This window comes from Coffea arabica, chromosome 6e (genome assembly GCF_036785885.1).
Source record: "Coffea arabica cultivar ET-39 chromosome 6e, Coffea Arabica ET-39 HiFi, whole genome shotgun sequence".
Classification (NCBI taxonomy): Eukaryota; Viridiplantae; Streptophyta; class Magnoliopsida; order Gentianales; family Rubiaceae; genus Coffea; species Coffea arabica.
In genome coordinates, this window is record NC_092321.1 from 47,620,696 (window position 1) to 47,692,784 (window position 72,089).

At 38.8% G+C, this 72,089-nt stretch overlaps 3 protein-coding genes across 3 annotated transcripts; 1 reads left to right on the plus strand and 2 right to left on the minus strand.

The window, feature by feature from the left end:
- Nucleotides 1–29,063: 29,063 nt before the first annotated feature.
- On the minus strand, nt 29,064–29,897 carry LOC140009900 (uncharacterized). Its single transcript, XM_072056236.1, has 2 exons — nt 29,765–29,897; nt 29,064–29,566 (listed from the first exon to the last, which is right to left on the minus strand). Exons 1-2 carry the CDS (start codon nt 29,895–29,897, stop codon nt 29,064–29,066), a joined length of 636 nt encoding a protein of 211 aa, XP_071912337.1.
- A 1,432-nt stretch (nt 29,898–31,329) lies between these two features.
- LOC140009901 (uncharacterized) lies at nt 31,330–45,344 on the minus strand. Its single transcript, XM_072056237.1, has 3 exons — nt 44,725–45,344; nt 31,635–31,758; nt 31,330–31,476 (listed from the first exon to the last, which is right to left on the minus strand). The coding sequence occupies exons 1-3, from the start codon at nt 45,342–45,344 to the stop codon at nt 31,330–31,332; spliced, it is 891 nt and encodes a 296-aa protein (XP_071912338.1).
- A 13,726-nt stretch (nt 45,345–59,070) lies between these two features.
- On the plus strand, nt 59,071–61,009 carry LOC113697447 (expansin-A1-like). Its single transcript, XM_027217061.2, has 3 exons — nt 59,071–59,346; nt 59,459–59,771; nt 60,124–61,009. The coding sequence occupies exons 1-3, from the start codon at nt 59,217–59,219 to the stop codon at nt 60,425–60,427; spliced, it is 747 nt and encodes a 248-aa protein (XP_027072862.1). The 5' UTR covers nt 59,071–59,216; the 3' UTR covers nt 60,428–61,009.
- The last annotated feature ends 11,080 nt before the right edge of the window (nt 61,010–72,089 follow it).

The following is a 72,089-nucleotide window of genomic DNA, read 5'->3' on the forward strand; positions in this document are numbered from 1 at the left end:
TATACTCGAGTATTACCTTGTAGTCCGGCCACGTCCGGATGGGTGGAGTCTGGCCAACGTCCGGATGGGTGGAGTCCGGTCAACGTCCGGAAGGGGATGAATGAACGAACGAAGGCACGAGGGTTTTTCTTCTCAAAAAGGAAATTTTCAAATAATTGGAGGAATAAGGGAAAATGTCAGGGGAACGAACGAACGAACGAATAGCTCCATGTGAGCTCGTATCCTTTTAATGAATGTGTTACTATCACTTTCCATTGTAAATGTTTCTTGAATTATTGATACTCTATGTTTAATGTCTTGAATTGATTGTTTGATTATGTGTTTGGAACCTCACTGAGCTTTTAGCTCACCCCTTTAGTTTTGTTTTCCTTAACAGGGGACGGCGAGCAGGATGAGAGCATAGACTTGCCAGTCTAGTTCTTTTGTTTCTTTTGTAGTGGTTCTCGTCTAGTGCTTGGCACGGGCTGGACGTATGAAGGATGGAGAACCTTTGTATATTCGATCTTTATACTTCCTTTTGGAGATGGCAATGTATATAAGTTCCGCTTTAAGTTTTGGATCGTTGCCCTATTTATTCTTGTGATTTATTCCAATTTTAAGTGAGGACTGTGGTGAACGACTGAGTCTCGGCGAGAGCTGGGCAGGTGACCCGCTGGGCAGGTGACCCGCCGAACCCTTTGGTTCGCCTTAGGGGGAGGTGGGGCCGTCACAGGTGGTATCAGAGCTTAGGTTTCAGATCTCTGTAGTGTATCCTAGGCTTGAAGTTTAGGATGCCGGACTGTGGGATTCGATTTGACCTAAAAGTTAAGCGATTGAGGGATAAAACCTATAGCTGCTTCGCGTGGTCTCTGCGCGGAGTGACCCTGGACTAAGTGATGAATAAGTATGAGGGACTAAGTGAAGCTATGAATTGCGAATTGATGTGATACTCACTTGACGCGATCTAGACAACGAATCACCAACGGTTTAGCAACAGAAATTTGACCCAAATCTAATCCCCGAGATAACGAACACTATTGATAATATCTCAACCCGTTACCTAATGAATTAGCGAACCAAACTATAGGTAGAGGAACGCCACAACCAAGGAGTTACTTGATTGATAAGTTCACTTGAATAACTTGAGAAAGATTCTCAAATATTCAAAGAGGCTCTCTTGGAAAGAGAAAAGTGAAAACTCACAATTTTATTGATCTTCAAAACTGTCCATGAAGGTCTCTTGCCTTGGCTATATATAGCCATACAACTTGAAAACCTAAAGTGACTTGAAAACCCTAACACGGCTAGGCTAGGCCTTTGGCCCGATTCCACTACTCAAATCCACTATCTAATGGTCAGCTTATAATCGATCCAATGAAGGCTTTAAGCTGGCCCAACATAACCCAATAAAAGCTAATTAATCAACTTAAGTTATAGTGAGCCTAGACTCTATAAATCGGATCCAACTCAACATGAGGTCTTCGACCGAATTTATTCCTAGCAAATAAAATAGAAATCTAGAAAATAAACTACTAACTATTACTAAAAGATTCAATCTCTTGCAGCCCAAAACATGGCCCATAAGCGGCCCATATTTCGTATCATTCCCCTCCTCTTAAAAAAAGATTTGTCCTCAAATCGTGTTTGGAAATGAATGGTAGTACAAGAGTTGGCAGTATGAAACTTCAAATCTCCACATATTGGCTCTCTTAGAATGGATGATACTTGCATACGTCGTGATTATTGTAATTCGCTGCACATGTCTCTTGGTTAGCTTGAAAATGCTCACAATCCGCCATGGGAAACTCAAGGCTTTACTCCAACCACTCCAAAGCTCTCTAATCAGCATTGTGTCATGAATGGTCGAATTTGGACCTACACAATAAATCACACGATTAGGATTTGTAGGTATAAAATCACTTGACAGCTTACCATTCACATTCACAAGATAAGGATCTTCATAGTGATGCTCAATCAGGTTAGAAAAGTCTCGGACATGATTGTGCAAAGTTATAAAATTCATTGCAAGTTGTTGTGGGTATGGCCTATCTTGCACAAAAGGAACAAGATCGAGATAGGTAGCTTTTGAACGCTCAAATTGAAGAATAAAACCAGGTTGTAAGGAATCAGAATTTGGACCAATGAGGAAAGGATTGTCACCAACAAAATAAGAAGGAAATTTATAACAAGTTTCAAGTGTAGAAACTCCCTTTGAAACTTCATTATTCCTCCCAACAAGCAAATCAGGCTCATGGTTGACGTTGAACATCAGTGGATGACAAAGAGAGACAACACTTAAGGTGCAAACTCCATGAAAAGTTTGATATTCACCAATGGATTTAGGCATAGAACATGCCAAGATCAACTCAATTTTTCCTTGCTTAACCTGCATAAAAGTAGAAACACTAAACAAAGTAGAGTCAAGATCGTTAGAAAAAACATATGATCTCACATCCTTTCTCACAATCAGCTTACTCTTAGAATTTTTAATCTTTTTTTCATGCTCAGTAGCTGACTTTTTCCCCTCATTATTCTCAACCTCTTTCTCATTTTCAACTCCCTCGAATTTTACCTCTTCAGTCACAATTCTCTCCTCCAGCTCTTTCTTCATACTATAACGCTCATGCTCACTCTTCATGTATGCTAGATCAATACAAAGTTGCTTAGAGTTAAGCGACACAAGCTTGGTACGACGGCCATTAAATGTGAAGGAATACTTATTAGTATATCCATCATATTTGACTTCTCGATTAAACATCCACCATTGTCCCAACAGCACATGCGTCACTTGAATGGGAACCACATCACACAACACCTCATCCACGTATTAACCAATGTGAAAAGGAACAAGTGTGTGCTTAGTAATCCAAATATCACCACTATCACTTTGCCACTTGTAAGGTCGAAGATGATCAATGGTTGGAAGATTCAATTTCTCAACCATGACAGTACTTGCGAGATTAACTTCACAGCCCTTATCAGTGGCTAAGCTGCAAACTTTATCCTTGATATGGCAACGTGTATAAAACCAATCATTTTTCTGAGCTTTGATGATTTCCAATTGCTCAGTTATCTCACGCAATGCCACAGTATTTACTCCTTTAGGCACAAGATGGTGAAGCTCCAGTTGAGCATTCGTTTGTCTCATACTTTTATTACCTGCAAAACTCAACAAAAATTAGTAGAACAGTCCTCACTCGCTCCCTTACGTGTTTCGCTCACTCTCGTGTTTTGCTCAAGTGTTTAAAAACACTCTAATGATCTCACCATTCACTTTCAAATCCCTTGATTGCCCCCTTGAAGAAATCAGAAATTTCCCTCAAGTAGTTCAACCAAACGTCAACCAAGTTTGTCCCCAAAAGTGGTGTATGAAAATCTGGAAATTTGAAGACTAAATGATGACTCAAAACAGCAATTATACAAGCAAGAATTTTTTCTGGAATTTTTTTCTGATTTAGTCCGCAAAAGGGTGACTCAAATGTTTCGACAAGGACTCTAAGACTAGATCAGGACGGACTCCTTTTGGACACTTTTAGCAATCTGCAAAAATGACTCAAGATACCAATTTGTGGTGTGGACAGAACGCAAGGTTCGATTGACACAAGAACAAGATGGCGGAAATTTAGAATCCTAGAAGGACTTTACCCACTTTTTGCATGCGGCCGAATTTTCTTTGGAAGTTGGGATCAATGTTTCTTGGGTGATTTTGGGTTATGGGTGTCTTGGTGTTAGCGGCTGGTTTCCCCAATTCAAGCAAGGGAAGTCTGAAGTGGACAGCTTTGGTGGTGGCTAGGGTTTGCCCTAGCAAATCCAAGGCAGTTTGGGTTTCCTTTGTCAAGAAGGTTGCCTATTTCAAGAAGGTTTCTTATTTCTTGTGATCCAACTCTGGTTCCTCTTTCTTTCTTTCTCTTTTTTTTTTGTGCAACCAGAATGCTTTTCTTTCTTTTGAATTTCGAATCCCACCTTCAAAACACAAGATTTTTGTGTGGTGTTTGTACAAAGGTCAGCCGCAACTCAAGATCAAGAATGGAGGTTTGTTTAGTTTCAAGATTTCAAGTATCAATCCCCCTTATCAAGATATGTATCAAGGGTTCCAAGAAGCAAGGTAAGGTTATCAAGAATTCAAGAACTATTGTAATCAGCCTTTTTATAGAAAACAAAACAATATTCCCAGCCCTCTTGTTCAAAACACTTCGGTATTAAGAAACAACTAGCGACCAGAATTTTGTTTTCGCCTCTTGAATGAGTTTCTTTTCTTTTTTTTTTTTCTTTTGGAGGTTGCTTTACACAACCAGAATGACTCAACAACACAATGAAAAGACTAAGATCTGGTCAAAACAGTAGCAAGAGATGACAAGACAGATTGCATGCAACAAACAAGATACAAGAACACAACGACGGCACAAAACCCTAGCGGTTGGATTTTTTTTTTGACTCTAAACCAACACAAAACTTCAAGAACAATATAACACGACACCAAAATAAGAAAGAAACACAAGTTATAATTTTTTTGGGATGAACAGTGCCGCTACCGTAGCGGTGAACAGTATCGCTACAGTAGCGATGAACAGTACGATGCTACAGTACTTTTTTTTTTTTTTTGAATTGACACACAAACTGATTTGAAACAAGAGTATGTGACTCGAAACACAAAAGAAAAGAAGGATATAACCTGGTGGTTGTCGACTAGCTCTGATTACCAACTGATGTGATACTCACTTGACGCGATCTAGACAACGAATCACCAACGGTTTAGCAGTGGAAATTTGACCCAAATCTAATCCCCGAGATAACGAACACTATTGATAATATCTCAACCCATTACCTAATGAATTAGCGAACCAAACTATAGGTAGAGGAACGCCACAACCAAGGAGTTACTTGATTGATAAGTTCACTTGAATAACTTGAGAAAGATTCTCAAATATTCAAAGAGGCTCTCTTGGAAAGAGAAAAGTGAAAACTCACAATTTTATTGATCTTCAAAACTGCCCATGAAGGTCTCTTGCCTTGGCTATATATAGCCATACAACTTGAAAACCTAAAGTGACTTGAAAACCCTAACACGGCTAGGCTAGGCCTTTGGCCCGATTCCACTACTCAAATCCACTATCTAATGGTCAGCTTATAATCGATCCAATGAAGGATTTAAGCTGGCCCAACATAACCCAATAAAAGCTAATTAACCAACTTAAGTTATAGTGAGCCTAGACTCTATAAATCGGATCCAACTCAACATGAGGTCTTGGACCGAATTTATTCCTAGCAAATAAAATAGAAATCTAGAAAATAAACTACTAACTATTACTAAAAGATTCAATCTCTTGCATCCCAAAACATGGCCCATAAGCGGCCCATATTTCGTATCACGAATGTTATAGGCCTTAAATCTTTCTCATGGTATCTGAGGACCATAGATAGGTATGTCAGGTAGGAATTTCGATTGTAGATAGTTTACTCTTGGGACTGTTGCTCGAGATGTGAATTATCTTATTTCGGATTCTCGTGCCTGAGTACTCTAGAGTTGCGGCGCTGCTAAGGACTTGAGACTTGCATTTTGGGAACATGAACAGGCTTTGTCTGACTAGAATGAGCACAAGAGGTCAGGGACATCTAGTTTGGATCATAAGTGACGTGAGAGACCGGACGGGCTGATACTGGGACGACTTCACCTTTTCATTTTGATTTACCTGTATATTGTTACTACATGACGTTAGTATACCTATATACCTGTGTGTACATGATTATCTGTCCGACTTGATATGTATTTGTGTATCTGCTTATCCGTCTTCCTGATATGGCGTGTTATGTGCGTATATATTTATTTGTGTATTTGGAATGCTAGAATTTGTTACTGTAGTCAATTTACTGTGTTTATTTACTAAATTACCTTTTGGAGAAAAAGAAAAGAAAAGAGAGAGGGAAAACATATATATGGACGGGAGACGTAGTCGTGGACGTGGAGCTAGTCGTGGCCGTGGAGCTAGGCAAGCTCAAGAACCGAGAGAAGAAAGAGAAACAGTGGCCAAGCAAGAACGGGGACCGAGGGTTGAGGCTGGAGATCAAATGGCGACGGCGATGCAACAAATGACAAATATCCTGGCACGACTGGTAGATCAACAGGATCAAATGCCAGTGAATCAACCCCGGAATCCTGAGATCGGAGAGGATAAGGCTCTTGAGAGGTTCCAAAAGTTTCTACCTCTGAAATTTCAAGGAGGGCCTGATCCGGATATAGCTGAGCAGTGGTTGGAGGCAATGATTAATATCTTCGCGGCTTTGAATTACACGGAGCAAAGACAAGTAAATTTTGCTGTATTTCAATTCGAAGGACCAGCCCGCTCGTGGTGGAATGTAATTAAGGCCAAGTGGGAAAGAGAATAGACGGTATGGACATGGGCGAACTTTATAAGGGAATTTAACGAAAATTTTCTCCCACCTTTAGCCCAAGAAAGGAGAGAGGACGAATTTATTGGGTTGCGTCAGGGAACCCTAATTGTGGCCGAATATGAGACCAAATTTACTAGACTGTCTAAATTCACTTCCGAATTGGTGGTTATGGAGCGACGGAGAATAAGACGATTTATACAAGGACTAAATTTGGAAATCTAGGAGGCATTAGCGGCAGTTCAAGTTAATACGTTTACAGAGGATCTTGAGAAGGCCCAAAGAATTGAGGATGTGAAAGCCCAAGAATGCAGAAAAGAGATACATCCAGCAGTATACCTGAGGAATCCGGAGAAAAGATAACGCTCTCCAAAGTGCAAAAAGTGAACCATTCACTCCGCCCACCTTGGACCTTAAGAGCATTAGATGAAAGGTCCATGAAAGGAAGTCAGATCGGATCAAAGGACATTTCTCGAGAAGATCCAACAGTAGCTCCTCGATTGGGCTGTGGATACTGTGGAAAGGCAAATCACACTGAGAATGATTGCTGGCGGAAAGGGGGAAAATGTTTGATTTGTGGGAGTAGCAATCATCAACTTAGCAATTGCCCGAAGGAACAGCCACGAGAGGGTAGTACTCAACAAGTGGAAGGAACCAAACTGAAACAAATTCATGAAAGAGGAAATCGAACAAAAGTATCAACACAAGTTTATGCCGTAGATCAGCACCAAGTTCTGGGGTCCTCCGAGGCTACGAAAGGTATGAATTTCGAGGTCGAAATTCTTTTAAGGGGGAGAGAGTGTGAGGACTTGCAAATTTTTTATATTTTTCTCAAAAATGCCTTTTTATTTAGAAATTATTCATTTATTATAGCCCTACTACCCAATCATTCCCCAATAAGTGCAAATGAACCTAGAAAGTAGGGTTTCACTTTTGGTTTTAAGATTGGGGCAAAATTAGGGTTTTCGCGATTTTCACCGGATGAATTTTCGGTATGGAACAAGGATCAAATTTGGTGATTAAAAGTGACTTTTAAGTGAGAAATAATATGTGATTAGGGGCAATGATATAAGGTTAGTGAATAGGAAGAAAAAACCCTAGTACATGTGTTTTTAAGAAAAACGGTGCGAACCGACGTGTACCGCGCACTACCGATTGAACGCACCACTGGACCACCACTTTCTTACCACATGAGCGTATTGATACTTGAGCAAAATATCTTCTCATTTGCCAGCTAGCTTGACCGAAACTTAGGGTTGGAAATAGCAAGGAAAAGAAAGAGAAAAATGAGAGGAGGTGGTGGCGCCAAGTGTCGCCACCTAAGGGTTTCTTGACCAAGAGATGGTCTTCCTTCTTATCCCCAATTTTTACTCCTTTTCCTTCATTATTTCTGCTGCTTGGCCGAACAAGAGAGGAGAGAAAGAGAGAGCAAGAAACAACTTCCTTCTTCTTGATTTTAGCCATCCAAGTGAGAAATTAAACTTCTAAACCGGTTAAAGTGTTAGTTGTGGGCTTGAGAAGCTAGGGGAAACAAGAATTCCAAGAGGAGGTGGAGTATTACTCTTGCAAGCTTCATTTGTTGAGGTATAAGGCTAAACCATGGCTTTGGTTCTTTTATTGTGGTTTAAGTTGTTGCATCATGCATGATTGTGGTTGGATTAGTAGTGAAACAAGTTGATATGACGATTTAAAGGTGATTTATGTGAGTTAGGGTTTGAGGTACTTGCTGCCTATGCTTGCTATATGGATGAGATATGTGGTATCTAAGCTTATATAAGTGGTTTTAGTGATGATTAGAGCAAGAAATCAAGAAAGGTTGCATTGAAAACAAAAATTTCAGATTTCAGGAAAAATTTCCCCTCTTTCTGTCCGGTTTTATTTCACCATGTTAGAGGCCGAATTAGGCTTGTCATAAAACATGAAAGTTGTATAGAATGGTATTTTATAGGTACCTACAAAATTTCATCTCAATCGGAGTAACGTATCCCGAGAAAAGACCAAATTACCCCTGCTACCATGTTTCTACCCGAATTTGAGAATTGCTTCTGTAATGGGTTATTTTGGTTGGGAATACTTCTGAATTGGTTGTTGAGGTCTTCTGAAGAAATGTATCCTGATGTCTTAGCTTCCGAATGGCTTTGGAATCACTTTATTTGGACTTAGGTAGCCTGACTTACAGTTTATTAACCAGAATGCGGTTTGTTCACCTGTTTTTGCGGTTCTGGTTTAGTCTCCTGCATTTTTGGCCTAGTTTCACTAGAAACTGGACTGAGTGGCCTTCTTCAACATTGTAGCTCTATCTCTTAGCTTCGAAACGGTGTATATTGCACCTCCATCCAATAATCGTAGTGCCTATGGTGCCAAAACCGTAAAATGATGTCAAAACTATCTTTTGTAAACTTCATTTCCACACTCGATATCAGCTTAATTTTTGTTCTTGTCTTGTTTTGAGCCTACGGAATGGCTATTGAAATGACATTGTGTTATGGATAACCTTGGGTTTGATTGAGTAAGGATGAAGCCATAAATGGCTGGAAAATAGGAAAATACAAAGGGCATGCTGCCCAAATTTTCGCTCGAGGACTAAGTTTCTATTTGAACTAGTATCTTTACGTTTGGTCTATGAAACCCTAATTATTTTGTCTACGGGTCTAAATGTCCTCGTTTCACTTTAAAATCTTTTATTACGATCTACTCATCAATTGGCGAGTTTCTTTGATTGCACCTAATTGTTGTGCTAGATGATCTGTAATATTCTTTCTCGTTAATTTTAGGTTTTATCGGTGACTGAGGATAATATCCGGAAGGATATTTTACCCGTTGTTTTGCGTACATAGGTGAGTGTTTCTTGTTTGTTATATTGTCCATGACTTCAAGACTTGTTGTTGTTGTTTGATGATGTGTTAAGTGTTTTCAATGATTTCCAAAACGAATTTTCTAGGCGAGTGTGTACTTTATCGCGCTCGACCTAAATGAAATGTGAAATTTTCAATGATTTAACGATTGAAACATTAGTTGCTCATGATGTAAGCTTTTTGGCTGAATTCAGGTTGGCTACAAAGCCAAGTCGTTTGCCATGCATGACCTCCTGCCGACACTCCGTCGACCATAAACAAGGTCCGTAGAACTCCACTTGTACACCCACCGAACACCTTATCACCCTCACTGGCCAGTCACCTCACAAACTTGCCCGGGCGAACGAAATCACAAACTTGAGCTTGAGTCACAAGCTCGGGTCACAAACTTGGTCCACATAATCGGTGAACCGGATTCACAAACTTGGTGACCTCAAACCAGGTTGGACTGACTTCGACCAAGCCCTAACCGGCTCGAATAGTCCATCCAAGTCATGAGATCGGGCCCCAAACTCACAAACTTCACAAAATTTTCTCAAAAGTCACCCCGAGCCACAAGCTCAAGGGGTTTAGTTCCAAAATGATTCATATACATATGCCATGTACAAATATGTGCGTAAAGTAGGGTTTAGGTCGAGTACGATAAAGTACACTCTCGCCTAGGTACCCTTTTCATACATATCGAAACACATAAGCAACTAACACACAAGAGCAGCCTGAATACTTACTCAAAATATAAAAGTGGTACAAGAGCAAAATCACTTCGTGCGTGTTCGCTAGTAGTGGGCCCCACCGGCTCCGCCAACCTCACCACTGTCTGAAATAGAAGATTGTATCTCATTATATCAAAAACGGCCACTAACATACCCAAAACAAGCAAAACGGCAAAATCGGCACATGCAAGTGCGGAAACGGCAAAATGGGCACACGCGCCCGCGCGGAACGGCAAACGAAAATGGCCAAGTCTGCCTTCTCAAACCGTTTTGATCAAAAGTTAGGCTAGAAATGTCGGATCAAGGTACATGAGATACCATTGAGAAGCTAAGAGGAAGGGCTACAATTTTCATGAAGACACCTAAATCCGGATCTGAACATAAATAGGTCGAAAGTATGGAAAATCGTTCCGGAAATTTGCACTCTAGAGTAACGAACAGGATATGTTTGCTGGACCATAACTCCCAGCTCACAAATCTAAATCAGGAAATTCCAAAGGCATTAGAAAGCTGAGACATAAGGGTAAAACTTTGATGTTTTGGCCAAGACCTGAATCCATTCAGAACAGAACGAAAATTGAGTGCCAAAGTACCCATCAGAACTGTCCAGATTCAAGGCAGTTCTGACGATCGATTTTGTTTTGGTCATAACAGGAGCTACGGAACTCGGATTTTGACGTACTTCATATCGTTTCGAACCCAAAACCAAGATCTACATTTATTATGAAGGAGTTGACACCCAGATCGTACGGGATTAAAACGGAAAAATGCACGGACAGAGGCTGAAATTCAAAACGTACACAATTTCAGGGTACAAAACAGGTGCGAGTGTTTTGGTTATAACTCGAACTACACAGATCCGTTTAACCGGAAATGTTGCAGATATATTCAGGACATAAGAAGCTACAATATTACAGAAGGTCACTCAACCCAGTTTCGAGTGTAACTAGGTCAAACATGCAAGAAACTACACCAGAACCGGAAAAACAGATTCACAAAACGCATTCTAGCGGAAACATCATAAATCAGGCTATCCAACTCCAAATCCAGAAATTCCAAAACCAACTTAAATCTAAGAAACAGGGATACATATCATCAGAAGGCCTCAACAACTAATTCAGAAGCAATTCCAGCCAAAACAACCAATTACAGGCGCAATTCTTACATTCGGGTAAAACCAGAACAGCAATAGTAATTTCGACTTTTCTCACTCTAAGCTACTCTGATTGACCTGAAATTTTGCAGGCACCTCTAAAATGTCATTCCCTACAACCTTTATGTTTTAAGTCAAGGCCAATTCGGCCTCTAACATGGAGCACTAAAACCGGACAGAACAGGGTAGCTTGGTTTCCAAATTCTGAAATTGGCACCTTTACTCTATAAATTCATATCTAACAAGTGCTCTATCATCAAACCCACCAATTACTAGCTCAATAACATCAATTAAGAGGTAGATAACCATAATCAAGGCTGAAAATATAAACCCTAGTTAAACGTCCCAACATACCATTTAACCCATGAAATTTTCCCCATAAATCCATCAAAACTATAACTTTAACCTTCTAGTTCACACATATAAGAGGTAACGGGAAGTTTCTTACCAAATTCACATTAATCCTTATATCAAGAAGCTGCCAAGACCTTCCTCTTCCCAAATCACTCCACCAAAACTCTTAAGCTTCCTTGGAGATCAACTTTTGTGGAGGAATTTGCGAGATTATCGGTTGAAACTCAAGATTGAGGCTTGAAATTGAGGTGCAAGGTGAAGTTTTTTCCTCTCTTGTTTTTCCTCTCAAGAATTTCGACCAAGACTAAGAAAAGGGGAAGAAATGAAGAAATTTTGGTCAAATTTCTGTTTTATGAAGGTTAAGACAAGTTGGTCAAAGTCCAACTTCCATAGATGCCTTGACACTTGTTTTCTTTCTAGCATTTTCTCTCATTTCTCTTGGTCAAATATTGTGGCTGATGTATGAGATATTTTGAGGGTCAATTATCTAAAATAAAATGAGAAGATTAAGGTAATAAAGTATGGGTCAAATGGTGTGTTTACCCGGTAACAAACGGTACCCGTCGGTTCGAGCCGATTTTCCTTAAATCACCCGTACTAGAGTTTTTTCTTCTTATTCACTAACTTTTTATTATTGCATCTAATCACATATTATTTCTCACCCAAAAGTCACTCTTAAACACCAAATTTGATCCTTGCTCCGTACCGAAAAATCATCCGGCGAAAAATCGCAAAAACCCTAATTTGCACCAATCTTGAAAACGAAGAGTGAAACCCTACTTTCTAGGTTCATTTGCACTTATTGAGGAATGATTGAGTAGTAGGGCCATAGTAAAATAATAATTTTCAAATAAAATGGTCTTTTAAGAAAAGTGGGATGAATTTTACAATTCCATAGAATAAAATTAGGGTTTTGAGTTAAATATGAGGGATTTAAACATAACCTGCTAGTCACAAGTAAACTAGGGTTTTAAAGTACAAGTAAGGTTTCTAGTCTTTTTTTAAAATAAAACAATGTTTTAAGACAAAATAAAATAAAGAAACTGTCATCCTTTCTTTGAGATTAAAAAAAAATAGTATCCTAAAATTTGGGGTATCACAAAATTGGGCCCTGCCCTTCGTTACCGATCGACTCGAGCCAGAAGCGGACTCGGTCGGGCGATATGGTGACCCTGGGTGAATTTGGTATACTCGAGTATTACCTTGTAGTCTGGTCACGTCCGAATGGGTGGAGTCCGGCCAACGTCCAGATGGGTGGAGTCCAGTCAACGTCCGGAAGGGGATGAATGAACGAACGAAGGCACGAGGGTTTTACTTCTCAAAAAGAAAATTTTCAAATAATTGGAGGAATAAGGGAAAATGTCAGGGGAACGAACGAACGAATAGCTCCATGTGAGCTCGTATCCTTTTAATGAATGTGTTACTATCACTTTCCATTGTAAATGTTTCTTGAAATATTGATACTCCATGTTTAATGTCTTGAATTGATTGTTTGATTATGTTTTCGGAACCTCACTGAACTTTTAGCTCACCCCTTTAGTTTTGTTTTCCTTAACAGGGGATGGCGAGCAGGATGAGAGCATAGACTAGCCAGTCTAGTTCTTTTGTTTCTTTTGTAGTGGTTCTCGTCTAGTGCTTGGCACGGGCTGGACGTATGAAGGATGGAGAACCTTTGTATATTCGATCTTTATACTTCCTTTTGGAGATGGCAATGTATATAAGTTCCGCTTTAAGTTTTGGATCGTTGCCCTATTTATTCTCATGATTTTTTCCAATTTTAAGTGAGGACTGTGGTGAACGACTGAGTCCCGGCGAGAGTTGGGCAGGCGACCCGCCGAACCCTTTGGTTCGCCTTAGGTGGAGGTGGGGCCGTCACATGTGGACTTATGTTTTTATTTCTAAAATAGTTATTTTCATGATTATTTACCCTAGTATTAGTTAGTTATATCATCGTTACAAGAATTTCTTTGAAATTGCATTTTATTGCACACGAGTGGGAAGTCCGCATTTTCACGCGCGCGACTAATTGATGGACTTTAGAAATTTATTTTAGACTACTAAAAGTAAATAATTATAGTGTTAAAGGAATTACATTTGGAGGTTTAGTGCACAAGTGGAACAAACCCGAGAGAAAACGAACACGAAACGCGTGCGCGTGACATTTTTGGTAGTTGACTTTTTCCCAAACTTTGCCCCCAAGTTTCCAAGCTTCAAAGGGAAGCTTTAGTCATCAGATTTCTGTCTCTCTCCTCACTCATAGCCTGGCCGAAACTCTTCAAGGAGAAGAGGAAGAAAAGCTTCTCCATTTTTGCTTCAATCCTTGCTCCATTTCATCTCAAATCTTGCAACCAACTTCCACTTCACTTGGAGATTCACTTGGACTAGGAAAGAAGCATCAACTCATGGCTTGTCTTGAGGTTTTAGAAGTGCAAAATTTCTGGTTTATCTCAAAGAAATAGAAGGTAATCATCCGATCACTTAAACTTAGCTTTAATGGGTTAATCTTTGCTAAGAAGCTTGTAGCTTCATGGTTATTGTTGTGGTTTTAGTTTAAAGGTTGGAGTGGGCTCTATGAAATCCCACAATGGATATATTGGACTGATATGGTGATTATAAGTGTGGTTTGTGTTAATTAAGTGGTAAACAAGGTGAGATTAGTTGGAAAATTGAAAGGAAACTTGAGGAAAATTTCGGTTGGTTGATGACTAATTCTGCCCAGTAGTTTGATTTGAAATGTTAGTAATCAAATGACCTTGAATCTGATGTAGATATTTTTTATAGGATGTGTGGAAAGTTTTCACCAAAAATCACTTGATTTGGTTGAGGAAAAACCGAGTTTTGGTAGGAGCAAAACTGGAAAATCTATGACAGGGGCTCTCTGGCAGTAAACTTTGAACGATCATAACTCTCTGTTCAAATGTCAAAATCAAGTGCCGTTAGCGGCATTTGAAACTAGACATCCATATTTTTCTAACGGTATAAAATGAATCCCCTGATTTGAAGTGAGTGAGCCATACTAGTTCACCAAAATTACCTGTTCTGGTTTATTGCTTTGCTCGAGGGTCAGTGATGAACTGAGGCATGTTGCTTGAATTTGGGCTAGTTATGAACTGAATTTTAAAACGATTGCTTCTGATGAAATGTAGCTGTTGAATGTAGTTTCAAATGCCACTGACCATTCTCAATTTGATGTTGCAGTGAGTGAGAAATGGTCTAAGTTTCAAACTGCACCAAAGCCGTAAATTTGGAAAACCCTTCTGTTTTGCTAGCCGACTGGTCTAGTTTGATTTCAGACATGTTGTTTTGAAAATTTTGATGTCAATCACCTACCAAATGTATATTAGATGTTTCTTAGACCTTTGTTTCACAAATGAGCTAGATTTGAGTTGATTTCATTGGGCAAAATGTTTGAAAAAGAAAAAGAAAGCAAGAAGACAGATTTGCTTTGAAACATTTTATGAACTTCATTCATTTTGTTAACTGCCTTCCCACGTAAGTTTTTAAATGAAATTTGATAGAGGAGTAGTCCTTAGATAGAAGTTGAAGTGTACCAATTTTGGTGTCATTCTAAAACTGTTTTGATATACAAATAAGATCCCAAAGTTACCTTTCAAATCTAGAAAAATGTACCGAGCCATCCTTGTTTTTAACCAATTTTGAACTGCTATATCTTGGTGCTCAAAACTTCAATTATAGTTCTGTTTTTGTGTCTCAAACCTTGATTAGAACTCTAATAGTGTTGCGAATTTCAGAGGCTAGTTCACTTTCTGTGAATTTTACCGAATTTCCAAAATTTACTGAAAACTAAGGCTGAAACTGTCTTGGGAGTCCAAGTCAACCCATTTAAGCCGAAATTTGAGTGTCTTCCGTTTAGAATCTTAAAAAAGTGTCTTCTAGGAACTTTTTGTACTTCGACCAAAGATTCCAACGGTGTAAAGTTTTCCATTTTTCAACATGCCAAACTCCAGATTCGATTTTCCAAAGATTGTCGTGCAAAGCTGAAATTTGCCGATTACTTAGAAAATGTAATTTCGGGAACTTGACTTCTTTTCTCGATATTGATTGAACATTTTGAACTCGATTTCATAGAAGATGCTAGTCTCTCTTCGGGCTTTAAAACTTCACTCTTGAACCTCGAGTTGAGAGAATTAAAGCTCTCTTTTAAGACTTTGATTTAGTCTAAATGAGTGTGCATCCGTTCTTGGTAAATGCATGATTGTGAGTGAAGTTAATTATTATTTGCTTAGGCGCTCAAGGGGACCTTCAAGAGGAACTCGAAGCAGACGCCTAAACACTTGTTTGAGCACTTACTCACTTGTTTTGAATTGGTGAGTGTTCCATATAGGAGTACGTGACTTGAATAGTTTTATGACATGTTTACTACATGGTCATTATGTGTTTAACTATTAAGTGCTACCGATAATTGCTCCTATGAACCTTTCCACCATTTTAAGGCGAGTGTGTACTTTATCTCACTCGACCTACAAAAATGATAAATTTCAACCGTTAACCGTGAACTACATACCGTTTACCGATTTATTTGATTACATACCGTTTACCGATTTACTTGATTACCTGCTTACTTGTGCATGTTGTAAGTTCTAAGCTGAACTGGGTCCTGCCCTTGGTTACTAACCTGCTCGAGCCAGGACTGGGCTCGGTCGGGTAGGTTGGAACCCTGGGCCTGTGACGGCCCCACCTCCCCCTAAGGCGAACCAAAGGGTTCGACGGACCGCCTGCCCAACTCTTGGCAGGACTACGGAGACGAAAGATACAAAACTTATCTAACTTGCATGAGAATTTTCAAGAAACCAACCATCGAAGCTTATCAAGTCATTCACACACAAGAAATGTTATCACGAATGACACTACAGTGTTTGAACGCTTAATCGGTCAAAGAAAACAAAGAAACGAAAATTTGCCGCGGATGAACAGTGATTGCCACGTCACTATCCCGCCGCAATCCGACCGGATTCCTGGCCGGATTCTAGGCCGGATAGGGGGCAGTGGCCAAAACAAGAGGGATCAAAACCCCCAATCAATCCGGCCGAAAACTGACCGGATTGCCCTGGCGGGATTCAGGCCAGAGGCTAAACCCAAAATTTTTTTCTTCCTCCCCTGCATATCCGGCCAGATATCCAGCCAGAACTTGGCCGGATTTGATGAACAGTGCCCACGCCTAGATTTTTCCTATTTCGCGCAAACTCCAAATTTGTTCGAAATTCCGACCAAAACACAAGGAACCTATAATCACCAATATTGTGGGAACATACCATGTAGTATATACATCATGTAACATAAAATAACACCTTCTCAAAGGTATAGTGTTACAAGTACAATTCAAAAGAGAATGTTTGATCGGTTACAGTTAGGGTTTTCCCAACAATCGAGGAGCTATACAAAAAAACAAAATGCCTAACTAGCTCAACTCATTTTCTCAAAACACGGTTCCAAAATAATCCCTGTAAGGAAAACAAAATAACGAGGGTGAGCTTACGCTCGTGAGGTACCAACAAGACACACAAGTAAACACATACTCTCACATAGTTATCCAAAGCTTATAAGGAAACAAGTCAATATAAAAGGATACAATTGGCTCTCAAGAGCCACTTTCCACTTGCCGTACTTGATCTCAAACCCGTTGACACTCCGTCAACCTTTGAAGAGAAGAACAAACCGTAGATTTCCACTTTACACCACATTCCTTCCACCGGTCACCCCCTTACCGGGTCCGAACACCTCACAGTAACAAAGAGGGTAATATTCGAGTATACCACAATGTCGAGGAGTTAACACTCCACTCGACCAACAGTGAACCCAAGGTCCGTTATCGATTCGCCCAAACCCTTGCCGGCTCGACTCGAATAACGACCAAGGGTGTATGAGCTCAAATATCACAGTTAAGTTGGCGGGCATAGACCAAACAATATCAAAACATACACAGATATGATTGCACAGTTAAACAGTAACAGTAGTACCGATAAGAGATCGAGAGCGATAAAGTACACTCTCGTCTCATTCAAGCCATTCAAGTTCACATAGCAAGTATAAACAGTCATTTAAGCACTGGACCATATAATGGTACACTCACCGAATCAAATAAGCAAGTTTACACGTTCGCTTCAGACGTAGACCCCGGATCACCGGTACGACCTATAACAAGTAAGAAAACCACAATTGAGACTCGAACACAAGTCAAACTACTATAATGAGCTACTAGTATAATATAACTAAACGTAAAATGGAGTGACAGTGGGTCTTAGGTATGAACAACCTCAAAACCTCTTCAATTCTACCCAAAATCACTCCCAACTCAAGATTCCTAAATCTCCTTAACATTGGACAGCATTTCCCCTTTAATTTTCACATTTCCAACCTATCATTCATCACCAATGTCGCGCCCCACTTTTCGATTCGAGTTGTGAACTGTGTGTTGGTGATGTGTGGTGTGTGGTGTGAACGTGTGCAAAATGAAAAGTAAAAAGGCCATGGGACTTTGGAAAGCGACGATTTGGCCAAATGAAATTTTAAAAAGGGTTTTTAAATATGAAAAACGGAGTCGCCACTTGGTATAGATTTGGGGTGTACCAAGTCACCCAAAAAAGTGTTTTTTAAAGACAAAGTAGTAAAACCCTTTTTAAAACGACTCCTAGTCCACGTAAGCCAAAGAAAAAGGTTCGGGGGTCACGTTTGACAAAGGGGAAGGCAAGGATAAAAATCCAAGGCACCCCTTCGACCTAGCCAAGGCTAGTTGCGTGACTTAAACCAATTTTCCTAATTTTTCTACCCATGGTATGTATCGCATATTGGATATGTCTATATGAATGCAAAACCCTAGACCTAGGGGGATTGGGGGAAATTTCTCTTCAAAGGTTGAGTGGTGCCAATCACATTAATTGTGAAGCCCAATAATGATCCTTTTGGAGAGGTCACACCTAAACCTAAATGACGTGAAAAATGAGTGGAATGCATGCCATGTGAAAGTGTGAGTTTATGTGAAGTGAAAAAATGATAAAAGTAATAAGATAAGAGTGAAGGTGTGCAAATGTAGATGAAAGTACTCGTGTGCGAGCGAAGATAAAATGCTCGTGTGCAAGTGAAGATAAAAGGGTTCATGTGCAAGTGGAGACAAAAAAGTGTTCGTGTGCAAGCGAAGGTGATAAAAAGGTGCATGTGTGCAAATGAGACAAAAGTGAAAGTGTAATGATAGAGTGGATTGAGAATGCATGAGCCTAGGGAATTCATGCATATTGGGTACGGGGAGACCTAAATCGTGACTTGATTTTCCCTTTGATTAGAAGGCGAAACTAGCGTGCTAAGGCTATCGAGTAGCCACACTCGCTCGTTTCCCTTATCGGAAGGGGACACTCAAGCAAAATGAACCCTATAACTATCATGATATGCAAAAATCCTAAAATGAAGGGAAAGGGGGTTCGAGGAGCATGCCAAGTGATAAAACTAAGAGAAATGCATGATATGTGGTGAACAAGCAAATAATGCATTAATGACAAAACAAAGGAAAAATCCTATTGGGTCTAGCGTTGGACTAGCCCTTTCTATGAATTCCTAATAATAAAAAAAAAGCCACAACTAGCATTAGGCTAGTGTGGTGACGTACATTCATCCATTCCATTCATTCATGGTTATGAAAGCAAGTAGACATGCCAAAACGCTCGTAAACACGTAGCACGTAGCACTTAGCATGCTCGACTAGATGCAAGAGCCTACTAAAGCAATTTAACATGTAACAACAAAAACAAGCAACCAAGGGGAAGGGGAAATGGACTAGATGCTCTACGAGCACTATCTATTACAAGCCAAGAGGTGTACACATACCCCATAAAACTTAAATAAAGCAACCAAGGGGAAGGGGAAATGGACCAAAGGCTCTCCGAGCCCTATCTATTACAAGCCAAGAGGTGTACACATACCCCATAAAACTTAAATAAAAAGCAAAAGTAAATAAAGAAAATGAAAGGAATTAAAGAAAGGCAAAGAAAGCAAAGTAGACATGCATATTCACATAACACGTAGAAGCACGTAGGAAAAATAAACTCAAGAATATAGAAGTTACCTCCCTTGCAATGGAAATCGAGTAAATGAGATATTAGCTTCAAAACAATAAAAGGTCAAGGTACCAATTTATTTGACAAATAATCACAAAGGAAAAAAAAAATAAGCATGAATTTGAATCAATTAAATCATGTTAACAACCCACATTTAAGAAAGTCAAGAGAAGAGAGGACCTGATTGCAAAGATTGTCAAAATTTTGGGGTCAAAATTAAAGAAAAATAAAGTTCAGGGACCTATTTGCAATTAAAGTAAGGACCCAATTGAATGAAATTGAAAATGTCTAGGGCCACAGTATAGTTAAAAAGAAATCCAGGGACTGGTTTGCAAACCCAGTTATCAGATTGCTTAAAACAGGCCATTGGGCCATTAATTTATTTGTTTGGGCCAACACTTCCCCGCAGCCCAATCGAAATCCAGAACAAAAAGGGAATGGGCTATTTATTGGTTCGTTTGGGCCAGACCCTTCCAAGCCCAACCGAAGCCCAAGCAAAACCAGATGGGCTAGTTTAACTATTTTGGCCCAAAATTAGCCAACCAAACAGATGGGTCATGACTCTCTGGCCCAAACCAAAAACCCAAAAGTAAATTGAACCCTCTTACACAAATCCAACCAAATATCGTTAGCCAAGCATAAGTTTAGGCCCAACAAGATAAACAAATCAATTAAAATTATTAAGCCACAATCATGACCCACAATCAAGAATTAATCTATCCACAAAGTCACATAAAACATGCAAACAGAGGATTAAACTTAAAAGGACAAAATTAGGGACCTGATTGAAGGACTTATGATAGTTTTAGGGGCAAATTATGAAGTCTTAAAACTTTGGGGTTAAACCACAGAACAAAGAGAATAAGCATCAGTTTCCTTTTCCGTCAAAACTCATACAAGCAATCATCATTCGGTCATTTTAACGAACGGGTTGAGGGCATTAGAATTTCATCAGATTTTTGGCTTGAATTAAAGTTGATCAAACTCAAACATTGTTCAAATATCAAAGGATTTCAGTCCTACTCAAACATATAAGGCACGAGCTATCCAAAACTATGAACAGCAAACTAAACATTACTTCAAACAAACACAGAGTTTCAGCAACCCAAAGCGGCAAATTCTTATGCCGATCTCAACCTGAACATCAAACATCAAGTTTTTCACCCAAACACAAACATTAGGTAATGAATCGTACCAAACTTTAAGCAATTGGGCTGTTCCACAAAGTGCAGCAAAAATAATTTTTCCAGCAAGAGTTTCAGTTAGGCACTTCATCAAACATCAACCGAGTACCGAAAAATTCCACCGATTTCTACTTTATCGATATTGTAATTAGTCCCAAAATTTGTCACAAACACAAAAGAATTTCAGCCCAATCCATATGCGAAACTGTGTATGTATCAAAATCGCGTATAATCAACAGTTGCAATGAAACAAATCAATCAATGAAAGACATGCTTTGAACGATGCAAGAACCCGAGCTTGGAAAGAAACTGAAATTTGAAAGGGAAGGGTAGCTTACGAAAGTTACCGTTGCCAGCAGCAGACTTTTCCTCAGGCACCCCCAGTCGTCCATTTCGTCGGCACAGGAAAACGCTAAACCCCTGCTGGAATTGCTCGGACAACGAAGCCGCTCGCCAGAGGAGTCTCTTTACGATCATAGTCACTGCCGTAGGATTTGAAGCCTTCGTGGTGGTTGAGCTCTTCAGCGGAGCACTGGCGGGATCATTTGGGAGAGCCGAGAGCTCCTCGTGGATAAGACCCCTGGAGGGTGGAGACAGGGACGAAGGAGACGACTTAAGGGTGGTGCCGAAAGTGGAGAAACTCCTGAAAGGAAAAAGGTTTAACCCTTGTTCCTCTTGAGCTTGGTGTCGGCGGCGGTGGCGATGGGCGAGAAGTTGATATTGGGAACGAAATTGGCGGCGGCGCTGTTGGAGAGATGGACGCCGGCGAGGGAGTCTTGATTGAAAATTTCCTAGTCTTCCTTCGTTTGGCTTACTCTCTGGCTCCATCTCTCATTTAATTCCCAGAAATCCTCTCCAAATTCCCAGATTTTCTGCTCTTACTCTCTTTTCTTTTTGCCGAAACCCCTTCCCCTGTTTTTCTCTTTGGTTGCTGCTTGCCGAAGCTCCTTCCTCTGTTTTTCTTTTGCTCTGTTTAGCTCCTATCCCCAAACCCAGATGCTGCTCTCTTTTTCTTTTTTTCCTGTTTTTCTTTTTCTCATCCTTAAAACCTCAGCCGCCTGCTCTGCCCTTTTTCCATTTTGTTTTCATTCTCTCCCCAAACCTCAGCCGGGACTCCTTCTATCCCTGTTTCTTTTTTTTTAGATCTTTTTCGCCCGCCGCCAGCTCTTCTGTTTTTTTCTCTAATTTTCGTTGCTTCCTTTCTTCATCCGCCCCTGATTTTCTTTTTATGTTTCTCCTGTTTTTACTTTGTTGCTCTGTTCTTTTTTTCTTTTTTCCCTGTCCGAAGCCTTTACTCTTTTTTCCTTTTTTCAGATTTTGCGGCCATCAACTCCCCAGCCCTCTATCCCTCTTGCTCTCTCTCAAAACCTAGCTATCCTTCTAGATTCCTCCCCCCTCCTCAGCTAAACAAGTGTCCTCCTAAATGTTGTGTGGTCAAAATAAGCAAAGGGACACTTGTCCCCAAATTCCTTAACCACTTGTCCAATGATTGTTTTGTACACTTGTTCAACATACACATTTCCACCTATTTTGCCACTTTCATTTTCCTTCAAGAATCAATTAAAAATAAATTAACAATTTTCAAACCAAATTTAAGAGAATTAAGGCCACTTTTAACATCTTACAAAAATGAAAATGATGAATCTAACCCAATTAAAAAATTAAAAATAAATAATAAATAATAAATAACAAATAATAAATAGATAGATAAATAAAATAAAAAAAATAATCAAAATTTGGTGTCTACAACCAATGTTCACACAAAACGACCATGAGAGCAAACACAGTCGGTAGGCCAGTCAATACACCTTACTAGGGTCATAATACCCTTAAATTTCAACCAATTACAAACTTATAAGTAAACCATAGAAAAGCCCCAAATATATAAAACCCTAAAACTGAAATTTTCGGCTAAAAGCTGAAATTTCCGCAACAAACCACCATTGACATATAGAGGTCCTATATTACTTAATATAAGGCTATCATTCCATGGCTAACTATAAGATACTATATAAAACAGAAAAATCCTCAATAAATAAGAAAATAGGACAACTCAACCTTAATTCATGAAATAATCCACAAGATGACAAGCTTCACCACTAGAATCCCATAATTGATCATTACTATCATCAAAGAGGAGATATTTTGACAACTCACCTTGTCACCTCCAAGAAGCAAGGTAGTTAGTGGTTCTTCTTCACAAATGGCTCCACCAAAGCCCTCAAACTAGCTTACCAACTTACTTATGCGGAGAAATTTGGAATTTTAATGGTTGGTTTACAAGATTAAGCAAGAAAAGGAAGGAAAATTGAAGAAGCTTTCTCTCTTCTTTGCACAAAAGGACAAAATAAATACCTAGAAAATGAGAAAAATTTCGGGATCTCACACTCTCTCCCCCTTAAAGAATTTCATCCTCGAAATTTCTCACCTGAATCATTAAACAGCTCAGGGTATTTCCTTTTCATCTCACCCTCCATTTCCCAAGTCGCCTCCTCGACTCTGTGGTTCTTCCACAGAATTTTCTCCAGGGGAATTTGTTTATTCCTCAGCTCCTTAACTTTTCTATCTAGTACACGCACATGTCTCTCCTCGTAGGTAAGGGCTTCATCCACTTCAATCTCCTCTGATTGCACAACATGAGTCGGGTCAGGGTAGTACTTTTTGAGCATTGACACGTGAAAAACATCGTGAATCCGGGACAAGCTTGGCGGCAACTCGAGTTGGTATGCTACTTTCCCAACCCATTGGAGAATCGTGAAAGGTCCTACAAATCTGGGTTGGAGTTTCTTCCCTCTACCAGCAGTAACACTTCGCAATGGTGTAATCTTAAGGAAAACACGATCCCCAACTTCAAATTCCAAATCTTTTCTTCGGTTGTCCGCATAGCTCTTTTGGCGACTTTGAGCTGTTTGGAGTCTCTGACGGATTAACTTGACCTTGTCTTGGGCATCCTCCATCCAAGGAATGGTTGTAGGGTCCAAGACCTTCTTTTCTCCTATTTCATCCCAGTATATCGGTAATCGGCACTTCCATCCATAAAGAGCCTCATACGGTGCCATTTGAATCGACAAATGGTAACTGTTATTGTAGGCGAACTCCACTAAAGTCATATATTGACCCCAATTGCCTCCAAAGTCCAAAATACAAGTTCGTAACATATTTTCAAGGGTCTGAATTGTTCGTTCTGACTGTCCATCCGTCTGAGGGTGATAGGTGGTGTTTAGGTTCAGTTTCGTTCCCAAGGTCTCCTGAAATTTTTGCCAAAACCTCGATACAAATCGAGGGTCTCGGTCTGAAACTATACTCACGGGAACTCCATGTAACCTCACAATCTCCTCCATATATACCCGAGACAACTTATCCATGGAATACTTCATATTCACAGGCAAGAAATGAGCCGATTTGGTTAGCCGGTCGACGATCACCCAAACGGCATCATATCCCTTTTGTGTCCTAGGTAATCCAGAGACGAAATCCATCGTAATATTCTCCCATTTCCATTCAGGTATCTCAAGAGGTTGCAGTAATCCAGAAGGCTTTTGGTGTTCAGCCTTAACCTGCTGGCAGACTAGACAGGTTTGTACGTATTGAGCAATATCCCTCTTCATCTTGTCCCACCAGTACAACTGTCGTAGGTCCTGATACATTTTGTTACTACCCGGATGAATTGTATATTTTGAGCGATGGGCTTCCTCCAGAATCTCTACTTTCAACTTTTCATTATTAGGCACCACTATTCGGTTCCTAAACCCCAAAATCCTCTCAGGGCTCAGATTAAAATCAGGAATTTCCCTTTTCTTCACATTTTCCACCCATTTCTGAACCATTAGGTCCTCAGTTTGAGCCTCTTTGATCCGACCCAATAGTGTGGATGTCACACGGATATTTTCAAAGGTTATCTTCTCACGTTCCAACCTAGGATTCCACTCACCAACGGCTCCCAACATTTTCCACTCTTTGACCATTAATCCAGATATTTGAGCCTTCCGACTTAGGGCATCAGCTACTACATTAGCCATACCCGGATGATAATTGATAGTACAGTCGTAGTCCTCCAAGAATTCCATCCACCGGCATTGCCTCATATTCAATTCCTTTTGAGAAAAGAGGTACTTAAGACTCTTATGATCAGAATAGACCTCAAAGATCACCTCGTATAGGTAGTGTCTTCACCTTTTCAGAGCAAAGACAACTGCGGCCAGCTTTAAGTCATGGGTGGGATAATTTTGCTCGTGGGTTTTCAGTTTTCTAGAAGCATAGTGTGAGAACCCGCAACTTTTCCATTTTCTAGGTTTTATTATCTTTCTAGGGTTTCTTATCTTTAATGGCTTGTTTTCTGCATTTTTGTGATTAGGAAAAATTCTAGATCCTTTTAAGGAGCAGATATAGTTTTTAGATGATTTTCCTAGTATCGAATAGGTTTTGAGAAATTAAGAGCCTATACCGGACGTGGGACCCACTAGTGCGAAAAATTCAGAAAAATTCGGCCAACTAGGTTAAGTTTCGGATACTGGAATTAATTTACCGGGTGTTAAGAGATAATTAGAGGGTGCTATTTGGATTGGTGTGAGAGGAAACAAAGTGATAGACTTGCATTAAATAAGTGACAAGTGTCACCGTTTGATTGGAGGGACTTGTAAGACTACTATTCATTTTCTTACCATTGACCAAATAAATCAAAAAAATACCAAAAATTCACCATTTTCTCCTTCATCTTGGCCGAGCTCTTCAAGCAACAAAAGAAAGAAAACTCTTCAAGTTTTTGGCTTCAATCTTGCTCCAATCTACCAAAAATGCACCATTGAATCTTGTTTTGCTCCATAGAAAACATTAAGGGAGTGATAGTGAGGTGTTGTGTGGAGTTATTTGGAAAGCTAAGAGGACTAGTTGCTCTTTCTCTCTTGTTTCTAAGGTGAGTTGTGAAGAACCCCTCTCCTCCCTCTAATGATGCTTAATTTATGATTAGTGGTGGAATAAGATGCAACTTTATGGTTTTTATTGTGATTTTTTGTTGAATTGATGAAGTTTTGTAATTATTGGGGATTTTTCTGTTTTAATATGAATATGATTGTGTGGCTGTGTATGATGATTGGAAATGGTATGTAAGGGATATAGGAGGTGGAAAAAGTGGATAATTGCAAGCAATTTCTGTTTTGGAAGAAAATTGAAAAGTTAGGGTTCTAATGAATTACATTCTGCCCGATTTTATAGCTCATAGATAGAGGCCGAATTGGCCTTGGGTTAAAACATGAAAGTTGTAGGGAATGATATTTTAGAAGTTCCTGAAAACTTTCAGGTCAATCGAAGAAGCGTAGCTTGAGAAAAGTCGAAATTACCCTTGCTGTCCTGGTTTTACCCGAATTTGGGAATTGCTTCTGTAATTGGTTATTTTGGTTAGGAATTCTTCTGAATTGGTTGTTGAGGTATTCTGATGAAATGTATCCCTGTTCCTTAGCTTTCGGATGGCTTTGGAATTTCTGGATTTGGACTTATGTAGGCTGTTTTATGATGTTTACACTAGAATGCGTTCTGTGAATCTGTTTTTACGGTTCTGGTGTAGTATCTTGCATTTTTGACCTGGTTACACTCAAAATTGGGTTGAGTGACCTTATGAAATATTGTAACCCTATCTCTTAGCTTCGAAACGGTGGATCTTGGACCTTCATCCGATAATCGTAGTACCTTTGGTGCCATTACCGCAAAATGACGTCAAAAACTATTTTTTTCAGGGTTAAAGCTAGTTCCATTTCCGGATTTTTCTGGTTTCCTCTATTGCTTGTGTGTGCTTATGGAACCCTATTTTGGGAATATTTGGCATTGGTTTATGACTTGTAATCGAATCTTATTGTGCTTATTGGAATATTTTAGGGCTTGACTTTCCTTTCCGGACATTTTCCTAGCTAAATGACTTGAATGACTTTAAGCCTAGTGAACGGCTTTTGGAAATGTGATTATTTTGTACGAGATGTTGGGACTGATTTAAGGAAATAATGAAGCCATGAAGGCTGGAAAAGTAAGCAAATTTAGGGGAAATGCTGTCCAATTTTCTAGGCCGTTTGGTTCCTTTAAGTTTGAATTGCCTTTTGGTAGAAATGAAGGGCTTTTGGGTTGTTTGAGCCTATGTCTTCATGTTACCTTTTCGTTTCCAAAAATCATGTTTTGCACCCTTGCATTAGTAATTATTTGGCGAGGCATACGACTGGTAGTCGAGCCTCACATGTGCATTCTGTATACTCGATTTTTGAAAGTGGAACCTTCAATTGTTTTACTTTGGTTCTTTTAGGGTTTCTTGGCGATTAAAGCCAATCTGAAGTGAAAACTGACTTGAACCGGTGAGTGTTCCACTACCTGCTACCCATTATGTGAAATATCTGGATATCTGAAATACTTGATTTATGACTGTTGGAGCCAAATACTGTTTTGATAAAAATGGAGGCGAGGGTCTACTTTATCACACTCATTCTCTTGTCTGTTCATATGCCAATTTTGAGTGTGTATCTGAATCTGCTAACTGTATCTGGTATCTGTATCTGTATCTGTTCTGACGTCGTTTGGAAGCTTGTATCCAACGACCTTTCTGTTCCCTCTGAGCTCAACACCTGTGGCCAGTTATTCGAGTCGGGCCGGCAAGGGCCTGGTCGATTAGATAACGAACCACGGTAGTCTGTTTTGGGATCTTTGGGTATTGAGACCCTTGATTCCGGTATACTCGAGTATTACCAATTCTGATCTGATTCGATTTCGGGCCCGGTGGGGGTATGTAAGGTGGAAGGAATCAAAGAAAGTGGAGTCTACGATATTGGTTACTCCTTTAGCGTTGATGGAGTGTCAACTATTATTTCGATCAAGCTTCGGTGATGCAAATGGGAATTTGGCTCCTGAGAGCCACCTGTATCCTTCCTATGTGAATCATTGGTTCCTTTACTTTATATCTGGCATATGTACTTGATTTGTTAAATGTGAAATGCCATGATTTTATTGCTATATGTCAGGTACCTCATTGAGCGCAAGCTCACCCCTTTCTGTCCTTTTTGTTTTCCTTACAGGAAAATAAATACTTTTGGACTAGATTTGACAATTGGTTGCCGAATTGAGCTAGTTGAACATATCTTTTGTGTAGCTCCTTGATTGAAACCCTAAATGTACTTTTGGGTCCGTTTCTTTTGGATTTGGCAAACCGTACATGTATCCACTTTTGAGTCACTTTGGTATGCCCCTTTGGGTTATATATGCTTAATTTCGAGATATAAATATTTGCTTGACGTTTGGTTGGATTTTGACAGGTCGGTTACTATTCATAACCGACTCCGTTTTCGTTTTTTTTATTTTGTGATTTTGACTTGTTTACGCGCGTTTGTATGTTCCGGAACGTATTAGATCACTCTAAACTGAACGACTGAGTCCCGGCGAGAGTTGGGCAGGCAGTCCGCCGAACCCTTTGGTTCGCCTTAGGGTGAGGTGGGGCTGTCACACATAGGATATCACATTCTGGTTTTGCATCAATACACACCCCAAACCTTCCCTCGAGGCATCAGTATAAACAATGAAACTGTCCTTACTGTTAGGCAAGGCCAGAATAGGGGCCATGGTCAACCTTCACTTCAACTCTTGGAAACTATACTCACATTTATCACTCCACAGAAACCGACCACCCTTCTTTGTCAAATTAGTTAAAGGACTGGCAAGTTTCAAGAAATCTTTGATAAATCGACGGTAATAACCTGCCAACCCTAGAAAACTCCGGATCTCATAAATCGACGGTAATAACCTGCCAACCATAGAAAACTCCGGATCTCAGTGGGATTGTCAGGTCTTTTCCACTCAGTTACTGCCTCCACCTTCGCCGGGTCTACAACAATTCCCTCTTTTGAAATCACATGTTCCAAAAAAGAAACTTTCTCCAGCCAAAACTCAAACTTACTAAATTTGGCGTACAACTGGTGATCCCTCAGGGTTTGCAAAACCAACTTTAGGTGTTGCACATTCTCCTCACGGGTTTTCAAGTAGACCAAAATATCATCGATAAACTCAACGACAAATCGATCCAGGTAGGGTTTGAAGACCCGATGCATTAGGTCCACGAAAGCGGTAGGGGCGTTGGTCAGTCCAAAGGGCATAACAGCAAATTCGAAATGCCCATACCAAGAATTGAAGGCAGTTTTGGGCACATCTTCCTTTCGGATCAATAATTGGTAGTACCCCTGTCGAATGTCTAGTTTTGAAAAGAACACTGCACCTTGCAACTGGTCAAACAGCTCATCAATGTGGGGTAGTGGGTACTTATTCTTAATAGTCACGTTGTTCAACCCTTGGTAATCAATACATAACCTCAAGGTTCCGTCCTTTTTCTTAACAAAGAGAACGGGTGCCCCCTAAGGAGACCCACTCTCACGAATAAACCCTCGCTCCAGAAGGTCTTGCAACTGCAAGTTCAACTCCTTGAGTTCAGCAGGTGCCATTCGGTATGGGGTTTTAGAGATAGGTGAAGTCCCCAGTAACAGGTTAATCTCAAATTCTATCTCTCTTTCCGGCGATAGGTTTACTAATTCATCGGGAAACACATCCGAATATTCACCCACTACTGGAACATCTTCTACTTTTAACTTATCGCTAGGAGTGTTTATAAGAAAGGCCAGGAACCCTTGCGCCCCTTTACTCAGCAATTTCCTAACCCGATTACCCGAGATCATTGCAGATGAGGCTAGACTACCCCTCACATCTAACCTTAAAGTCGCCTCCCCTGGAATATGAAATTTCACTACTTTCCTCTTACAGTCCAGTTGGGCATTATACCTAACTAGCCAGTCCATGCCCAATATCACGTTGTACCCCTTAATGGCCAAACTTATCAAATTCCCCAATAACTTTCTCTCTCCTACCCAGATTTCACAATTTACATACATTTTGCTAGTAACCAAACACTGGTCCCCCGTAGGAGTACTTACTTCTAAATCATATGGCAAACTAACAGGGGTGATATCAATTCCACACATGAAATCAGCATTAACAAAGGAATGGGTGGCACTGGGGTCTATCAAAATCCTAGCTAGACGGTGGAAGACAGGAATCGTACCTTCCACCACCTCCACTGAATCAGGGACAGGGCGTTGCTCGATAGAATACACCCGAGCAGGCACCTTAGGTTTCACTCCTTCCACTTTCGACTGTTCCGAGGTAGCCTTCGATGATTGCGTAGTCCCTCTCATCTCCCGAGGTTGGACCGGACAATTGGCGATTTGGTGTTCCGCGCTCCTACAGCGTAAGCACTTCCTCTCTTTCCTCCAACAATTGTTCTCCGTATGGTTTGGCTTCCCATAGAAACCACACGGCCCACGAGAAATAGTAGCTGAGCTCCCCTGGGAAACACTCCTCTGTTGATCTCGTCCAGTTTGGCCACCTCTTGGCGGAATACCACTTGCTGTACCAAAAGTCGTCCCCCTCCGGCTCCCCTTCCAAATTTGGGAGGGGTACTCTTCTCCCCTTGAGTAGAACTACCTCCCGAGAGCCCACGTTTTCGAACCTGGAAGTTCCTCATTTGGAGCCTTGCGTTCTCAGCTCTCAAAGCCTTCTCCACTGCATCACTAAAAGTAGTGATTTGGGCTACAGCCAAGTCCTTTTGGATTTCTACGTTAAGCCCCTGAATGAAACGTCTCACCCTCCTTTGTTCCGTTAGAATAAGTTCAGGAGCAAATTTCGACAAGCGGGTAAACTGGCTCTCGTATTCGGCCACTGATTGAGTGCCTTGGCGAAGTCGAATAAACTCGTCTTCCTTCTTCTCCTGGATGAAAGGCAGGAAGTACTTAGCACTTAGCATTGAACTCTCTCACGAAGTTCACCCATGTTCTTGGCATCTGCTCTCTCTCCCACTTGGTTCGTATAATATTCCATCAAGAACGGGCGGCCCCTTCTAGTTGAAAGACAGCAAAAGTAACTTGCCTCTCTTCTGAATAGTGTAGCACAGCAAAAATGTCTATCATCTTCTCCAACCACTGTTTGGCCACGTCTAGATCGGGCCCTCCAAGAAATTTTGATGGAGAAAATTTTTGAAACCTTTCGAGAGCTCGATCCTCGCTCTCTACAGGATTTCCAGGGTTTCCGGGATTCCCGACAGGTGGGTTAGGGTTGTGGCCCTGATGTTTCACAACATGTGCTAGGAGATCAGTCATCCGCTGGATAACAGCGGCTACCTGAACGTTGGGATCAATTTGGGGTTTAGGGTTTGGTTCGGGCATGGTTTCCCTAGTACTCCCTTCAGTCATGGGTCGCCTACCACCACGTCCACGGCCTCGACCACTACGAGTGCCCTCCATCGATCTAAGTCAATCTAAGGTCAAAATATAAGTATAACGTTAAAAGGGCACATAACCCCTTCACTTAATATAAACATGAACAATTAACCAAAACAAATACCACATAAGAGATTTAAACACATAGAGCATATATACAAATAACACATAACAGTATCAAACAGTCATACAGCAGTTCAGTCAAATATATACAAGGGAAAATCCCATGGAACAAAATGGATCTTTCACAAGTTCACTATACACCCTAGGTCAAAAGGCCAAACAATTAACGGCAACTATCATCTTAGGTACCCCACACCCGGGATCAAAACACGACCCAAGGAACTCTAACCTAGTTCCCAACTGAGCCTACGGATTCACCCCCATGACTAAGACTGGGCGTGACTCCTTCTCCAGGTACCCCAACACCCGGAGCCACCACTACGTGCAATTGCTCTCGAAAAGCATTCGTCCGCTCCTGATCCATGGCTATGTCCCCCTGGAGCACCCCAATCCTAACTGCTTGCATCCTCAAGATGCCCCTCAGCCTAAGAATCTCAGTGTGATCCTGGGCGGCCGCCAGTCAGAGCCTCCTCCTCTCCTCAAACACCGCCACGACCACATGGTCTATATAAGAATATCTCTGGCAACGACTACAACGTCGGGTATGGCTAGCAGTATACCACAGCCAGATCGGACCTCCAGGTCGCTCCTGGTAGTCGATGACTCGATAACGCCTTCGCGGTGGCTCACCTCCGCTCCCACTAGCTCCGTCCATAACCTATAAGAAATCCATAAATGATCACTTAAATGATACGATAGCACTAATTCATATGCGAACACAAATCCCTACGGATCTAAAAATCAGGTCCTAGTTTGCCCAGATTAACTCAAACCTAGGCTCTGATACCAACTGTGACGGCCCCACCTCCCCCTAAGGCGAACTAAAGGGTTCGAAGTACTTCCTGCCCAGCTCTCGCCAGGACTACGGAGACGAAACATACAAAACTTATCTAACTTGCACAAGAATTTTTAAGAAACGAACCATCGAATCTTATCAAGTCATTCACACACAAGAAATGTTATCACGAATGACACTACAGTGTTTGAACGCTTAACCGGTCACAGAAAATGAAGAAACGAAAATTTGCTGCGGATGAACAGTGACTGCCACGTCACTATCTGGCTGCAATCCGGCCGGATTCTAGGCTGGATAGAGGGCAGTGGCCAAAATAAGAGGGATCAAAACCCCCTGTTAATCCGGCCTGAAACTGGCCTGATTGCCCTGGCCGAATTCAGGCCAGAGGCGAAACCAAAATTTTTTTTCTTCCTCCCCTGCATATCCGGCCAGATATCTGGCCAGAACTTGGCCGGATTCTTGGCCGGATTTGATGAACAGTGCCCACGCCAAGATTTTTCCTATTTCGCGCAAACTCCACATTTGTTCGAAATTCCGACCGAAACACAATGAACCTATAATCACCAATATTGTGGGAACGTACCATGTAGTATATACATCATATAACATAACATAACACCTTCTCAAAGGTATAGTGTTACAAGTACAATTCAAAAGAGAATGTTTGATCGGTTACAGTTAGGGTTTCCCCAACAATCGAGGAGCTATACAAAAAATAAAATGCCTAACTAGCTCAACTCGTTTTCTCAAAACACGATTCCAAAATGATCCCTGTAAGGAAAACAAAATAACGAGGGTGAGCTTACTCTCGTGAGGTACCAACAAGACACACAAGTAAACACATACTCTCACATAGTTATCCAAAGCTTATAAGGAAACAAGTCAATATAAAAGGATACAATTGGCTCTCAAGAGCCACTTTCCAGTTGCCGTACTTGATCTCAAACCCGTTGACACTCCGTCAACCTTTGAAGAGAAGAACAAACTGTAGATTTTCACTTTACACCACATTCCTTCCACCGGTCACCTCCTTACAGGGCCCGAACACCTCACAGTAACAAAGAGGGTAATACTCGAGTATACCAAAATGTTGAGGAGTTAACACTCCACTCGACCAACAGTGAACCCAAGGTCCGTTATCGATTCACCCAAGCCCTTGCCGGCTCGACTCGAATAACAACCAAGGGTGTATGAGCTCAAATATCACAGTTAAGTTGGCGGGCATAGCCCAAACAATATCAAAACATACAAAGATACGATTGCATAGTTAAACAGTAACAGTAGTACCGTTAAGAGATCGAGAGCGATAAAGTACACTCTCGTCTCATTCAAGCCATTCAAGTTCACATAGCAAGTATAAATAGTCATTTAAGCACTAGACCATATAATGGTACACTCATCGAATCAAATAAGCAAGTTTACACGTTCGCTTCAGACGTAGGCCCCGGATCACCGGTATGACCTATAACAAGTAAGAAAACCACAATTAAGATTCGAACACAAGTCAAACTACTATAATGAGCTACTAGTATAATATAACTAAACGTAAAATGGAGTAACAGTGGGTGTTAGGTATGAACAACCTTAAAACCTCTTCAATTCTACCCAAAATCACTCCCAACTCAAGATTCCTAAATCTCCTTAACATTGGACAGCATTTCCCCTTTAATTTTCACATTTCCAACCTATCATTCATCACCAATGTTCACACAAAACGACCATGAGAGCAAACATAGTCGGTAGGCCAGTCAATACACCTTACTAGGGTCACAATACCCTTAAATTTCAACCAATTACAAACTTATGAGTAAACCATAGAAAAGCCCCAAATATATAAAACCCTAAAACTGAAATTTTCGGCTAAAAGCTGAAATTTCCGCAACAAACCACCATTGACATATAGAGGTCCTATATTACTCAATATAAGGCTATCATTCCATGGCTAACTATAAGATACTATATAAAACAGAAAAATCCTCAATAAATAAGAAAATAGCACAACTCAACCATAATTCATGAAATAATCCACAAGATGACATGCTTCACCACTAGAATCCCATAATTGATCGTTACTATCATCAAAGAGGAGATATTTTGACAACTCACCTTGTCACCTCCAAGAAGCAAGGTAGTTAGTGGTTCTTCTTCACAAATGGCTCCACCAAAGCCCTCAAACTAGCTTATCAACTTACTTATGTGGAGAAATTTAGAATTTTAATGGTTGGTTTACAAGATTAAGCAAGAAAGGAAGGAAAATTGAAGAAGTTTTCTCTCTTCTTTGTCTCCAAGATGCATGGCCAAAGGGAAAGAAAATGGGAGGAATTTTGGGTCAAAATTTTTTTTAGTAAAGTTAAAGTAATGCTAGTCAAAGTCCAACTTCCAATGGGAGGGCAACATGTGGCATCTCTTGTGTTTATCTCACCTTCTCACTTACCAAGGTTTAATTATCTAGCTAACCTCTAATTAGCTCATAATACCATAAAATATAATATCAATATCTAAAACTTCTCCAAATTATCCACATTTATGACACTTACCGCACTAATAGGTCCCACATCCACTGTACACCACCATTACTACAGAAAATTACTTATTTGGGAAAAATGATTTAAAATTCATATTTTCGCATAAAATACCCCAAAAAATTCATATAATAAAGAAAATATAGAAAATGTGCACAAAAGGACGAAATAAATGCCTAGAAAATGAGAAAAATTTCGGGATCTCATAGGGCCACTGTTTCGGTATACTCGAGTATTACCACTGGAGGAATAAGGTGATAGCCAGACAAATCGAGGGGATCTGAAGTTATAAGGTGGAGTTGACCGAAATGGTTCCACTGGAACACCGTATCCTTCAATATGTGTTTATTTCTGTATCATGGTAACTGTCTTATTGTAAATGTGCTAATGTGAAATCTTGAACCGTATATGTATCATGCTTAACTTATATGATTTATTAGAACTGCTAGAGTGTCTTGGAACCTCACTGGGCTGTTTAGCTCATTCTACGTTTTTGTTTTCCTTAACAGGGTTCGAGACCAAGGGTGCTCGTGAATAGTACTAGATTGTTTTTTTTTTGAAGACCTTAAGTTGTATTATAACGGATGGTTGTAGTACATATTCTTTTGGATTGTATTAATCTTGAAAGCTAACTAATTGTAAGTATGAAATATTTTGGAGTACTTAAATTATATAGTGAAAATATTTGAAGTATTTTGAGCTTTTGAATTATAGATTGTAGTGAGTCCCGGCGAGAGTTGGGCAGGCATTCCGCGGATACCCTAGGGTTCGCCTTAGGGAGAAGTGGGGGCGTCACTGTTGGTATTAGAGCTTAGGCTTTAGATCTTTGTAGTGTATCCTAGATTTATAAGTTTAGGATGCCGGACTGTGGGACTGATTTGAAAGTTAAGTGACTATTTGTAAGGATGAAAATTAGAGCCGCGTCGCGGGGTGAGCTTGGGCCAAGTAGTGTTATGGTTCTTACAATGTGGATGAGTAAAGACTTAAGTGCTCTTCTAGAGTGAAGCTATGAATCATGAATGTGATAGGTATAAACCCTTTATCTTGATATTTGTAGAAAATTAGATATGTATGTTGGGTAGGAATCTCAAATGTTGTGATTTACTCTTGGGACCGGCCGGCTTGAGTTGTGAATTACCTTGTTTTGAATTTTTGTACCCGAGTACTTAAGAGTTGAGGGCAATCCTAAGGACTTGAGATCTCCATTTGTGAGGAATAAGAACGAATCGATATTTCACGTGAATAGTTACAGGAAACCAATAATCGTTTAGCTAAAATGGCACAATAATTAAGAGCGGGAGGTGAAAAAGATCGTAGCCCAGAAGATCCTAGTGTTGGGATTGAAGTTGAACGTGTTAGGAAATGGGAATCATCTTGTTCCAATTAATCTAGTGAAACACTACTTGTGATCTTTTGTAGTGGGACGATGGGAGTAGAACTTAAGAGTTTGTGCCTTGGAGATGAATGTGCTTTTGATAATCACCTGTTTACTTTTGTTTACTGACTTTGACTTGGTATGAACTTTACTTGACTATGACTTGTGTTATGATTTAATGAGCTTTAGTTTGTGTTTACTTGTATAGTGATAATGTTATTTGTACAAGTGATTTCATTTTTCTTTAAAAGTTGTTACTGGTATGTGTGTGTAGTTCAATTATGGTTTAGTGTGAGATTTATGCATATGCATATAGATTAGCTGTGAACATGGAAACTAGAGGACAACGAAAGGGACGTCAACCTAGACAACCCCGAAATCAAAGAGTAGATAATGGGTCTGATATTGATCAAAACGCCGAGCCAAGGGCTAGGGAAGGAGATGACCAAATGGCATTAGTTTTAACTTGCATGATGGATGTTCTAGAACTCTTAGTAGCTCAACAAGGTTAGGGGGTTGGACAAGGAAATCAACCTGAAAACCAAGAGATAGGGGAGGATCGAGCTTTGGAGCGGTTTCAGAAATTCTTCCCGCCCAAATTTTCTGGAGGACCTGACCCAGAAGTGGTTGAGAATTGGTTAGAGAACATAAGGAATATATTCGATGCCTTGGACTACACAGAGGAAAGACAAGTCACTTTTATTGTATTTCAACTTGAAGGAGCGGCCCGAGCTTGGTGGAATGTTATAAGAAACAAGTGGGAAAGAGATCAAACTCTAAGGACTTAGATAAACTTTGTACGAGAGTTTAACGAGAAATTTCTTCCTCCACTAGTCCGAGAAAAAAGAGAAGACGATTTTATAAAGCTTCGTCAAGAAACTTTGAGTGTGGCTGAGTACGAAACACGATTCATGAAATTATCTACATATGCTCCAGAATTGGTGGCTACGGAACAGAAGAGAATAAGACGGTTTATCCAAGGATTAAATTTAGAAATCCAAGATGCCCTTGCCGCAGCACAGATTGAAACATTTAGTGATGCTCTCGAGAAAGCGCAAAGGGTGGAAAGCACAAAATTCCAACTGAGAGCCTTTCAAGCGAGGAAAAGAGATGCATCCGATAGTAGACTAAGAGAAATTGGACCACTACCCAAAGTTAAAAAAGAAGTTGATGGAGTAAGACTATCACTTCCTTCACCACTCATGATAAAAGAACCAGAAGGGACTATGTCACGAAGAGCTCCAATAGGACAGATACAATCAAAGAAAACCTCGCAAGCAAGTCAATTCACAATGCCTCGTCTGACCTGTAGATAATGTGGAAGGACGAATCATACTGAAGAAAACTACTGGCTAAAGGGGCGAAAGTGTATGGGATGTGGGAGCACCGACCATAAAGTTCACGACTGTCCAAAGCGGTATCCACGAGAAACTACTACTCAACAAGGAAATAGAACTATCCCTTGACAAGTCAATGGAGGAGGAAACCGAGCAGTGGCATCTGCAAGAACATATGAAGTGATCACACAACAAGGTTCAAGGTTATCTGAGGTTACGGAAGGTATGAATTTCGAGGACGAAATTCTTTTTAAGGAAGGAAGGTTGTGAGGACCCGAATTTTCTTATTTTTATTTTATTTTTCTGGTTTAATTAATTATTTACTCACCCATTTTCTCTGAATAATTTATTTCGATCATTCTAAACTTATTTACATGGAATAACGTCTCAATTATATTTTTAACATATTTCGTTAGTAAAATTAATTTTTCTAGGGCTCGTTTAGCGAGAAATAAGTACACATTTTTGGAGGCTATGTTCGATCCGAGAGTACATTAGTTTTGGAGAATTAAGAATGATCAATAGTAGATTAAGAAAAGTTAATTGAGAGATTAGATGTGAGTAAGCTAAAATTAAATTTATATCGTGCGTGCATCGAAAGTTTTCCAAAAGACGCGCTGGTACAAATTAATTGGAGATTTGAGGAATTAATACTAGACTCATGTGAAGACTTATGTTTTTATTTCTAAAATAGTTATTTTCATGATTATTTATCCTACTATTAGTTAGTTATATCATCGTTACAAGAATTTCTTTGAAATTGCGTTTTATCGCACATGAGTCGGAAGTTCGCATTTTCACGCGCGCGACTAATTGATGGACTTTAGAATTTTATTTTAGACTACTAAGAGTGAATAATTATAGTGTTAAAGGAATTACATTTGGAGGTTTAGTGCACAAGTGCAACAAACTCGAGAGAAAGCGGACACGAAGTTGACTTTTTCCCAAACTTTGGCCCCAAGTTTCCAAGCTTCCAAGGGAAGCTTTAGTCATCAGATTTCTCTCTCTCTCCTCACTCATAGCCTGGCCGAAACTCTTCAAGGAGAAGAGGAAGAAAAGCTTCTCCAGTTTTGCTTCAATCCTTGCTCCATTTCATCTCAAATCTTGCAACCAACTTCCACTTCACTTGGAGATTCACTTGGACTAGGAAGGAAGCATCAACTCATGGTTTGTCTTGAGGTTTTAGAAGTGCAAAATTTCTGGTTTATCTCAAAGAAATACAAGGTAATCATCCGATCACTTAAACTTAGCTTTAATGGGTTAATATTTGCTAGGAAGCTTGTAGCTTCATGGTTATTGTTGTGGTTTGAGTTTAAATGTTGGAGTGGGCTCTATGAAATCCCACAATGGATATATTGGACTGATATGATGATTATAAGTGTGGTTTGTGTTAATTAAGTGGTAAACAAGGTGAGATTAGTTGGAAAATTGAAAGGAAAGTTGAGGAAAATTTCGGTTGGTTGATGACCAATTCTGCCCAGTTTTTGCCGAAGCTTTGATTCAAAATTTTAGTGATCAAATGACCTTGAATCTAATTTAGATATGTTGTATAGGATGTGTGGAAAGTTTTCACCCAAAATCACTTGATTTGGTTGAGGAAAAATCGAGTTTTGGTAGGAGCAAAACTGGAAAATCTATGACAGGGGCTCTCTGGCAGTAAACTTTGAATGATCATAACTCTTTGCTCAGATGTCGAAATCAAGTTCCGTTAGCGGCATTTGAAACTAGACATCCATAGTTTTCTAACGATATAAAATGAATCCTCTGATTCAAAGTGAGTGAGCTATACTAGTTCACCAAAATTACCTGTTATGTTTTATTGCTTTGCTCGAGGGTCAGTGATGAGCTGAGGCTTGTTGCTTGAATTTGAGCTAGTTATGTACTGAATTTTAAAATGATTGCTTCTGATGAAATGTAGCCTGTTGAATGTAATTTCAAACGCCACAAACCATTCTCAATTTCAATTGTAGTGAGTGAGATATGGTCTAAGTTTCAAACTGCACGAAAGCAGAAAATCTGGAAAACCCTTCTGTCTTGCTAGCCGACTGGTCTAGTTTGATTTGGGACATGTTGTTTTGAAAATTCTGATGTCAATCACCTACCAAATGTATATTAGATGTTTCTTAGACCTTGTTTCACAAATGAGCCAGATTTGAGTTGATTTCATTAGGCAAAATGTTCGAAAAAGAAAAAGAAAGCAAGAAGACAGATTTGCTTTGAAACATTTTACGAACTTCAGTCATTTTGTTAACTGCCTTCCCATGTAAGTTTTCAAATGAAATTTCATAAAGAAGTAGTCCTCATACGGAAGTTGAAGTGCACCAATTTTGGTGTCATTCTAAGACTGTTTTGATATACAAATAAGATCCCAAAGTTACCTTTCAAATCTGGAAAAATGGACCGAGCGGTCCTTGTTTTTAACCAACTTTGAGCTGCTATATCTTGGTGTTCAAAACTCCGATTCTAGTTCTGTTTCAGAGGTTAGTTCACTTTTTGTGAATTTTTCCGAATTTCCAAAGTTTATCGAAAACTAAGGCTGAAACTGTCTTGGGAGTCCAAGTCAGCCCCTTTAAGCTGAAATTTGAGTGTCTTCCGTTTAGAATCTTAGAAAAGTGTCTTCTAAGAAATTTTAGTACTTCAAACAAAGATTCCAACGGTGTAAAGTTTTCCATTTTTTGACATGCCAAACTCCAGATTCAATTTTCCAAAGATTGTCGTGCAAAGCTGAAATTTGTCGATTACTTAGAAAATATAATTTCGGGAACTTGACTTCTTTTCTCGATATCGATTGAACGTTTTGAACTCAATTTCATAGAAGATGCTAGTCTCTCTTCGGACTTTAAAACTTTACTCTTGAATCTCGAGTTGAGAGAATTAAAGCTCTCTTTTAAGACTTTGACTTAGTCTAAATGAATGTGCATCCTTTCTTGGTAAATGCATGATTGTGAGTGAAGTTAATTATTATTTGCTCAGGCGCTCAAGGGGACCTTCAAGAGGAACTCGAAGCGGACGCCTAAACACTTGTTTGAGCACTTACTCACTTGTTTTGAATTGGTGAGTGTTCCATATAGGAGTACGTGACTTGAATAGTGTTATGACATGTTTACTCCATGGTCATTATATGTTTAACTGTTAAGTGCTACTGATAATTGCTCCTATGAACCTTTCCACCATTTTAAGGCGAGTGTGTACTTTATCTCACTCGACCTACAAAAATGATAAATTTCTACCGTTAACCGTGAACTACTTATCGTTTACCGATTTATTTGATTACTTACCATTTACCGATCTGTTTGATTACTTACCGTTTACCAATTTACTTGATTACTTGACTACTTGATTACTTGATTACCATAAATTACGTGTTCATATGAAATTACCGCATATTTCTTACGTGTTTAAGTGTTAAGTGTTACTGATGATTGCTCATATGAAATTGCCCACCGTTTTGAGGTGAGTGTGTACTTTATCTCACTCGACCTATTAAAATGACAAATTTCTACCGTTCAACCGATTTACTGTTCAACCGATCTACCGTTTACCGATTTACTTGATTACCTGCTTACTTGATTACTTGTGCATGTTGTAAGCTCTAAGTTGAACTGGACCCTGCCCTTGGTTACTAACCTGCTCGAGCCAGGACTGGGCTCGATCGAGTAGGTTGGAACTCTGGGCCACCATTTCGGTATACTCGTGTATTACCACTGGAGGGATAAGGTGATGGCCAATCAAACCAAGGGGATCTGAAGTTATAAGGTGAAGTTGACCAAAATGGTTCCACTGGAACACCGTATCCTTCAATATGTGTTTATTTCTGTATCATGATAACTGTCTTATTGTAAATGTGCCAATATGAACTCTTGAACCGTATATGTATCATGCTTAACTTACATGATTTATTAGAACTGCTAGAATGTCTTGGAACCTCACTGGGCTGTTTAGTTCATTCCACGTTTTTGTTTTTCTTAACAGGGTTCGAAACCAAGGGTGCTCGTGAATAGTACTAGATTGTTTCTTTTGAAGATCTTAAGTTGTATTATAACGGATAGTTGTAGTACATATTCTTTTGGATTGTATTAACCTTGAAAACTAACTAATTGTAAGTATGAAATATTTTGGAGTACTTAAATTATATAGTGAAAATATTTGAAGTATTTCGAGGTTTTGAATTATAGATTGTAGTGAGTCCCGGCGAGAGTCAGGCAGGCATTCCGCGGATACCCTACGGTTCGCCCTAGGGAGAAGTGGGGGCATCACAGAGGGAGTATTGGTGGTTTGAATCTTGTGGGGGAAGAATGAGGAAAAAGCTAACTTTAAGTTGGTGCACAAAGTCAACCCTTAATCGTAACTCGATAGGGTTTTGTACTGCCACTTTCTCTCTTGTTTGTTACACTTGTACACTAATCCTCTAAAGTAATTCCTCTAGCACTGTAATTACTCATACTTACTAGTCTAGTATTAATTCTCCAAGATCATTGCACTCTCGGACTAAACATTACCTCGAAAAACGTGTATTCGCTATTCCTTACTAAACGAGCTGCAGAAAAATTAAATTTACTAACAAGACGTTTTAAAAATATAAATGAGACATTGTTCCATGTAAATGGATTTAAAATGGTTGAACTAAATTATTCGAAGAAAATGGGTGAATAAATAATTAAATGAACCAGTAAAATAAGATAAAAGTAAGAAAAATTTCGAGTCCTCACAGATAAATCCTAAGAAAATACATGTTAACTCTTTTGGTTTCGAAAAGGAAGCGAGTAAACTGTTAAGTTCACAACTTGATGCAAGCAACTAGAAAATCTTGTTTAAAGTGGCCGTTACTCTGTCTTTGAGGTACATACACTTTTTAGCAAAATTTTAGCTTATAAGTCACCCACATGGTCAACTTAAGCATTCCTAAGAAAACTAAGTCCAAATCGATCACAAGTCACATCCCTATTCCACTTTCACTTACTTACTCCACAAGAGGAAAATCGGGCAGCATTTCCCCTATTTTCCGTAACTTTCTTCTTATTTTTCAAGCCAAGTTTCATGTCAAATCAACTCAAATCAATTCCACAATTAATAAGATAAAAGCGGCTCTTATACTAGGCCACAAAACCATCTAATTAAATCTCATTCTAGCATATAATCATCACCTATCAAAGCTGGAAAATTCTCCAATAAAGCTGAAATTGTAGAACTAAAGCTGAAAATTCTTATTTGGAAGCTAAAAAGTCACAATAAAGGTACAAATCTTCACACAAGTCCATAACCAAGATAGATACCATCATATCATAGATGAACAACATAAAACAAGGTTGAAAAACATAAGCCCTAGGTTGAAATTTCACCAATCTTTATCAAATCTAGGTTATCATCCATAAAACTTCCAATTTCAAGTCATGTTCACCATAAATTACAAGATAAGAAAAAGAAATGAAGTTTTTCCCACTTAGTACCTTCAAACCCCTTAAAGAAAGTGAAAAATCAAGGCTTTCCTCTCCAAAAACTCTTCACTACAAGCTTCCTTGCCTCCTTAGTGCAACTTTGTTCCTTTTAGATTTGTGATTCTAACTGAAACAAGGCAAGAATTAAGATGAAAGTGGTGGTTTTTCTTCTCTCTTTTCCTCTCCTTACTCTCGGTCAAGATGAGAAAGAAATGAAGGAAAAGTTGGCTACAAGAAAGATAAGAAGGAAAGAAAGCCTTTGGGTCAAGCAAGCCTTGGATCGCAGACACTTGGCAAGGCCAAGTTTTTCCTCTTTTTTTTTTCTCTTCCTTCTCTTGGTCAAAAATTTCGGCCACCCTAGGACATAAATTAGGGAAGGATAAATGAAAAAAAAAATAAGAAGATTAGGGTAAGAAAGTACTGGTCAAGTGGTGTCCTCAACCGGTAACAAACGGTGCGAGTTGGTTCAAGCCTATTTCTTTAACTCGCTTGTACTTTTGTTTTAACTTATGATTCACTAACTTACTCTTAGCACTTTTAATCACAAACTTCCTCTTACTTAATACCCGCTCTTATCCACCAAATTTAGTAAATACACCTCACCAATTGATCACACTACCCAAGTGCACCAAAACCCTAGCTTACCCTAATTATAGCCGTAAAAGTAAAACTCTCAATTCTATTATTTATTACAACTATTAAGGGAGTAAATTAGTAGTAAAGGAATTATAAATTAACTTATTCAAAATAAAAGGGAATTATAAGGAAAATATAGGTGAACTTTCAAGTCTTCACACTCTTTCCCCCTTAAAAGAATTTCGACCTTGAAATTCATATCTTTATTTGCAAATAGCTTAGGGTACTTCTCTTGCATGCTTGTCTCTAGCTCCAGGTTGTTTTCTCCACCTCATGGTGTTTCCATAGAACCTTAACCAGTGGAATTTCCTTATTCCTCAAGTCCTTCACCTTTCGGTCTAGTACTCGAATAGGTCATTCCTCAAGGTCAAAGACTCGTCAAGCTCAACATCCTCTGGCGGCAAAATATAAGTCGGGTCCGGATGATATTTCTTAAGCAAAGAGACATGGAAAATATCATGGATTTGAGATAAACTGGCTGGTAACTCTAATCGATAAGCCACATTCCCTATCCTTTGGAGTATACTGAAAGGTCCTATGTATCTTGGTTGTAACTTTTTTCCTTTTCCCGCCTTGATCTTTCCTTTCAGTGGGGTAATCTTAAGAAACACCTTATCTCCTATCTCAAACTTCAAATTCTTTCTCCAATGGTCGACATAGCTCTTTTGTCGACTTTGGACCGTTTGAAGCCTCTAACATATCATTTTTACCTTTTCGTAGGCTTTCTTAACTCATGGTATTGTTGTCGAGTCCATAACTTTTCTCTCTCCTACTTCATCCCAATGGATCGATGATCAGCATTTTTGTCCACAAAGTGCTTCATATGGAGCCATTTGAATAGAAGAGTGATAACTATTGTTATAGGCAAACTCAACTAATGTCATGTACTGACTCCAACTTCCTCCAAAATCCACAATACAAGCTCTTAACATATCCTCAAAAGTTTGAATGGTTCTCTTCGACTATCTATCTGTTTGGGGATGATAGGTTGTACTATAGTTCAGCTTAATTCCTAGACTCTTGCAATTTCTGCCAAAATCGAGATACAAATTTAGGATCTCTATTGGATACTATGCTCACTGGTACCCTATGCAATCTTACAACCTCATCCATGTAAAGTTTAGCAAGTTTCTCCAAAGAACATTTCATATTAATTTGTAAGAAATAAGCAGTTTTAGTCAATCGGTCCACTATCACCCAAACCGCATCATGACCCTTTTGAGTTCGTGGTAATCCTGACACAAAACCCATCATTATGTGTTCCCACTTCTACTCAGGTATCGTCAGAGGCTGTAACAAACCCAACGGTTTTTGATACTCGGCCTTCACTTGTTGACATGTAAGACACTTTTGAACAAATTGAGCAATCTCCTATTTCATGTTGTCCCACCAGTATAGACCTTTGAGATCCTGATACATCTTGCCACTACCTGAGATGTACAGTATACCTAGAACGGTGAGATTTTTCTAAAATGTCATTTTTCAATTCCTCATCCTTTGGTACAACAACGTGATTTCAAAACCTTAGAATGCCATCAGGACCTAAATTGAAGTCAGGTAATTTTTCCTTTTTCACCCATTCCATCCACTTTTGTGCGGTTGATTCTTTCTTTTGACCCTCCTTAATTTGGTCCAACAATGTTGATTTCACCACAATATTGCCAAACATAACCTTTTGTCGTTCAAGACAAGGGATCCATTCACTAACATCTTCTAATAGGTTCCACTCTCTTATCATCAAACCTGCTAGTTGAGACTTCCGATTTAAAGCATCTGCCACAACATTAGATTTTTTCAGATGGTAATTAATGATACAGTCATAATCTTCTATGAACTCCATCCACCGACGTTGCCTCAGATTTAGTTCCTTCGGGGAGAACAAGTACTTAAGGCTTTTATGGTCTGTATACACCTCAAAAGTCACAACATACAAGTAATGCCGCCATTTTTTCAAAGCAAACACAACGGCTGCGAATTCTAAATCATGGGTTGGATAATTCTGCTCATGAGATTTTAACTTCCAAGAAGCATAGGCAATTACATTCCTATTTTGCATTAAGACACACCCTAATCCTTCTCTCGAAACATCTGTATATACCATATAACTATCCTTCTCATTTGGCAAAGCTAGCACTGGTGCCATAGTCAATCACTTCTTAAGTTCTTGGAAACTGGTCTCACACTTAGCATCCCAAATATATTTTCCTTGCTTCTTTGTCAAATTTGTTAGGGGTTAGCAATTCTTGAGAAATCCTTTGTAAACCGATGGTAATATCCCGCTAGACCCAAAAAACTACAAATCTCAGTAGGATTTTTCGGCCGTTTCTACTTGACAGCAGTTTCTGCTTTAACCGGATCCGCAGTGAATCCGTCTTTTGAGATTATATGGTCTAGAAATGACACTTTCTCTAGTCAGAACTCGCACTTGCTAAACTTGACAAACAACTGGTGCTCTCTCAAGGTTTTCAATACCATTCTCAAGTGCCACTTATACTCCTCCTTAGTCTTAGAATACACCAAAATATCATCAATAAACACCACCACAAATTGGTCCAAATAGGATTTAAACACCCGATGCATTAAATCCATGAATGCTGCTGGGATATTAGTTAATCCAAATGGTATCACCGCAAACTCATTATACCCATATCGAGTGTTAAAAGCAGTTTTTGGCACATCCTTCCTCTTAATTCTTAATTGATAATATCCTTGTTTAAGATCTAACTTTGAGAATACCATAGCCTCTTGTAATTGGTCAAATAACTCGTCAATGTGGGGCAAAAGATATTTATTCTTAACAGTCACTGCATTCAACCCCCAGTAATCAATACATAATCTCAATCTTTCGTCCTTTTTCTTAATAAAAAGCACTGGAGCGCCCCAAGGTAACTCACTCTCATGTATAAATCCCCGTTCTAGCAAGTCTTGCAATTGCAATTTCAATTCCTTAAGTTCAGTGGACGCCATTCGATAAGCGATTTTTGAGATGGGGTTAGTTCCAGGGTCCAGATCAATCTTAAACTCGATCTCTCTCTCAAGAGGCAATGACATCAGTTTATCTGGGAATACATATGGATATTCATTTATCACCGGCATCTCCTCTAGTTTAACCTTTTCTCCTAGGGTACTAACTAGAAATGTTAGATACCCCTGTGTCTCATTATTTAACAATTTTCTAGCCCTAATTCCCGAAATAAGGGTAGATGAGCCTAAAATACCCCTCACATCTAGTTTTAGGGTTGTCTCACCGGGAATACAAAATTTGACCACTTTGGTTCGGCAGTCTACCCAAGCATGAATGGCATCTTTGATGTATTAATTTCACTTGTATGGTCGGTAAGTAGCAAATTCCAGATTAGTCATGAAACCCTAATTCAAAGGGAAGTTAGTTTGGTTGAGTTAAGGCTTAGATGATTAGGGTTTGATTGGATAGGTTGAAGGGTTAGTTGAACTTGTAGGATTAAAAGCATAGAATATGGTTAGTGTTTGTTAGGTTTTGAGGTTAATTTGGAAGAGCAAATTCAGACCTTTTGTGAAGCTATTAGAAGCTGGTATATGTGTGTGTGGTTATTTGGTATGAGTTTGGCTAGAAATCTTGTATGAGAACCATAGAAACGGACTGTGCGGTTGCGACGTTCGAAACCGGCAAAACTGGAAACAGGGCAGTCCACAAATCCGAACTTGGGTTCTGTTTTTATTTATTCTGCGTGCTGATTCAGAGGTTTCTCAAAACATGAAAGTTTTAGTATATTAAGTCCTTAATGTTCCTGCAAAATTTTAGGTCAAACGGATCAGTGTAGCCCGAGTTATAGCCAAAACACTTGCACCTGTTTTGAACACTGGATTGTGTTACGCTTTTGGATTTAGCCTCTGACCATGCTCGTTTTGCTTGGATAACGTGCGAAGTGGGTGTTGATCCCTTCATAATAAATGTAGATATTGGTCTTATCTTCGAAACGGTATAAAGTACATCCAAATCCGAGTTCCATAGCTCCAGTTATGACCAAAACAAGAACGGTTGTCAGAACTGCCTTTGAATTTGGACAGTTCTGACAGGAACTTTTGACCCATTTTTCACCCTTCTCTGTATTGATTCAGGTTTTGGCCAAAACATAAAAGTTTTAGAATTATGACATAGATTTCTAACGCCTTTGGAATTTCTTGATTTGGATTTACGAGCTGTGAGTTATGGTCCGGCAAACAGACCCTGCCCGTCACCCTAAAGTGCAAACTTCTGGTACTGTTTTCCATAATTTCGACCTGCTTCCATTCAGATCTAGATTAAGGTGTCTTCATGAAAATTGTATCCCTTCCTCTTAGCTTCGTAACGCTACCTCATACACTTTGATCCGACACTCCTAGCTTCGATTGTGTTCAAAACAGTTTTTGACACCAAAACGGTTATGCTGCCGTTTCCATTTCCGTTTGCCGATTCCGAACATGCATGTGCCAATTTTGCCGTTTTGCTTGTTTTAGGCATGTTAGTAACCGTTTGTGATATAATGTGATGCAATCTTTTATTTCAGACGGTGGTGAGTTAGACGGAGCCGGTGGGGCCTACTAGTTATCCTTCGCGATGCGATTTTCGTACTTTTGCTATCTTTGTTCTTTGAGCAAGTATTCGGGCCGTTTTTGTATATAACTTGCTTATGTGTTTTGAGGTGAATGAAAGTGTACCTAGACGAGGGTGTACTTCATCGCACTCGACCTAAACCCTAATTTACATGCATATTTATACATGACACGTCTAAATGAATTATTTTGGGTTTGAACCCCTTGAGCTTGTAGCTCGGGGTGACGTTTGTAAGTTGGGGTTGATCTTCCGACCTAGATGGACTATTCGAGCCAGCTGGGGCTTGGTCGAAGCCAGTCCAACCTAGTTTGAGGTCACCAAGTTTGTGAATCCGGTTCACCGAGAATGTGAACCGAGCTTGTGAACCAAGCTCAATTTCGTTCTCGTGAGGTGACTGCCAGTGAGGGTGATAAGGTGTACGGTGGGAGTACAAGTGGAGTTCTACGGACCATTATTTGTGGTCGACGGAGTGTCGACAGGAGGTCACACATGGCAAATGACGTGGCTTTGGAGCCAACCTGTATCATTCATTTGTATTGTTACTTTTGCACTTGACTTGACATTTTTGTGAAATAGTTGTTTATCTTAATGTGAAATTTACGCTTTTACCCCCGTTTACTTACTAAGCATTTAGCTTACCCCTTTTCCTTTGTTTTCCTTAACAGGGGACGACGCGGGGGAACTCTTTTGCACTATCACTAGTGTAGTTAGGTTTGGTTTGTAATGGTTGGACAACTAAGATATTTCTTTTACTTTGGTGATCTGTATAAAGAACCCGTCTTCGGGTCTATTTTTGCTCTTGGTTCTGTAGTAGTCTCGATAACTCCTTTTGAGGATGTAAATACCCTTTTGGGATTGAATATATTATGAATAGTACTCTTTTGGTTTATATAGTTTTATTAGTTTTGTGTTTTGAGTCCTGGCGCGAGCTAGGCAGGCGTCCCGCTGATACCCTCGGGTTCGCCCTTGGGAGAAGTGGGGGCGTCACACAACCGCCCTCTTAGTACCATTAGTTTTAATGTAAAGAAAATGACTATTGGAAAAGAAAATTTCACTTTTCAAACTTTTATTGGGCAATGAAAAATGAAAAGTTGGAGTACATTTGTTGAACAATAGGTGGAATATGCTTCTAATAGAACTATCTTTGACGTGTAGATGTTGAATTAGTAACAAACCCTTCTCAAGATAAATATGATGCTTAGGATGACATGATCGTGTCAAGTTTCTAAATAGGTATTGGACTTAGTATGGAACAATTAAACTGACTATATGATTTTGTCTATTTTTATAGTAATAGGTTTTCGGCAAAAAATTAACACAATCAAAATATTTTAATGTGCCAAAAAGTCCCGTATTGATGTTTAAGCGTGCAATATGAGAATGAATAAAATAATATAATGTTGCAAAGTGGAACTAATTGGAGAAAACATAATGCTCAAGTGCAATTGTCCATTAGATTACCATGTACTGCTGAAGGAAAATGAGACATAAAAAGTTTAGAACGTAAGCTGTTCAAAATTAAAACTTAAATTATAATATCACTAATTAATGTAAGAGTCGAAAGTGCAAAGTTGAATTAGTATTTTTCATATTTCAATACGCAAACCAGTTGGAGTGTACGAACTAAATTTCATATTGTTGTTAAAATTAAGATTTCTGTTTTTATAAAAAGACCTTGTTCAAGTTAGATTTGATGCTTAGGACTACATGTTTATGTTAACTTTTTAAAAGGTATTTGTGACAGTCCCACCTCCCCCTAAGGCGAACCAAAGGGTTCGGTGGACCGCCTGTCTAGCTCTCGCCGGGACTCACTCACTCACTACAGTCCTCAAATAAATTACAATGCACATCTCAAATATTACATCAAATTCTCAATGAATTTACATATCATAACGAAGCAAATATTACTACCCAAGTGTAGAATGTACACATACATTCGTTTCAATTCCAAACGTTCACACATTCCTAACTATTACACAAGATAAATCTAAAACTCCAACTGTACAGAAGATAATCCATCCAGTTACACGAAGAACTTATTACAAGCGCTTCCTTTTGCCTCGAGCCCTGTAGGGAGAAAATATATTTTGGGGTGAGCTAAAAGCTCAACGAGTGTCCATTAAAATCAACATTCAAATAAGTTTCACAATAGTGCATTTAAATGATGTCATGAATCAGTAATCAAATGTACGTTTATTGCTCTTGTGAGCCAGTGAAATCATTGTACTTAAACATCCAACGCTCAAATAGATCAAGTAACAGTTAAACAGAAACGAGGAGCCATTTGTGCTCCAAATAACATGTAAACAGTGGGGAAGACGTTGGTTCTAAGCACAAGATTTCCCAAGAACTCATTGGAGCCAAATCATGTCATGGCACACACACAAACACAAATGATATGCAATCGAGTAACCAATGCAAGAATTAGTTCAAAAATAACTTTGGGAGTAGTTGTGGAATCACTCACCAACCACAGCTCATGATCCATCCATCATAGATCATTGCCTTGATCAAGTCCAAACCCTAGATCACAAATGTCATGTCAAACAAAAGGAATTCTAAAAGCATCAAGTTCCTATCACCTTTTGGCATTTTAATCACAAGTGAAGCTACACTTATCCGATTGAAAAACGAATCTTATGGCGTTACGAAGCTAAGACATATACCAACATTTCTTATGAAGACCTCCAAAACCAAATCATATATTTTCATGGTCAAAAATCAACATCTTAGAGAAAATGGCAAACTGGCCGTGAAACAGGGTTAGGGGCAGTCAAGGGTATTTCGGTCATTTCACATGCTACAGTACTCCAATCGATCTGAAATTTTGTAGATAGCTAGCTAACTCATATATCTACAACTTTCATGTTTTGTCCAATAGCTGGTTCGGTCTAAAACATGGATAACTTTGCAGTCCAAGTTAAGTCCAGAAACATGGTAAACGGAAATTACACTTCTAAACTAACCCTTGTATAGAACCACAAGTACACATACGAATCATAAGATATACCACATATCTAATTAGGCCACAATGCCCCTTCAATATGAGCCAATTGATAGCTCCAAAATCAATCATAATTAAGCCCCAATTCGAAACCCTAACATTGATATTGACCTACACAAGCTGGAATTTCCGTAGGCAAGTGAAACTAGCACATATAACCTCAATATTTCACATAACAAAACTCTCAAATGCTCTCAAAGATTGGACAGTATTTCCCCTTAATTTCCTTATTTTCCATCCTATATACAACACCAATACCATCTCAATTCAACCACATTTTCACATACAAATCATAAGTTATAAAACACACCTAATTAGGGCCACAACACCCTTAAATCTTAACCAATTAAGAGCTCAATAACCAACCATAAGAAAGCCCCAAATTTGAAATCCTAAAGCTGAAATTTTCTGCACAAAACTGAAATTTTCCGCAAACAACCACAATTAACACACAAAGGCTCCATTTGACACCATATCAAGCTATCATTCTATGGTCAACCAACCATTATCATATAAAATCAGAAAATTCACTAATAAATCAGAAATTTATCAAACTCTACTTTAAATCATAAAATTATCCTCAAAACCACATATTTAGCTACTATAAGTCACTAATTTACCATTATTAGAACAAAAGGGAATTTTCCAAGTAAGGTACCTTATAAACTCAAGAAAGATAATAGCTTAGAGCTTCTTCTCCAAAAATCACTCAACCAAAAGCTTTAAACCTGTGAGGACTCGCAAATTTCTTATGTTTTTCCTCAAAAATGCCTTTTATTTGAAAATTATTATTTATTAAAGCCTCCTACCCAATTATTCCACAATAAGTGCAGATAAACCTAGAAAGTAGGGTTTCACTCTTCGTTTTCAATATTGGAGCAAAATTAGGGTTTTCGCAATTTTTCGCCGGATGAATTTTCGGTATGGTGCAAGGATCAAATTTGGTGATTAAAAGTGACTTTTAAGTGGGAAATAATATGTGATTAGGATCAATGATATAAATTTAGTGAATGGGAAGTAAAAACCCTAGTACGTGTGTTTTTAAGAAAAACAGCGCGAACCGGCGGGTCCCGCGCACTACTGATTGAACGCACCAATTGACCACCACTTTCTTACCATACAAGTTTATTGATATTTGAGCAAAATATCCTCTTAATTGTCAGCTTGTTTGACCGAAAATTAGAGGCTAGAAATAGCAAGGAAAGAAAGAGAAAAATGAAAGGTGGAGGTGGCGACACTTGTCGCCATCCTAGAGTTTCTTGGCCAAGTGAGTAACTAACCTTCTTAAACCAATTTTCTGCACTTTCCCTTCATTATTTCTGCTCCATAGCCAACCAAAGAGAGAGAGAAAAGAGAGAACAAGAACAACTTTCTTCTTCTTGAATCTTAGCAATCCAAGTGACAAATCAAATTTCCAAACCGGTTAAAGTGCTAATTGTGAGTTGGGAAGCTAGAGGAACTAGAAATTTTCAAAGGAAGTGGAGTATCACTCTTCCAAGCTTTGTTTTTGAGGTACTAATTCTGATCATGGTCCTTGATCTTTTAAATCTTGCTTTAAGATGTTATTTAGCTTAAGTTTTGGCTTGATTTCAAGATGTGCAAGTAGTTGTGATGATTATTGGATGAGATATGCAAGTTAGGGTTTAATAATTTTCTGCCTAAAATTGTTGTATAGTTAGTATATGTTGTATATAAGGTTATATAAGGGGTTTTGGTAGTGATTGGAACAAGAAATTTGAGAAAGTTTCATTGAAGACCAAAAATTCCAGAATCTGGAAAATTTGTTCCCCTTTCTGTCCGGTTTTGTAGCCCTATGTTAGAGGATGAATTTGCCTTGGATTAGAACATGAAAGTTGTAGGGAATGACATTTTAGAGGTGCCTACAAAATTTCAGGTCAATCGGAGTAGCGTAGCATGAGAAAAGTCGAAATTACCCTTGCTGTCCTGTTTCTACCCGAACCTGAGAACTGCGACTGTAATTGGTTATTTTGGGTTGGAATGCTTCGGCTTTGATTGTTGATATCTTCTGATGAAATGTATCCCTGTATCTTAGCTTTCGTATGGCTTTGGAATTACTTGATTTGGACTTCGGTAGCCTGTTTTATGATGTTCACGCCAGAATACGTTTTGTGAATCTGTTATTGCGGTTTTGGTGTAGTATATTGCATTGTTGACCTAGTTACACTCGAAACTAGATTGAGTGGTCTTCTTCAACATTGTAACCCCTTAAGTCCTGAATATTCCTGTAAAATTTTAGGTCAAACGGATTAGTGTATCCTGAGTTATAGACAAAACACTCAGGCCTGTTTTTGACATTAGTTTGTGCTGCGTTTTGAAGTTAGCCTCTGACCGTGCATTTTTCTGTTTTGATCCCGTATGAACTGGGTGCTGATCCCTTCATAAGAAATTTAGATCATGATCTCAGCTTCAAAACGGTATAAAGTACGTCGAAATCCGAGTTCCGTAGCTCCTGTTATGACCAAAATAATATTGATCGTCAGAACTGCTTTGTATGTGGACAGTTCTGACGGGTACTTTGACACTCAAATTTCGTTCTGTTATGAGTGGATTCAGGTCTTGGCCAAAACATCAAAGTTTTAACCTTATGTCTCAGCTTTCTAATGCCTTTGGAATTTCCTGATTTGGATTTGTGAGCTGGGAGTTATGGTCCAGCGAACAACCCTGTTCGTCACCCTAAGACGTAAATTTCTGGTACTGTTTTCCACAATTTCGACCTGCTTCCATTCAGATCTAGATTAAAGTGTCTTCATGAGATTTGTAGCTCTTTCTCATAGCTTCGAAACGGTATCTTGTTCACTTTGATCCGACATTTCTAGCCTAATCTTTGATCAAAACGGTTTGAGATGGCAGATTTGGCCGTTTCCTTTTGCCGTTCCGCGCACTTGCATGTGCCAATTTTGCCGTTTCCGTACTTGAGTGTGTCGGCTTTTGCCGTTTTGCTTGTTTTAAGTATGTTAGTAGCCGTTTGTGATATATTGTGACACAATCTTCTATTTCAGACGGTGGTGAGCTAGGTGGAGCCGGTGGGGCCTACTTGCTACTTTTCGCGACGTGAATTTTGTCCTTTTGTTATCCTTGTTCGTTGAGTAAGTATTCAGGCCGCTCTTGTGTGTTAGTTGCTTATGTGTTTCGATATATATGAAGAGGGTACCTAGGCGAGGGTGTACTTTATCGCACTCGACCTAAACCCTAACTTACGCACATATTTGTACATGGCTTGTGTATATGAGCAATTTTGGAACTAAAACCCTTGAGCGTGTGGCTCGGGGTGACTTTTGAGAAATTTTGTGAAGTTTGTGAAGTTTGTGAGTTTGGGGCCCGATCTCAATACCTAGATGGACTATTCGAGCCGGTTAGGGCTTGGTCGAAGTCAGTCCAACCTGGATTGAGGTCACCAAGTTTGTGAATCCGGTTCACCGATTATGTGGACCAAGTTTGTGACCCGAGCTTGTGACTCAAGCTCAAGTTTGTGATTTCGTTCGCCCGGGCAAGTTTGTGAGGTGACTGGCCAGAGAGGGTGATAAGGTGTACGGTGGGAGAACAAGTGGAGTTCTACGGACCATTATTTGTGGTCGACGGAGTGTCGGCAGGAGATCATACATGGCACATGAATTGGCTTTGGAGCCACCCGTATCCTTATTATGTGATGTTATTTTTCTGCTTTTGCTTTACTCTTACTGGGTAATTGTGAATATGTGAGATTTACGCTTTTGCCCCTGTTTACTTACTAAGCATATAGCTTACCCCTTTCCTTTTGTTTTCCTTAGCAGGGGGCCGACGCGAGGATCGCTCAGGAAGGTGTTTAGTGTTTCGATTATAGACGAGTGAACTTGTACTTGTTTTAGTTGACTAGTAAGATGTATATTTGAGTTTTATCTTGTAATTTATTTGAGGACTGTAGTGCTTGAGTGAGTCCCGGCGAGAGCTGGGCAGGCGGTCCGCCAAACCCTTTGGTACGCCCTAGGGGGAGGTGGGGCCGTTACAAAACCTCCTTAGTACACACTTGTATGGAGTAGTTTCCAAAACCATCAGTGAAATCTCAAGATTTGAGCAAAGATTGAAGCTAGCAAAAATGAAGAAATCTCTCTTGTTTTTCCTCTCTAGAGAGCCGGGCAAGAGGGAGCAAAAATGAAGACCAACTTCAGCCAAAACAAGATAAGAATGAAGGAAAACAGCCAGTCAAACTTGGCTGCCGACTGTGACAGGTCACAATCCGGCCAGAATCTGGCCGAATTTCCGGCCAGATTCAAGGCAGTGGCTGAACAATTTTTTTTTCAAACGGCCAACCCAATCCGGCCAATAACTGGCTGGATTTGCGGCCGGATTCTGCAAAAGTCACTGTTCACCAGAATTTTTCCTTTTCTTCTTCTTTCGGGCGTCACAGTATTTGACTAAAATGGGGCAATTAAACATACTATATGTTAAATCGGTCAAATTTTTAATGGGTATTAAACAAAAATAGCTCTATCAAAACATTTTAGGGTGCAAAAGGTTCCATATTGAAGTTTAGCATGCAATTTGAAAATCAATAAAAAAAATTAAATGGTGCAAAGTGAAACTAATTGGAGAAAACATAATGCTGTCATGAAATTGTCCAATAGAATTCCTTGTACTATTGAGGTAAAACGGGATACATAAAATATTTAGAGTATAAAGTGTCTAAAATATACTTTAAATTATAATATCATCAATGGATGTAAAATTCAAGGGGCAAAGTTGAATTAGTCTTTTCATAAGTAAGCTAGTTTAAGTATACGAACTAAATTTCATAGTGTTTGTTAAAATTACAGTATCGTCATCTAATCTTGAGATTGTTCTCGTGCAGTCCCACTAACCTTTTAGATATTGAACGTTTTTTGTCCAAATTCGACTGTGTAAAGGCATAATTTCGTAAAGAATCACGTAGAAATCAGTAAAAATTTGTATTAAAACGAAACGGTACAATTAACTTGGTACTTGAGGGACGAGAAAACATCAGCCTCTCCATCCAATTGCAAAGAAAGAAATTTTGAGTTGTTCTCATAGGACGCAGGAGCTTGTCAAAATTAATCGAAAAGGATGGTAGACACAACTATGATGATGGATAGAGTGAAGGACCAAAATAGAACGGACACTTAACACAAAATGGTCAAGAAAACACAAAGTTCATTCGCGTTAAGTGTAAGTGTTGGTGGACAGATTTGCCCTACCGGTCATAATTTTTTTATCTTCCCCTTTTTCCTTTATTTTTGTTTTCATTTCTTCTTGTTTTCCTTTTTTCTTGTTGATGTTTCCATCCCACTACTTACTCACAGGTATATTTTCTTTGGTATACTTGGAATTAAGATTTTTATTTGTCTAACTTCATTCTCTAAGCTTTGGTACAATCTCCATATTTGTTAATTTTCACTCTGAATAATAGATTGATAATGAGTTATAGGATTTTAACACAAATTTGTGATACTTTCAAAGAAACAACTACACAAATTTGTCGTGATTCAATACTCAAATGGATATGCATTTGAAATTTAGGTCATACAATACCGTACACAAATAGTTGATCAATAGCTGCAATTTCTTTTTGGTAGTGTATTAGGTTGTCCATTTTGGAGAGAGGGGGTTGGATTGGGTGGTAAGGCGAGAGTTCAGAGGGATTGTAAGTAGGAGGTTTTGAACTCAAAACCTCCCACTTATAAAAAAAAATTACTTTTGAAAATATAATTAATAATTTACCTTGTTATTCTGGTTCACAAAATGGTTTGACTTATGTAATAAAAAGGCACAACAATAATTCTAAACTTTTATTATCAAAATATGTTGCATTTTATAAGAAAGGGAAAAGAAAGCAAAAACAAAAGGAAAGCGAAAAGAAAGAAAAGAAGGTTCACTTTTGCCTCTCAAAGTTTAAAAGGGGTAAAGTGAAAAGAAATAGAATTGAAGGAGACAACAGTGAGAAAAGAGTGCAAATACGTGGGCCCGGGGGACGGATGGTGTTAAGGGGGGTAAGTGTATTCTAACCCTATTTATGCAGAAGCAAGCTTGGTTTCTTTCAGTGAGAAGTTAGTACCATAAAGAAATTCCTTTCCCAGTACTTGTCTTCACAAGTCAGAAGCTATCCCATGTGAGATCTGGCACTTAAACTGCCATTTAATGACCACATGCATTTTATTCTTGATTCAAATCCCAGTGCCATGTGCATCTATAATTTGGACATCTCTTTTTTGGAGCTAATAGATGCTTTTATTGTTAGAAAATCATCTTATTGAATTGCTTTCTTCCATGAGCATTAATTCAAAGATTCCCATTTCCGAGCGGTACGCATCAAAATGTTTTACGCATTGAGAACTCCACTGGAATGTACAATAAACATACTCCTCAAGGCAGCAATCTTCACTGATTAGGTCAATGTATATATAACAAAGTTTATCTTTTCAATTAACATATCTAATGGGCTTGTTTTGAGTAAATAGTTATTATGATGTCTTCTTGTTTGGATATGGCCTTTGTACTTAATGTTAAGCTAAAATTGGCTGATTTAAAAAGTTGATTGGACTACTTTTGACAAGTTCTACACTGGTGTTCAATTAACCAATTTTAAGAAAATTTGAAGCTAGACTTTATATTGGGATCCACATTTTCTGTTTTTGGGGGCAAATCTTAGTCAAGTAACGAAAGTTTTGACTGATTCTGATGCTTACATAACTAACTAACTAACTAAATTTGTATTAGACAGGAAAAAAAGCTTACAGATTAAGACAGTTCTAAGACTAGTTACCTTTTTAATGCTCAACCTCTTTAGTCAACCAATTACTACTTGGGATCCAACAACTGTATTCAGTCAAAGAATTTCTCTTAATTTGTGATCTCAGGGAGTACAATACGGCTACTCCATCGCAAAAGAGAGTACAATACGGCATCAACAAGAAAGTCAAACTGACACAATTTGATACAATTTGTCTTGTATTGGTACTGGTGGCATCACCACACAAACTCATGTGTTGTGTTGGAATATGACTAGAGTTGTATTAATAGACTATCTGTAAAAATTCTACGAGCAACTTATGGTTTGGGGGAATATCTTGATCCATAGTAATAATCAGAATCGAACCCATTTAAATTTATTTTTACTAAAAAAAAGGCTCAAACCCATATGCAAAATAATTATGTATTGATATTTAAAAACAAAATTACCTCTAAAATTCTCAAATCAGTAATTTTAACAATAAGAACCAGTACAACATTAATATAGAATTGGTACTAGGAAAATTTTCAATTCTTAGTCCAAAGAGTAAAAGTGAGTATTATTCAGTATGAGCCGTTGAACACTAGTATATCTCCATCAACATTCTTCTTAACATAAGCAACAGCTACCATGTAATGACAATTTCACTTTCCAAATCTTTAAAGATCCTAACACCAGTATGTGACCTCATTGAATTTTGGTTATGGAATACTTGTCACCTTCAGGTTTGCCATAGACTTGTGTTGCTTGATTTCATTGGCTTTAAGAAATCTTTACATCATTTATTCATGCTAAGAAGACAAGCAAATCCTTTCTACAATCAAATGGCGAAGTCAACAACATGGACTCACCCACAAAAGACTGTTATTCCTATGTTTCATGCTGAATTAATACTCCCTCTTAGTCGAGTACATTATACTGTTAACTGCAGATCCGAAATGTTATATGTCAATAGGTCTAATAATTAATTCTATGAGATTAAAATTTTGTATGATCCATTCGTAATATACAGATTTCGGTGTCAATGTCATGTGAGTATTTGAGTTTGTTATTTATTTAAAATATTTGCAGTCCATAGTAGAATTATCCATTTTTCAGTGGCTAAGGGAAATTGAAAGAGTAAAAATGATGAACTTGTTGCCTTCAACAACTAATACATGTAAAGACTTTGAGGAAGATCTTAGTGTTTATTCAGTGTAGATTTTTTACTTGCACTTGAATGAAGGTAATGATTGAAGTGCAAATGAAATGCAAAATTCCAACTATAAAACTCAATTTAATAATCAGACCAATTTTTTGAGTATAATCATTGTTTGTGTATATTTTGAAATTCTGTTATAGTACAACGAAGATGTTCTCACATGGACCCTATGGTCATCACCTCAACTAACCATGTTACCCACTTTCCAACTGGATATTAGGATGAAGAAAATATATTTCTTGATTTCTTTTCTAACTTCCAGTCAGTACTGGCACCTCAACTTTTGTGTTCACTGGGGTCTATAAATACTTCTTCGTTCTTTCGTATCTGCCTCACATTCTCTTCATCTCTAACCAACTTGAAACTCTGAAAGTTTTCATTTGTAGTTAGAGTTGAAGTGTATAACAAATTTATAGGATCTGTTTCTTTATTTGGCTACCTAAATAGTTCTTGAAAGATACTTCTTTCGTACCCCCAATTTTTTGCAGCAGAAATATGGAAAGCATTCAAGTTTTCCTGTTAATCAGTACATTCGTGCTGAAGACTGTCCACAGTCTTAATCCTAGCGCTTGGTCAGCAGCCCATGCAACATTCTATGGTGGAAATGATGCCTCTGGTACAATGGGTAAGAAAAAGATCAAATAAAAAAATGTTTGTTTTTTCATTTCTTATAGTAACGAGAAAAAAATGATATTAGCATGAACACTTTATAGTAATGGAACATTATTTTGCTGCAGGAGGAGCTTGTGGTTATGGGAATCTGTACAGTCAAGGGTATGGTACAAGCACAGCTGCATTGAGTACTGCTCTTTTCAACAATGGACAAGCTTGTGGAGCTTGTTTTGAGATCAAATGTGTAAATGCTGGGAAGTGGTGCCTCTCGGGATCCATCATGGTTACAGCCACAAACTTCTGCCCTCCCAATAATGCTCTTCCAAATAATGACGGAGGGTGGTGTAACCCTCCGTTGAAGCATTTTGATCTTTCACAACCAATATTTCAACGCATCGCGCAGTATGAAGCTGGAATAGTCCCTGTTCAGTATAGAAGGTAAGAGTCATATTTCTGGTCCACTATCCCTTTTAATTTGTCTCAACAAATTCTTTGCTCCAAACTCCAAAGCACTTGCTTGTTTTTTGGTGGGCTAGAAATTAAGTGATTTAGGTCTGTCTCGATTTGTGAGTTTTCCAGAAAAAATTTTAGAATTCTTTTACATGTTTTTTAATTATCTTTTTACCTCGTACACCTCAAATTGTTATAGCATATTTTCTATAAAATTTTCTAAAAACACTAATTCTTTTGAGCACTTAATGCTCCTTTAGAAAGGGGAAAAAAAAAAGAAAAAGAATTAGCATGGAGAAACAAAATATGAAAAACTAATAGCATCTTTTGGCTTCTACAGGGTTCCTTGCAGGAAGAGTGGTGGAATTAAATTCACAATAAATGGGCATTCATACTTCAACCTTGTACTGGTGACTAATGTTGGGGGAGCGGGTGATGTTGTGTCTCTATCCATCAAAGGCACGAGAACTGGTTGGATAGCAATGTCTCGCAACTGGGGTCAAAACTGGCAAAGCAATTCTTACCTCGATGGTCAAGCACTCTCATTCAAGGTCACTACGAGTGATGGGAGGTCTTTAGTCTCCAACAACGTAGCCCCTCCAAAATGGTCTTTTGGACAAACCTATAGTGGAAGACAATTTTAACCAACCAAAAACAACTATTGTTTTAGCCACGCAATTTGGCCTAGTCCCTTAAGTCCAACTCTCCTCAAGTCCTGAAAACTAATTGGCAATTATACTTACCTACACCTATATCAGGCAAGGAGGAGTGCAATTGGTTATCACTCTCCTTGCTGCATCCACATTTAGGTGCACCTCAAATATATTGACTTTTTCCTTCCAGTTCAAGTACAGTCTTTTAAGGCCTAACAATTAATACTCTCTGAGGGCATATTGAATTGTAATTCCTCTCCTTGCCCCATTGAAAGAAAGAAATTGCTATCAATAAGGGCCCTTTTAAGTGTGGCCTATGACGTTTTTGGCTGTGGTTGATGACCATATTGTGTTACACCAGCACACACCATCAAATGGTAGTTGTGAAGGTTTCTCTGTGAGGATTTCTTCTAGATCGTGCTCTGATATTTTTTCTGAGCAATTTAATAGTAATTGTCAGTGTCTGAAGATGAAAGAGGACACTTCTCTTGATTCTTCATACTAGTTTCGACTAGTGAGTGGATGTTTATCCTATTTGTGAAGCAAAGTTTTTCAGTCCATCTATTTGTGGATGCTTACTCATAATGAATATAATGAATATGAATTGGGTTGTATACAGTGATGATCATTTACATTGTTAATCAGAATGTGCTCGGTTTCCTAGGGAAAAAAAGAAGAAGAAAAGAAAAAACAAATTTAAAAGAAAAAGTTCAATTGGAAAGATATAAAGTAGAATAATTAAATGTTCATGCGAAGTTGGATATAAACACGGTTCATATATTTTATTCTTAAATAATTAATTCATTCTAACTGTACAATTGCATTTCATTTCTCTTAGCAAGGAAAAAATAACATTCAAAATGTTATGACAAAAAACATTCAAAATGTTGATACAAAATTTTTCATTTGTTAAAATTTGTTGATTTCATCAGAAACTTAACCGTGGGTTTTATTTTTAAGTAAAAAAGGCACTGCTACTAATTCCCCTAAAATGAGAGAAACATGTAATCTCACAGGAAAACCCAATTCGTAACGAGATAGGTTTGGACGAAATTTGGGTAGGTTAGCCACAACTTGGGTGAATACCAAATTGACAAAATATTCAATATTCAAGAATATGCTCAAAGTGAACCAAGATTTGAAAGATAAGAGTTTCCACTCTAACCTGTAGAAAACCTCAAAGATTCAATATCATAAAATCACTCTACTGATTAACTATGTTCCATATAACTTTATTTAAAAGAAGAAACTTTCTAGATTAATCCCTATGGACCTAACCCTAATAACCAAATAAACTTGATTCAATAATTGGCCCATTAAGTTCAAAGGCTTAATACACATTGGCCTCTTTATTGACTAAAAAATAACTAACTAAACAATTTAGTTTAAAGCCAAACAATAATTAATTAAAATGGATAAAATAGGAAAAATCCAAAAAATCACTAAATGAATCGTACAAAATCTGTGGATTAGCAAACAACTATTCTAATGTGTCCGTGTCTTATTTGAAACAAGTCTTCTTGTCACAATTTTTTTGTGTTTAGTCACAGGACGTGCCTGTGGCCTACAATGCAAAGTCTTCTACCTCTTCCTTGAACAAACTCTTCAACTAATTTTGCTCAAACCACATCCATATCATTCTCCTTCTTTAAAAGAATTTTTGTCCTCAAATCTTTGACCTTTTCTCGTTCAAAAAGTTGTGATCACCTTGTTTAAATCCCTACAAACTAGCCATAAAAGAATAGAACGGAGAATAAGTTGATGGCTTAGTGGAAAATATTGAGTCCTCCAATGATGGCCCAATCAACAAACAATTAGATTTTTTTTTCCACTCCTTTCTTAGTCCTTTAGCTCGGATTCAAATACAACAAGTCCTCATGCACTTGTTACGGGGTCAGCGGGGTACGAGTAATCTTCCTAGCCTTACGTTAGAACAAATAGTTATTAGAAAGTTCGCTATAATCAACTCCTTGTAAAATTGCAACGTCTTTCAAGTAGAATATGGCTTGCTTACATAGGAACTACGTCACACAATAACTCATCCTTGTACTTCCCAATGCTGAAAAGCCACTAGAACTTGTTTTGTAACTTGTATACTCGCATCGTTGGTAAACCAGTGTATGGTATGTGGACTCGGATAATCAATTATTGGTAGTGTAAACTTATCAACCATGATTGTACTCCCAAAGTTTGCTCAACTCCCAACATCAACAATTAAATTGCACACCTTATCCCCAACACGACACCTAGTGTATAAGATATTGGTGCGTTGTCTCTTATCTACGTCCTTCTCGACTTGCACATTTCAGACTGTAGTCACCAAGATAACCTCTCCATGTTCATGTTCTTCCCCATCGGATTGATTCTCAGTCACAGGAGGCATCCCTTCAAACTCCTTCTCATCTACAGACTCAATATGTACATTTGCATTAATCACCATAACTCATTTGTTTGTGCACTGGAGAGCTTTGTGACCATGTCCATGGCACTTATAACAATGGATATCCCAGTTTCAAATAGTAGAAATTGCAGTGTTGCTCAAGACCTTAGGCATTTCCACCTTAGGTTTTGAAGGCACTGTGAGAACCCTCACTTAAAAATATGAATTCTCCCAAAAATTACTTGCATTACCCTAAGGTTAAATCACTTATAACAATTCCATGCATTGCATATTATTGCTCTTACTTGAATTGTAACATTTTCTTGAGTTGGCTTTATTTTATTTCACCGCATATACTTTGTCCAAATATTCTTTTATTGTGGTTGGGACTTTATATGATAGTTTAGAGGTATTAAATAGACATTGGAACATTTGGAGTGTAGAAACTTCATTAGTCAAAGATTAAGGGAAGAAAGGGTCAAGATTGGGCCAAGTGGCAAAACCCTAGCCATCCACCTTGTTTGACCAAAGGATTAGAGGAAATTTAAACCATCTTGGAGCCATTATTTCCCTAGCTTGGCTGACTCTCTTGAAGCTTCCAAGGGAAGGAAGAAAACTCCATCTTTTTTCTTTTAAAGCCCTAGTTTGATCTTGAACAAAAATCATAAGAGAAGGAACTTGAGTTAGTGAGTGAATCACCTTCAACCCTAGAGTGTGTTTCAAGACTAGAGCTTTGGTTTTGGTGGTTTGTTTTGGTGCTTCAAGCTTCATATAAGAGAGATATGTGAACCTTAAATCCTAGCTTTCTTGTACCATATCAAATATTTGAAGTTTTGATGGCAAACTAGGAGCCAAATGGATGTTGGTTGTGGTTAAAATTCTTGAACTAAACAAGTGGTAGTATGGTTTGTTGTTTTGCATACCATGTGTTTGATGAATTGCTTAAGCTTTGTTCATAGCTTTCCTTCATATATTTACATGTTTTGGACCCTTTTTGAGTTAAGGATAATACTTGGTATGATGTTTAAGTTAACTACAATGAAAGGATGAAGGTTGGTGAGATAAGTGAACTAGTGGACTGTTTTTCTTCTCCTTGGCTGACTGGTTTGGTAGAGGAGGTTTCTCCTTGATTTTTTGGTTCATTTGCACCTTAATTAAGTCTAAGAAACTTGGCTAAACATTGGTTTAAGGTTTGGTGTGAGTTAAAATGGAAATGAAGCAAGAAAAGTGGTTGTTTTGAGCAAGTAGTGGACTGTTTTGGTTCTTTTGATTGGCTAGACTGTTTTGGCTCTTTTAATCCATTATGTGTGTTGCATTTTGAGCTCCAATGGTACTAGGTAACTTTCTCCCCTGTATATGAACCCTAGGAGATTGATTTGGATGAATTTGAACCAAAACAAGTGAAGTTAGCATCAAGAACTAGTGTAACTTTGCTAGGGTTTTAGAGCTGATCAGAACTGAAAATTCAGCCGACTTCCCTGGATCACTGTTATTGATAGGAGATGAACTAGAGTGTACATTTGGTACCGTTGGAAATCCCTTCGAATCTAGTTTCCAACGCCGCTAACGGCACCTGATTCCGACCTTCCTACAGTGAGATATGGCCGTTTTCCCAAGACTGCACAGGCACGACTGTTTTACCCGCGAAGACCATCTTGAACTTAAATGAGACCTTGCTTTTGCTCAACTTTCTTGCACTTATCAAACTTGTTTTTGTGACAGCCCCACCTCCCCCTAAGGCGAACCAAAGAGTTTAGCGGACCGCCTGCCCAGCTCTCGCCAGGACTACGAAGACGAATCACACAAACCCTATATTACGTGCGATAGAACCCTAAGAAAACGAACAATTGAAGACCACCAAGCCCAAATATAACTTACCAAATCATATGGTGGAATGGGACATCGTGAACACTTCAATGAAAAGTGAAACGAAAACAAAAAAATGAACTGAAATGGCCACGTCACAATCCGAGATTAACGGCCGGATTCAAGGCAGTGGCTAAACCAAATTTTTTCAACTTCCCCTGTCAATCCGGCCAACAATCCGGCCAAGAACTGGCTGGATATGCGGCCGGATTCTCTGAAAAAAATTTTCCGCCAGAAATTTTTTCTTTCCTCTTCAAATGCCGTGCTCGCCCAATCGTCCAGCGGTTACATGAAACGTTCACCAAAGCCATAAGAGCGCAACATCTCAAATGAATACACTTAATAAAAAATAAGGTTAAATACTTATTTACATTGGAGTCTTGAACAGATTAACTAAAGTACAAGCCAAAGTATTCATACTGTTCAAAATACAATTAGGGTTTCAGTTGCAAAAGAACTTAACAAAATAACCTATACACTAGCTCGACCCTTTCTTCCAAAACCATGATTTCAAAGTTTGTCCCCTGTAAGGAGAAAACAAAGATAACGGGAAGGGAGTGAGCTTACGTTCAATGAGGTACCAAAATAATAGCAGTCAAGAATCATGGAACTTCATGTTCAATTAGTCACATGTGCATATCAAATAGGAAAATAAACAAACACTTTAGATAGAAAGGATACAGGTGGCTCTCGGGAGCCCAAAATTCCCATTGCAGTACTTGATCCAAACCCGTTGACTCTCTGTCAACGTATAAAGAACAACCATGTCCGTAGACCCCACTTTATACCAAATTCCGTCCACCAAACATACCCCTTACCGGGCCAGAACACCTCAACAGAAACAAAAGTGGTAATACTCGAGTATACCGGAAATCCAGAGTCTTCAATACCCAAAGATTTTCAAGAGACAGACTACCGTGGTTCGTTATCTAATCGACCAGACTCTTGCCGGCTCAACTTGAGTAACTAGCCACAGGATTTGAGCTCAGAGGTAACAGAAAGGTCGTTGGGTGCAACGTCCAAACGACAGCAGATTAAGCACAGATAACAGATTCAAATTTTCACAGTAAATGGGCATACAGACAAGAGAACGAGTGTGATAAAGTACACTCTCGTCTCAAACAGAATAAACAGATAGTACAGTCATTCAAATCACAGATCGCATGAACAGAAACCAAGTTAAGCAACAAATGAGGGGAGTGGTACACTCACCAGTTCAAGTACAGATACTTCAAAAGTTTTCACCCAAAGTGGCTTTAATCGGGCAGAAACCCTAAAATAACCAAGGTAAAACAATTATGGTTCCACGGCCACAACCAAGTAAATGGAATACATAAATGAAACTCGACTACAAGTCGGGTGCCTCTCCAAGTTAATTACTAGTACAAAAGAATAAAATGTGACTTGTGAGAAAAAGATAACAGTTGGTCCTAGGGTTACGAACAACCCCAAAAGCCCCTCATCTACCAAAATGCAACTCAAACTTAAAGGAACCAAATAGTCTCGAAAATTGGACAGCATTTCCCCTTAAATTCCTTTACTTTCCACCCTACAAGCAACACCAATACCATCTCATATCAACCACAATTTGACATACAAATCATAGGCTATAAAACACATCTAATTAGGGCCACAATACCCTTCAATTTGAGCCAATTGATAGCTCCAAAACCAATGACAATTAAGCTCCACATCTATCAAAGATAGTTTCCTTACTCAAGTCCAAGCCCTAGGTTACGAATATCATGTCAAGCAAAGGAAATTCTATAATTATCAAGTTCCACGCACCCTTCGGCATGATAACCACAACTGAAGCTACACTTATTGGATTGAGACGAATCTTATGAAGTTTCGAAGCCAATACATATACCTACATTTCTTATGAAGACCTTCAAAGCCAAATCATGCATTTTCTTGGTCAAAAATTGAAATCTCAAAGAAAACAGAAAACTGTCCGTGAAACAAGGCTTGTGGGCAGTCAAGGGTATTTCGGTCATTTCATAAGGTACAGTACTCCGTTTGAGTTGAAAATTTTCAGGCAGGTTTTTAACACCATTTACTACAACTTTTATGTTTTGACCTAAGCCTGGTTCGGCCTCTAACATGGACGAACATACAGTGTAAAAATAGGGCAGATTGGAAACCCTAAAACTGAAATTTAAGCACCCTAGCTGAAATTTCTTTAGGCAACCAAAACTAGCATACCAAAGCTTCATTTTACCCAATATAGAGCTATCATTCCATGGCCAACCATTACTCATCACATGAGGGCAGAAAAATAACTATAAAAACTGAAATTTCCGTAATACTACTTCAAACTATGAAATATGCTCATAAAACTACCAAAACTACAACTTTAAACCTTAATTGGCAACTATTAGAAGCAAAGGGGAATTTTCTTAGCAAATTACCTTGGAACCCAAGAAAATGGTAGCTTAGTATCTTTCCTCCCAAAAATCACTCCACTACAAGCTTTAATCCTCCTTAGTAAACAACTTTTATGGAGTAGTTTGTGATTTGGTTGGTTGAAACTCAAGATTCAAGTAAATTTAGAAGTGGAAATTGAAGTTTCTCTCTTGTTCTTTTCTCTCAAGAGGGCCGGCCAAGATGGATGAGAAAATGGAAAAATCTTGGTCAAAATTGGTTTTAGGAAAGTTAAAGAAAGGTTGGCCAAGTCCACCATCCAATCGGGTCGCGACACGTGGCACCTTTTTGGGTTTAAGCTTATCTTCTTTCTCCTAATGTATAATCTATCTAGCTAACCTCTAATTGTCTCCTAGTATCTTGTAACATAATACCACTTAATACGAAAATCCCACGAGTTGTCAAAAATATATTGCATTTACCGCACTAGCGGGTCCCACGTCAATAATACACTTCAAACTTATCATGAACTAACTTATACTAGGGAAATGATTTAAAACCTATACTCACTTATAAAAGTCTTTGAAAATTTAATATAGTAAAGTAAAATAAGGAAAATGCATGCGAAAATAAAATAAAATAATATAAACTAAGGGAATTTTACGGGTCCTCACAGTTTTCTCATGACCTTTTACTGCATTTTGGGCCTAACTTGTATGGTGAATTGAGTAGATTTAACCACTCACTTGGTCACCTAATGAACGCACATTTGGGTTGGAAATGAACCTAGATTGTTAATGATTTCACTCATTGCTCTAGGATTGGGAAATGGAGGTGATCGTAACCAAGGGACTTGACATTTGATCACTGCATTGCTTGACAGGTGAGTGTTCTACTACCTGTTAACTGTCTATGTGAAATGTCTGAATACTTGATTTGCGACTGTTTGAGCCAAACATTGTTTTGATAAAAATTGAGGCGAGCGTGTACTTTATTGCACTCGACCTCTCTCGTTTCCACTGAGGCTCTGTATACTGCTATTATGAGATGTGATTTCTCTATATGTGACTGTGTTTGAGTTGTTTGGGTGATACCCCATCAACTACTGCTACTGTTTGGGTACTCAACCTCATAGGTGAGTCGGTTGTATCGAGCCAGCAAGGGCTTGGTCAAGAAGGCCGATAAACCGTGAGAACTGTTTACTGAAAACTGGAAATCAGTATACTCGAGTATTACCTACTTACTGTTTGAGGTGTTCGGGCCTGGTAAAGGGGTTGACTGGTGGATGGAAATTGGAGAAAGTGGTGTTCTACGGACATTGTATTCTTTAAATGCAAACGTTGACGGAGAGTCAACAGATTCTCGTATGATCAAGCTCAAGTGGATTTGGCTTTTGGAAGACACCCGTATCTTTGAATTGAACTGTGATTAAACTGTTATAGTACAATACGGTGCTTACTTGTTTATATTACGCCTTTATTTGGCTATGTGCTTATGTGTTTATTTGGAACCGCACTGAGTTTTAGCTCACCCCACTCCTTATTTCCTTAATAGATCGGGATGGACTTATGGTCAAGAACTTTCATAGTTTAACTCTTGTCGTTGAACTTGTACTTTGGATTGTACTCTTTTGTTTAGAAACCTTACTTTTGACTCTTGTAAGCTTGGATTTGTAAGTTCGACTTATGTATGTGAATTAAGTGTGGAGTGGTAAGTTTGACATTTAACTCTATATTCTAAGTTTGGAAAGTTGACGTGGTGATTATATTTCCATTAGCGTTTGTACTCCTTTGTTTTGAAGATATTTCATCAGTTTTCTTGAGTTACTAGTATTTTAATCGACTAAGCCCCGGTGAGAGTTGGGCAGGCAGTCCTGTGAGGACCCGAAAATTCTCTTATTTTTGTCGTATATTATTGGCTTATTTAATTATTTATTCGCCTTGTAAGTCCCAAAGACAACCAAGAGGGGGGTGAATTGGGTTGATTAAAATCTTAACCAAATTTATGCACTTTTTCTTTAATAAAAATTTACCTTCTTTTCTAGTAAAGATCAACCAAGTAGATTAGAAGACAATAGCAATATTGATCAGAAAAACAAGTTTATATAAGCAATGAGAATTTTATTAAACAAAAAGTATAATAGGAAATCAAACCAATTGTCTACCAAGCTTTCCTCAAACTTGAAGACCAATCACAAGGTTGAGCAACTTCTCTTTGATGAAATATGATCAACTAGATGTACAATGGAGGGAGCACTTCCTCCTTGCCCTAAGCCTCACTTAGTCAAGCTAAGAAGTTTTACAAACACTCAGATAACCCTCAACAAAGCTACACTAATGAAACTTTCAACCACAAGAGAAAAGCTCACCAGAAGTTCACACCACTTAGAGAACAAATCTAACTTTGGAGACTATTTTCTAGCTAAAATATCTCTTGAGATCTTGTAGACCAAGTGTGCCAAAAGTCCTTACTTCGTTCAGAACAGTTTGTTTTTAAAGGGGAACAGAAATGGGCTTCATTAAAGCTTCCAACGGATAGAAGGCAGATGAAGAGTCAGCTAGCCGTTGGGGCTTTCGGACGTCCGACGATCAAATTATCGTCCGAACCAATCGTCCGAAAAACAGCCAAATTGAAGTTCGGACGTCCGATGGAATTTTATCGTCCGAGCTTCAGTGTCCGAACGTCGTCCAGAGAGTTATCAAATCTTCGAGGAATTTTTAGGACGTCCGATGATCTTGATGTTCGTCCGAAGCATGCGACCGATCCTTCAGGACGTCCGATGCTTTCTTGCGAGCGTCCGACAGTGTCTTGGCAGAGAGTCATCAAAGCTTTGTGGAATTTTTAGGACGTCCGACACGATCGATGTGCGTCCGACAGAAACTCCTTCCTGATGTTCTTCATCCCTTCGGACGTCCGACAGATTCCTTTCGGCCGTCCGACATGAGTGTCCTGTTTTTGCTCACGACATATTCGTACCTGATTCTTTGATAGGCAACAACACTTATATTTGAAGAAAGTTAGATAAAACATTTCAAGGAACCAAGACTAACAAAATTGTCATACTTAAAAGACAGTATCTTTGATCGGAACAAAACAATGACTAAATTTGTTTATATTATTCCAATCTTGTTTGCCACATCCAAAGCATCGTAGTCTGGAGTTAATCGAACATATGCTTACTTTGTTCCATCAGGCCTGATCAAAGTGTTCACTTTCTTGGTCTGTATTTCAACGAACTTTTGTGATCATCAAAACCAAGAATAACATTCTCCCCCTTTTTGATGATGACAAAACAAAAGTTTGAAATGAAATTTGATGATTGCATTATAAGCTCCCCCTTTCTCACGAACTCCCCCCTTATTTAGTGAATCATAAAATTTTGAAAATTTTGAAAAAGCTCCCCCTCACTTGGCTGCCCATCCGAGTTAAACAATTTTCCAAAAATATGACAATTAAGCATATCAGCCAATCCAAATTTAAACAATCAATCCAACATATCCAATATCACCAATCATCAATCATCAATCAATACCAATCATCAATCATCAATCAATCCAATCCTCTCCCCCTTTTTGTCATCACAAAAGGGCAACCAATCACATCAACACATCCACAAACACATTCATCAATGAAAACCAAATTCATTGCACCAAAATACTTAAACATCCATAAACACAGTCATCATCCAAAATACTTAACATAAACATACAGTATCAACAAGAGAAACATTAAAAGAAGGTTACAAATGTTGACCATTACAAACACATAAAATAGACAAATAGAATGCAAATGTCCTAAGTAGTGAACTATGTGGATCCAGGAGTTCTTCGAGAGAGCTGATATTGGGAGAGGTCCTCCTCTTCAGTTTCTTCATCAGCTTCAGCATCCACTTCAACTGGTTCCTTGCCTTTATCTGCTGTGGAAGGACCATGAGGAGTCACAGGAGTTGATGAATCAGGGTCTGGAATTGATGAGCTTGAATCAGTGGGGTGTGGCTCTTTGTCATGGGACACTTCCTCAACCACAGGTGGGGGAAAGAGAAGGTTCTTTTTGTCTAGAAAGGCAGTTTGTTGCTCAGAGGACATGGTGAGCATTAGGCCATGTTCTAGAAGAAGAACATGCTGTTTGAATTCATAAAGAAGCTCAATCACTCCATCGTTGGAGGAGGAAGATGCCATAGTGGCAGATTTCCTAGGATGAATGGGAGTGAGTGGAATAGATGAAGGATCATGTGCAGCCTTAGACCTACGTTCACTGGACAATGCCTCTTTATAAGACCACATATTATCTTTAAAAACAAGATTTTTCCTTTCAAAGTATCCTTTGGTAAAGGCATAAAAAGATGCTTCTTTGGGACAAACACCTAAAATTGGAACTTTGAAAAACTCAAAAATCTTTTGAAGAAACTTTCCATAGGATAGTTTTCTGCGAGAGTCAGTGGTATAGCGAAGTAAAAACTTGCACATGACAAAACCAAAATCAATCCGAATTTTTTCTTGAAAACAATAAAAGAGGTACAACTCCATTTTGTTTGCATCAGTTCTATGGCCATCAGTAGGCACAAGCAGGTTTGAAATGATAGAAAAAGCAATTAAATTCACAGGGGCAAGATCATTCAGTTTAGCATCAGCAGGGGAGGAAAAACTTCTTTTAAAATAGGTCAACATTTTAGCCCCATCAAAATGATTATCAGTATTAGGGTGCTCTTCATAGGAAAAGAAATTTGCAATTTTATCCTTGCACCCACGTTCAATGGTAGTATTTAAAATGGAATTCACAATTTCAGAGTGAAAGATTAAGTCTACCCCATTAACCCTGGAAAAGATTTCAGTTTGGTCAGAGCCTTTCCTAAGATTAGCAAAAAATTGATGCAGCATTTCAGGATAGTAAACATTTGGCATAGAAATGATATGCGACCATTTCTGAAAAGCAAACAACTTCAGAATGGTTTCTAAACCTATGAGACGAAATTCAGAAGGGTTTACAGTACGTTGAGGGATGACACCTTTCTGGGATATCAAGGAGTGTTTGTCTCTTGCTGTA

Bases quoted from the DNA above. Each gene is read 5' to 3' on its own strand.
- LOC140009900 (XM_072056236.1), bottom strand. From the start codon at position 29,897: ATGAGAGGGACTACGCAATCATCGAAGGCTACCTCGGAACAGTCGAAA. The intron at 29,567-29,764 runs GTACGATTCCTG...AAATCTGGGTAG, and splicing joins TTCAGTGGAGGTGGTGGAAG to GAGAGAGAAAGTTATTGGGG.
- LOC140009901 (XM_072056237.1), bottom strand. From the start codon at position 45,344: ATGGCACCAGTGCTAGCTTTGCCAAATGAGAAGGATAGTTATATGGTA. The intron at 31,759-44,724 runs GTTTTGAAATCA...GATTTCTTATAG, and splicing joins GGTCCTGATGGCATTCTAAG to GTTATGGACGGAGCTAGTGG. The intron at 31,477-31,634 runs GTAGTCGTTGCC...GGGGTGCTCCAG, and splicing joins TGCTAGCCATACCCGACGTT to GGGGACATAGCCATGGATCA.
- LOC113697447 (XM_027217061.2), top strand. From the start codon at position 59,217: ATGGAAAGCATTCAAGTTTTCCTGTTAATCAGTACATTCGTGCTGAAG. The intron at 59,347-59,458 runs GTAAGAAAAAGA...ATTTTGCTGCAG, and splicing joins TGATGCCTCTGGTACAATGG to GAGGAGCTTGTGGTTATGGG. The intron at 59,772-60,123 runs GTAAGAGTCATA...TGGCTTCTACAG, and splicing joins GTCCCTGTTCAGTATAGAAG to GGTTCCTTGCAGGAAGAGTG.